The 64,179-nt window shown below is 37.5% G+C and overlaps 1 long non-coding RNA gene across 2 annotated transcripts; it reads right to left on the bottom strand.

Moving 5' to 3' along the window:
* Positions 1-4,985: 4,985 nt before the first annotated feature.
* On the bottom strand, positions 4,986-28,065 carry LOC109145610. 2 transcript variants are annotated; one of them, XR_002047084.3, is made up of 4 exons: positions 26,076-28,065; positions 25,309-25,383; positions 22,865-22,991; positions 4,986-5,573 (listed from the first exon to the last, which is right to left on the bottom strand). It is a non-coding gene; the product is annotated as an uncharacterized LOC109145610 (long non-coding RNA). The 2 variants fall into 2 exon arrangements; XR_002047083.3 differs by lacking the exon at positions 4,986-5,573 and adding an exon at positions 17,463-17,586.
* Between the last annotated feature and the right edge of the window lie 36,114 nt (positions 28,066-64,179).

Here is a 64,179-nt window from a genome sequence, read left to right as displayed (position 1 = left end):
ACCTCTAATATGTTAGGACACTTTCAAAAAGTAATAATGATTAAACTGGTTACTACACAGTGATGAACACTTCTGGCTACCTCTTTATTCCAATAATAATAACGAAAAATAGATCTTCCCAACTCTGACAATGACTCGAGGTCATATTATATCATTCATGATGACTTTTGCGTGTTGACACAGATATTCTCAGTAGACACAAACATATGTAGCAAAAGAAAAAACAAGTCTCCTATTCCTGTGCAACCTTTAAACTGGAAAAAAATTGCAATAGAACCCTGAATCTGGAAACTGAACATGATAGATCCCTAAAATATTGAATATAAATATGATAATGTGTAAAACAATATAAAAAGACAAGATTAAAAAGCTCATTTGACTACATGCATAAGAGGAAGAGAGAATAAATCAATATTTTATTTGTCTTATCTAAAAAGACTTGACTTACAACTAGCTTGTGTAAAAAGAGCATAATTTTGTTTAAGTACATACTTTCAGACATTAACCACTTGCCATATGTTTCTAAAATGATAATTATAAAAAGGACCTTTTAGTGCCTGAGAATTTGTCTGGAAATTGTGCCAACTACTATAATACTTCAAGTATGTGCCTTCTTTGGGGGCATTAAGTTTCAGTCCTGTTGGGTTTTTTTTAAATAAAATTCCTAGTCATAAAGTAATTCTAATTAATTACTGACCCTCCCAAAAGGAATCCCCCCCTTGTCTAAGACCTTTCCAAGGTAAAAGAAATGTCTTTTAGAAGTACTATAATAGCTCTCTGAAGCTGCAGTAGTTCTAAAGATGTTTTCAGGTGGGTACTAAAATATATGAAATCAATTGGCCTTCAGAATGTGGCTGACCACAAGATAAGTGCTTGTATGAACATTAAAGCTGGTTGTATGTTCACTTACCTTCCTCAAGAGGTATTACTCATAAAATCTGTAATCAACATAGAATATTAGAAATGTTTTTGTAAAAATTTTACATTGTCTCAAAGAGTCAACCCTTGAGTAGTATGACTACAGTCTTCCCTGGGCTCTGGATCACAACTATCAACAAATAATTAAAAATTCTTCTAGCAGCATAGTTTTCTTCCATCAATGGTTGACTTATGCAAGAGGACACAGAAGCTATTTCAGAAAGAGGTATTCTCCACGTGATGTGCTTAGGAAAAATTGCAAAAATCACTCGCACTACCATTTAATTAGTAGCCAGTGTCTCAATTTTGCTTTCTCCTTTAATTTTTAAGTCATTTGCTTAAAAATATATTTATATAATATATATAATATATAATGTGTGTGTATATATATATAGGCTTATGTCTCAGAAAAGGATGACAAACCATTTCTATACAAGTTCAGAAGAGCTCCAGAGGGAGTAAGAGTGTATACAAACAATGCTTGTAGAAATCCTATCATTAAAATGCATAGAATACTAGAATTTCCTTAGTTGGAAGAGACCCACTGGGGTCCCTGAGTCCAACTCCTAGCCCTGCACAGGACAGCCCCAAGAATTACACCATGTACTTGGGAGCATTGCCCAAACACTTCTTGAACCTCTGCCAGGCTTGGGGCCATAACCACTGCCCTGGGGAGCCTGTTCCCATGCCCAACCACCCTCTGGATGAAGAACCTTTTCCTGATAGCTATCCTAAACCTTCCCTCATGCAACTTCAGGCTATGCTCTCAGCTGCTGCCACTGATCATCAAAGAGATGAGATTGCAGCCTGCTCCTCCTTTTCCCCTCACGAGGAATTTGTAACTGCAATGAGGTCTCCCCTCAGTCTCCTCCAGGCAGAACAGACCAAGTCACCTCCTCACAACGTTTCTTCTCTAGGCCCTTCACCATCTTTTTAGCCCTTTTTGGACAATGGACATATTAGAGATCTTTCTCTCTGAGCAACACTTCTAGGTTTACAAGGTTGGTCTTTTTTCCACTTGTTGATTTGGACACACAGATTCCTCAGCTACAGTAAGGATTTGCTCCCTCAGAATACATACAAGTACTCTGTGATTAATTCCTAGGGATTTTGAGCCTAGAATGGGGTTTCTGACTTCCCCTGAACATGCCAGATGCTGGGTGAGTGTGCTGCCATCCAAAAAGGTGCATGTGGTCCAACAGGTTGACTCCCCATTAGCTTGAAAGTCAAAATTTCCTGTTATGACCTTCATATGCCACTTCATGTGCTTTCATGGGTGAGCAGATGCCTGTTTCATACACCTGATTGATTACAATTTCAAAACATTTTTTCCTTAAACTACAATTTTTAGCAAATGGTAGGGAGAGAAGGTCTTGTGGTGAGTTCGTGTGCAGACATAAATAATTTGGCCTTAGATACATAGTGAAGTTGAATGGACTAAGTTAATACTTTGGAAAGTGTTTCATATTGACTGAATGCTGCTCTAAACATTTTGCCAAAGCTCTCTGATTCTCTAAAATTGCCAGTAAAGTATTTTCTGTTACTTTGTTGAGAATATCTTGTCAGTATTTGTCTTGTGCCTCTAACTCAAATTACATGAACAATCATAAGCCCTTTTACAAGCCTTGTCAAGAGAGCTTTTTGAGGCCTTACAGAGGGTTTCACTTTCGCATTACTAATCATAGCTTGTTTTACTTGGTACTTGAGTAGAAGGAAGCTTTTTCATCCTACGTGCTGAATAAAAATAGAGGACACCACAGAAAAATTTCTGCCTGCCCTAGCTAAAGCAAATGCTGGGAAAATTTAATTTGCAGGAAAACCTTAAGGAAGAGTAGTGATAGCTGAAAGCAGCGGTTGAGTAATCTGTAGTCCTCAGTGTTACTATTTGTCCCATGTCTATTTCTGAGGATGGTGAAGACTTTGTGCCTCCAAACTGATTAAATCCTAACACCAGTGCTGGTAGTGTCTCGGCTGCTAAAACAGCTCAACACTTTGCTCCGGGTTGGGGTAGAGAATGACTGAGGAAGAGACTAAGAAAATTAATCAGAAGTGTTCATATAATGATTTGGGTTGGAAGGAACCTTAAAGACTGCCTTGTTCCATCGGCTTTCCCATGGCCAGGGGCACCTTCACCAGACCAGGTTGCTCAAAACCTTATCCAACCTCAACCAATTGGTGAGGAGTATGTATTAATTGAAACCAGTTGTGTACTCCTCACTGAAACCATAGTGTTACCCAGAACAAATTTGCTTACACCCACAAATGAAGTCAGAAACAGTTCTGAGCAGGCTGTAGGAGTTGTCCAAGACCTGGATGAAGCAAGACTCATTTGAGATTGCTTGACTCAGAGCAGCTACTGAACAGCAAAGTGCTTATAAGACATTGAACAATCACAAATGTGATATTTTCCTGTCTCTAAAAGTCTCTTTTAAAGAATTAATTTTCATATTTTCACTACTCCAGTTACGTTGAAATTTATATACAAGTGAGTTATGTTTGCTGTGGGAAACAGCTTTAAAATTTCTTGTCATTTTTGCATTTAAATTCTTAACCATAACATTACGTTAATGTAGTTGCACTGAATATTAAATTGATTTAAAGTTATTAATACTACATACAATATGCACTCTTTAGCATGTAAATATCTTAAAGCAGTAACAAAATGCAAGTTGGAAAATGTTATTCACATTCTTGATACAAGTATTAGCTTTCTGCATTAATTCCTGATGGCTTATAACGATTATAGCAAAATGACTTGAATGGAATTCTTTAATTTATAAAAGTGTAAATGAGTTCTGAATCAATTCCTGGACCTCATAGTGTTAAAATATGTCTATTCATTTTTGAGTGTAGTGAGTGAATCCTTATAAAGCCACTTACAAAATAGCTACCTCTGGCAAATGTGTTGAAATTATGAACGCTTCAGAATAAACTGTTGTGGTCTTGTGAGCTAGAATAAAAAAGTCCCAAACCTTAACCTGTGTTTACATGGTAGAAAAATAAGTGCAGTTCTAACACAATTAGGTATTTACCTAAAGTACTGCATCAGAGTGATCAGCAGGAGCATAAAGGAACTGACAGTCCCTTTCAAGACATTCCCTGTGGGCTGTCTGTAAATCTGTGATCTTTGTGCTTAGATCCCTAAAATGGCAGCAGATTATGACGTGGCAGTGCCACCACCAGTGAGAAACAAACCAGAGCAGAGAATAAGGCAGTCAAAAACTTTATATACCAAATATGGAGCTCTACTAGACCTCCATTCAAACTGTGGTCTTCCAGTTTCTCTTCCCTGTTGTGGTGAGGATATGCATACGATCTTTAAAGCCTATCACCTCAGATATTCTGTTCCCCCCTTCCCCCCACCTCCTTTATTTCCCTTTTTCCTCAAAAAAAGTGGAATTCTTCAGGGAAGATACTTTGTGCTGGTGTACCACCTTGCCCTGATCTGGGTTGAACCTCTGGATGCTGCTGTGATGCAAACCATTCTCTCATCCAGCATTTTTTCCATCAGAAATACTTTAGAGAGAAAATACTGCATTTAAAGCAATTAAGAAGAATATTTCTCTTCTCCAAAACAACAACTCACCTACCATGAGATTAGTATGTGCTTCCACCATGAATGCTGCAGGTAAATGCTGTCAAAAATAGATTATAGTTTTTGCTGAAATTTTCCATGCTAATGCACCTTTTATGCAAAACAATCACTAGAATTTTTTTTTTCCTAAATGTCTTTTCCTTATGCAGATAGTGTTAATGGAAACACATTCTATAATGAAAACTGTTTACTGTTTGATTTTAAAAGCAGCTTCTATAACACAGGTCTCTTTAATGAAAATATGTTGTAAACACAAACTCTTTAAAATACATTTTAAAATGTATTTATGCTGCCGCACTCTTCAATGGAAATGTCCATATATAATGCACTGATTATTTTCTATTAAAACACATTTAACAAATCCTGTTTTAAACCAATATCTAGATCAGAATTTATATGAACAGTTTTAGCTAAACATCCTAAACACAATCAACTTCATACAGAAAGAAACGTTTAAGGTACTTCCTGTTGATTAACTGTTGATTAACTGTGACTTTTTTATTTTCAGTCGGAAAAGTGGGGAAATAAGTGTAATACAAGTCAGTTTTGAAGGCAGTCACACTAAAATATGCTTTACTTTCAGGTAAAATTGTTCTCAAACAAAGTTATATAGAACTCTGCAATCTTTCTTCTCTACTCTTGGGTTAGGAGACTTCACCACTACAGTCCTTAGGCAGAGCCCATATTTACAAAAATTCACATACTAGTGGCCAGCAACCGTGAAAACAACACCACTGGGTAATAGCCCGAATTCGTCAGTGACCTCTCAAGAAAGATTTTGGTTGTAAAGAGGTACATTCTCTCAGGGGAAGGTGAGTTAATCCACAGCCTTGCTTTTTCAAAGAAGCACTTCCCAAAGCAGTTTTGTGGCTTTTGTCCACAACAGCAGCTCCACTGTGGCTGACAAGAGCCCTGTAGTCATGGTCCCTGTAACAACTACTCCATAAAAGTTTTTCCATCCTCTTCATTGCAGCACCTGAGTCTGTGCCAGGTGATCATGCCTGGGTCTTCCTCGCTGAGCCCCTGCTGGCAGAGCGACTGTCTGTGACTTGAGGAGGTCCTGAAGAGGGAGAAAAAGAGTCCTGAAAGGTTAGAAGTTTGAGATTCAGAGGTCATAAGATGCCACCTCTGCAAAGCAAGAAATTCAGTCACCAAGGCAAAGAATCTTTATCTTCATTGTCAAGCCTTGTCCTGTCACATGATTGGGAACTGCTAAAAATGCAGCTGCCAAGCCCTCCTATTCCCACTGCTTTTGCAAGAGGTAGTGACCTGTAAGAGCAAATTATCTTTCTTTTTTCCTTAAAACTGCGTTGCTTAGGGTTTAAATCTAAATGAAACTAAGTGAATGCTTTATTTCTCCAGTTATTCATGTGCAACTAAATAGACTTTTGAGACCCTCCCAGGGTGACTTATTTGTCTTTGAGTTCCATGAAATGATACATGGAGAGCCACCAAGTAGTTTAAGCTGGGAAAAATACTCTCTGCTTGTTAACGTAATAAGAATGGACTGGCTGTGATTTGGGAAGGATCAGTTCCTCCTTTAAAGATTAAATATTATAATTGACCTTATTTTAAAATTACTATTCTCTAACACATTTGGGTTTTTATAGTTCTAGCAAATATGTTGGAAACATTCATTGGGGATGAAAGGTTTGGATGTGTAAAGAGGTGCACTGGGAACACACAGGGAGGATGTGGGCCAAAGAAGAGATGCCGTGGCTTGCTCTCTGATTTTCAGTGTCCAACGTTCCCACTGCCTTACAGAGGAGAGATGTATTGGATGTTCTGTACTCTCTATAAACCTATTGAAGAAGTTTCCAGGCTTTGGCATCACATCAGATAGAGATGTATTTTAAAATTCTTTAGGTGACTTTAAATGGACTCTTTCAATATGTGAAGTTATCGCTTCCTATTGTAGAACAGTGGGAAACTGAAGCGCTTAGAGCTATATTTAAAATCCTAGCATTTTCATACGGCTAGCTTATTTCAAGGGCTATAACAGGCTTGAAGCAAATCATCCATTGTCCTGGTTCAGGCTATACATGATAAGCCCTCCGTCTCATTCTGTTCAGTGTTATTTCCCTTTTTGTTTTTGCTCTCTCTTAAATCTCCAGCAAGAAAAGAAAACAACCTCAATACTCAAATATCTTGCATCATGTTGCTACCATGCATCTTTCACCCTTAGCCATAACAGTAACATTAAATCAGTATTTAGCAAGGATGAGTATTAGGAAAAGGCTTCTGTTGCTCAGGATTTTTCTCTACAAGTAAAAGGACAAAATTTTAAATATGGCTTTTGTTTCAGTGTACCATTACAATAGATAAACCTTCAATAACAGTGAGCTGTGACATTTACAAAGAGGAAAACCTTTGAACACAGAGATTTAGCAGATTCTCAGGATTTTCAAGAGCAAATCTAAAATATTGCATCTTATCATCCCCAGCTGAGCTCTGTGGACATTCACTGAGAAAAATCACTTTCTGTCTGCTGTAAAGAAGACTTCTGAATGTGTCCATTTTTTCCTGGCAATTTTACCCACACTGAATCTGCTTCATGGTCTGAATTTTGGTCTTCTCTTTGGAGTTGTTACAAATGATCTTAGGGAATGAAGAAGGAGACAAAGTTTTGGTGCTGAAAAAGCCATGATACTAAGTTCTGTCTGCAATCTTTGAACTTTGGTGTAAAAATATGACCTAGATATGGGGCTGAGGAATTGAGTAAAGGAGCAGTGTCTATTGATCTCTGTGGACTTTAAGGAAGGTAAAGTGGTTTATAGGGTCTCTTTACTCTCACTGCCTGGAACAGCTGGGCAAAAAGAGAGGAAATGGCTTTCTCCCAGTACTTGTCAAATAACTGATCTGCAAATTATCCCTCCAAGGGACAAGGTAGACAAAGAGAGTATGTTCATAAATCAAGAATAAAGTTGCAGTACTGTGGCCAAAATTCAGAGAGAAGAATTAAATAAAGTTTTATGGGATAGAAAATTGACTGTTAAAAATTGAAATAATTATTTTATTAATAATCTACATGGGCTACCAGATAATGATTAATTACATGCAATTTGTATTACCGAATTATCCAATAAGAACAAGTTATATAAGTACATTATATGTTGATATATTTCATACAAGTAATGCTCTGTAAATGAGTATGTGCCCAATATATCCAGGTATCTTATGCCCAAGAAAATCTGATTCAATAGCCTGTGTAAGCTGCAAAGAAAATGTGAGGAAATTCTTGCAACAAAGAAAACTTGCAAAAGTGAAGTCTATGTTTTCTTTCTTATCATGTGGGAAACACCCATCATATTACACTGACATACTCTTTGATAGGAAGTAACTAATTTCTTGAGTTCGCAGTTGCTTGGTTGAATGAATTTAACAAAGCATGTTAGAGTACAGAAAATCTAGTTATTCAATTACCCTTTCTGTTGTGCAGTAAAAAAACCCAGAGCACAGCCCAACAAAATACTTGAGTGTTTACAAGCTGAAATATATTTCAGTAGCATCTGATTAGGAGTTAATATCTTAGGCGATATATCAGCACTAAATGTACTACCCCAACCGAAATAATAAATTTCATTTTACTTGTGCTTAATAGCAAGCATGAATCAGAAAATGTTTCCTGAATTTTATTAAAATTCTGTTATAGCTCATTTATAACTGAGGACAATGAAGTGCGTACAGAATACAGAATGGTATAATCAATGAAAAGATAAAGAGCTCCAAGCTACCTGTTCTATATTGTTAGCATAAATGGAAAATAAGATTGGACCAAGATAAGAGTTTTGCAAGGCTGTCTTGGTTTTTATTCTCAACAAAATTTGTTCCTCTATGATTTGACATGCAGTTTATTCTGAATAGGGGCCTAATCTTGAAGTCTTCACCCAGACAATGAATGCATGGGCTGCACGTGGCCTCAGTGCAGCATGTATGTGTTTGTGGTGAGTAGGACTTGGTGCAATTACAGCACCTCAATAAAATGAGATCTGAAGTACTTCAGCCTGAGCCTGCAGTACTTCAGAAGCAGCTGACAGAATCCCTCGCTTGTGTCTCCTCTGATCTGTATATAGTGGAAACTGTGTGGCCTACAGAAACTGAGTGATCAAACAGCATCACTGGGTTTCTGCAGTAAAAATTACATAATGTGCTTTTCAATTCAGCTGTACTCGGGAAAATTGCAATGCTATTTTTGAGGGGCAGCTGAGCAAAAATGCACATTCTATTGAAGCTTCTTTTGGAGTAAATCCAAATATCTTGAGCATGTTTGCAATAGAACTGAATGTTTTTTTCCTTAGGCTTTGCAATACACCAGTCTCCAGGGATGACTATTATTCTTTGGAAGTTACATTGACTTCCTTGAGTAGTGTATGCCTGTTCGTGTGTGTGTGTGTGTATATATATGTGTGTAAAAATCCTATATGTGTGCAGCTATTCTATCTCTGAGATGCTCAAGATAGAGGACAGTAATGATAGACAAAGATTTATCAAATGCCCCTGCTTGAGTTTCTTTTTTCCAGTAAGACATCAGAATATTTTGATCTGCAGTTACTATAAAGTAATACAGAGTTTTATTTTTCACAGCCAATGCAGTGTTGGCTTTGGCAGAGGAGAGGAGGTCAGGTGTTTGCCACCTGAAGCAGTATTCTCAGTGTGGAACAAACAACATTTAGTACTGGCCAAGATGCTGCTATTAGATCTGTAGGTGAAGAACTCAAAACTACACTTGGAATTTCTTGCTACCAAAATTCTTTGTCTCTAAGAAGTTCTTTCTTGAGACTTTCTACTTTTGAGTATTACATTTTTACTGAAAGTGAGTGCCATTACAAACATTAGGCGTGGAAAAGCGAAACAGCAAGAGCTGTAATACCTGCTGTTTAAACTGTTAAGCCATTTTGTAAAGCCTTAAATGTTGGAAATGCAAGGAATTAAAAATACGTTAAAAATACATTTGTGAGGTCTAGAAAGTACCATTGGAATTCAATAATTCCTCTTTTTCTCAATATAATGTTACCTCTCTTATTTCTCTATTTATGTATTTAAGCACAAATGTGCATGTGCACTTATAGTGTATCAGGTCCCCAGTTAGAGATCTGTGTGATTTAGACTGCACATATACATCATTACCAGATCTCTACTGCTTACTGCTGCTGAGTGGTATGAAGGTGATAACAGCTGGACACTCTTCACTGAACATCTGATGCCTGAACTAAGAACAGTGTAAACTGAATCAATCCTGTAAAGGCAAAAAATAGGGTTTTTAAAATTTATTTTTAAAACTTAATTCCACGTCCTGAAGATGAGTGAGAAGTCTCTGCTTCTCTGTAATGTCTTATAATTTACATAATTTCTCAGTATTCAATAAATTAATTGCTTGGTTCTTGGAAATAAATTATTCTCCTCTCCCAGCTTTAGGGAATGCCTATAATGTTTTTTTTAGGAAATATCTATGAAGGTATTTTGTGTGCAGAAATCTTTATTTAGACTTTTTTGTGACTGCCACAGATTTATAACTCTGCAAGAACACAGTAGTGGAATTCCTAAGGAAAAAGAAGAGGATATATCACCATAATACTGAGAGGCCTCTTTTGGAAACTGTCCAAGAGAGAAATTCTATACTTATCCTTCCCCAAATTATTTTTAAATGCCCTACTAACATGAAGACATTTTTTCATTTTGTTAGTCTATAAAATTAAAGACTCAAAAATATCCAGTATCAGAACAATTTCAAATCTGTTCTCATCTGAAGAAAAATGCACACACACTTACATGCACAGGTATTTATACATATATATGAAAAAAATCCTATTCCTCCTTATCATAAACCTCAGATTATTAGTAGAGCTCACTTAATTTTGGTTCCTAGTTTAATATACAAGTTAGAGATTTGGATTTTTCTAGGTGTCTGTTGTTACAGTCCAGTGCCATTTCATAGCAAAATATATTGACTGTCAGTGGGAACTTGACATTTAAAATCCTCCTGCACCATTGATCCTCACTGTAAATATCTTTACAATAATCTTTTGATTAAAAAACTTCTAAGAAAGATTAACTAAGGATTGGAAAAGAGCTGTTAATGAGTAAAAAAATGTAACTAACTCCAGACACATTATAGACATTTGATATAAGATGTTTGGAAGCTATTTTAGGTATTAGATATTCGGAAGATTACTGTGGATGCTTATTGACCTTCTGCACAGAAATGGTCCATTTGTTAATACCTGAGATCCTAATATAGTTCCTGAATTGATACCATTTTAACTTTTATTCTTTAAATAGAATGAAGTACAAGTTCACTCCTTTATGACAAATTATTATTCTTTTTCTAGGATTCCAAGAAAAATAATATTAGTTCTATTTAACTGGCATAAATGCAGATTATTTTTATCATTAAAGAAGTGAACCTACTCATTAGAAATATAATAAAAGTAATAAAAAAATTAATTAAGCAGTTTGCCCAACAAGGATACACAGGAATCTTCTTACAGGAATCCACAGAGATCTCTGTGTGGTTGCAGAACACAAAAAAACCCTGCAGCTGGCACTTCAAATGTAATGCTGCTTGTAACTTGAGTCATCTCAGCAAAGAAGTCAATATTGGGCTCCTCCAGATGCTGATCCCTGGGCTTCTGAGATTGTGCACTTTGAGAAAGAGCTGGGACAAGGACAAAGCATTTTCCATGGCCATATATTAATTATTTTTCGTAACAGACATATGACTGTTACGAAAAATTATTAATAGCTTTTAATTACCATTAGCAGGTACAAATCATCTAATTCACTGACAAACGTCAGTCACACAAACCTGATTTCTGTGTACTGACCCTCACCTCATGTTTTAAACCACAGCTTTTATCACAAGAGGCATCTTTTCAGATGGTCAAGAGTTATTGCTACCATCAACACCATACAGGGCACGTTTTTTTCAGCCTATTTCATAAATTCTGTTCCCAGGTACTTTTAGAGAGCATTTTATTTGGTTCATTTTGGCTTCAAATGAGAGTTGAGTAGTTTTGTCTCCAATCCATTCTGCCTTTGTGTATCCCTTTGTGTATCCCTTCACTTCAACTGCCAAAATTTGGATTGTGTTTTGTTAAATAAAACTCCACATAACATAGGGACTGCCCAAATTTATAAAGTAAAAAAAACATAGAAGGCTCAGATCTTCACGTGGCACAAGGACCTTGATCCTGAACCTTTCCATGTGAAATATGAGGACAGGAGTAATTCTGAGTATAGCTATGACATAAATCAGGAATAGCTGCTCTGAAGTTAGCAGAGCTTTACTAGTCTAAAAAGGATGTGGGAAGATCAGGCTACACATACAGGACTAATATAAATGTGAAATTATCTGTGTCTTTTTCTGTGTAGGCATAGGTATCAAGGTATTTTTTAGTTTCAGAATTATCTCTGCTACTAGAAGAATTTTTGTCAAAAAAAAGAAGAAATTAGATCTAGAACATAAAATGTTTGATTCTGAATTATTTGAAGGTGTTGTTCATGTAAATGCTATGGGACTTTTTTTTTTTTAATCTGCTGTCATTTGGACTTCACTACTTAGATTTCAAATGTAATTATACTTGCCTGTCCCTAGACGACATGAACGAAAAATTTGCCAGAGATGTTCACAGAGTTAATTCAGTCTTGAGATACATACCTTTTCAAACACTCTTAATTGGTGAGTATATATAAGATCGATTGCACTAGGCAAATTTACTGAAATGGAAGGTCTGGATCTTAGAGATTGTTTTCAAGGATGAATTAATCAAAAAAGTTGTTGATATTGGTCCTAGATAATATTGCAGAAGACTCTCTGGGAATAGCTGTACACTAGTAAGTCAATAGTCCTGGTTAGCACTGGAAGAAAAAACCACTGTGTTGGTGTCCCTTCACCAAGATTTAGAGTGATTTCTGAAAAAAAATAGTTGCATGTGAGACTTGGTAATTTTGCACAAAACCCAAATTAACTTTATTGATTTAATACAGTTCTATGTTTTGTGTAGGCATCTCTCCAGACACCTCTTTTTTGTTTTTTCTTGTTTTGTTTTGGGGTTTTTTTTGTTTTGTTTTAAAACCCTCTTATAGATGTAATCTACACACATAACAATATAAATAATAACAATGGGATTTATGTCTGTGCAGCTGGTATAAAAGTGGACATCATTTGGAGCCAGCTGTGCCAATACCTGTTGTGATGGAAATGGAGTTATGATTGCTAAATATTCATTTGGTTGCTGAGATGTTTATTAAATGAATGTTGGTTTAGATTAATATAAGCCTTTATGGAAAAATCAGCAGGGTGGAAACAGAGTACATCAAGGTAAGCCAGATAGTCAGACATTCTTAAAGGGCATTGGCAATGTAGAATGCCTCTGCAGTCAAAAATCCTTCAGTAATCAAAAGGGGGGAAAAAAACAGAGCTAAGGAGTTGTTTTGGGAGAACATAAAAGTTACAGGATCCCATTGATTTCTGCAATATCTCTGACCAGTTTCTCAGAAGGGCAGTTTGGAGAAGAGTTTGGTTAACTGCACAGTGCCTAAAGTGGGGGTTTGCTATTTTTATTCTGAGTTTCATTACCATTGACAAAATCAATAACAATTTGTGAGAACTCCTCCAGGAGTATCTCAGTGATGCAGAGACGTAGCCAAGTGAACTTAGGTGAAGTTTGTCCAAAGGAGAGGAGAAGAAAGGTGCATCCAAGCAGATGGCTGAGGCTATAGGGGTCACCCACATCCCTCCACAACATCCTGTTTCTCCAGTGCTGTAGAGGAGACATTTGTGCATCCCTTGGTTTTCTTCCCTACTTTGGGAAAAGAAGTAGGAAGAAAAGTGTTGTTTACTATATCTGGGCCTTGAAAGCCTGAGAAATGCATTTCACACAGTGTAATGCCTGAAGAAAACTTTGCTTCCTTCTGATGTGTGAGGCCAAGCTATTTAAGTACCACTGTTATGTAAATATTTACATTTGTAAAAAATATTTTTCTCATAATAATTATATCTATTCAATGCTTACCATACTCACTTAGCAGCAAACATTAAAACAAGATTCTTACAAAGAGAAACCCTAGTCATTTGGCAAAGAAGAGTGCAATAATCCTCTGCTTCTCGCTCCCCCCTCCATTTTAATTGTTAATAACTTTTCAGCATGCAGGAGAAGTAATCTCCCACCATGTTAAAGCAGTCAACCTAATTGAAAAGAAATACAAGTCATCTAGAGCACAGCTGAAAAATTCAGCTAAAATGCAATCTGTCATTATCTTTCCAATGCCAGTTTTAAATAGGTATTAAAGTAAATGGGGGAAACATCTTCTCATTTCTCTTGCGGTATCATTTCATTTCTACAGAAATCCCTAATCCCCAAATGAAGATTCTGACTGATACCCAAAAAACACTCAAGACGCAGCCTCAAGTGTCTTGGAAACCAGATCCAAAAATAGAGGAAAAATTTCCCTATCATGAATTAATCTCATTTGAAAATGATTTTAAAAATACAGTTTATGCAATGCAAATCCTCACTCCCAGAATAACCTGTATTTGTGGTTGTTATGCCACAGTCAAGAGATAAATTACTGCTCAGCGAGCTGTTTCAGCACGGCAACATGAACTGCAGCTAGGATTAAGGAAACTGATGAAGCATAACGTACCATGAAAGAAATGAAAACATTTTATAGGACATATGGGTATTATTGACAGGTTTCTACTTTTTGATACAATGAGCTCTTTCAGCAGGAGATCGTATTTGAAAAGTATTCTGCATTAGGAAATTATATGCCACATTTAAAAGTATTCACACTTTTAGTCGCCAAATTATTATGCGCTATATAACACATTTCAATTTAATTGGAAGAATATTGTATCGTGATGCTGAAAACTTGTTTAATGGAGATAATACTTCAGCTTGGTAAGGAAAGTTGGATTCATTTGAAGCTGAGACATCCTCAGATTTGTAATTACCAAAGCATGCTTCTGAGTAGGTAAAAGTATATTGAAAATATGTCAGATGGGGCCTTATAGAAAATCCATCAAGCCCTTAACAGGTCAAGCTCAAAAAAAATCTTACTAAAGCTATTACCATCAAAGTGTATTTGGTTCTGGTCTCAGGACAACTTTCTTCAGACTGCTCCACTGACTGAAATTCCCACAACTGAAGAAACCTCAGAATCTGTACTATATCGCATGTGCTCAGCAAGTGTAAGAAAATAGATGGTTAAGAAGATACCCCTACATGAAGTCTGAAAAATTGAAAAAGAGAGTTTTTAGCATTCTACTCTAAAACACGATGGCTAATTATTTTTTCCTTCAGCAGCCTTGCTTTTTCTATTCCTTCCCTGAAGTAGTAAAAGATTCAGCTAGATTGAACAAAGTCTATGCTCTCAGGAGAAATCGTCTGCTGTTAGAAAATTACATGACATTTCTTATGTATTCTTTCCAGTGTTCACAAAATGGAAAATTTTGAGCTTCAAAAGAGACCTCCATTGCAGCTACAGTTGTAGTGGTAGAGAAGAAAACAAGAAATAGGGTTAGGAAGAATCACATCCTACTGTGTAAATTCTACAAAGTCCTTTTATATGAATCAATAGCTACTAGTGTTGTAGAGGGATCTAATTCAGTAGTTTTCAAGACTCTTTGTGTGAGGTAGTTTAAGTCTCTTCTCACTCAGTCTCCAGGTAGTCCTAAAATCATGGGGCACAGATGCTTAGCACAAGATTTCTTTGCATGGTGCTTCCCTAAACTATGTTTTTGATCTGTCTGCATTCTGCTAGGGCTTGCACGTAAACATGGTTAGTTACGAAGCTTATTGTCTCATTGGTGGGAATCAGTACTAGCGACTAGGTTTAGATTAGATAATAGGAAAAAAATCTTTACTGTGTGGATGGTGAGGCACTGGAACAGGTTGCCCAAAGTTGTGGATGCTCCATTTCTGGAAGTGTTCAAGGCCAGGTTGGATGGAACTCTGAGCAAGCTGGTCTATTGAAATGTGTCTCTGTCCATGGTGAGGGAGGCTGGGACCAGTTGATCTTTAAGGTCCATTCCAACCCAAACCACTCCATGACTTGATAGATATCAAGCTTCAAGTCTTGATAGACATTTCCAGTAAGGGGAAAAAAGCACTTCTTGTCTGACTTTTATATTTGTTTTGGTGCCATTTTATAAGTCAAAGCTGAAAAAAAGATAAATTTCTGGTGCGACTCAGAGAAGTATTAAGCCCTGGAACAGGTTCCCTAGGGAAGTGGTCAAGTCACCATCCCTGAAAGTGTTCAAAAAATGAGTAGGTGTGGCACTTTTTGATCTGTTTTAGTGGGCATGGCAGTATATGGTTGAAGGTTGGACTTAACCTTGGAGGTCTTTTCTCAGTGTAATGATTCTGTGATTCGAAAATGAAGGAAAATAAAAGAACACTGAGAATAATCATGCTGAAGACTGGTTGGAATATGAACTACATGATTTTATGTAAGCTGCATTATTCTTCACTGCAAACCAAAATCTAAAAGAAGTGTTTTTCATGCTCTCTGTACCTGATTTGGAATCTGGGAAGAAGGGACAAAACAATGACAATAATAATAAAAGTGATATTAATAATAATCTCTCACAGGGGCAGAGAGAAAAAAGGGAATTTAGGTGATATTGTAGTGAGACTGCATGTAGAATGCAGATTAGTATGAATTAGGTGAAAGAAAATGTTTGTGCAAAACACTGCCTATCTGAATACAGATTTCATAATCAGCACAAGAAGAGGTTGAAAACAGAGAATGTTATATTTATGTCCTACAAAATGTCATTGTTTTCAGAAGTTATGCTGTGTTGAATGCATCATATTATACAGCAAGGGATCTAGATGAGAAAATCAAACCAGGAAACTCATAACACCCAAAACACCTACTTTTCAAAAGCAGACTACTAAAACGAAAGAGAGAGCAAAGGCAGAGGAACATTATTTTCTTTACATTTGGTAAGAATGACTTGCCCATGGTTATAACCGTGGCATATGAAAAACTTTCAGTAACCTTCCCCCCTGTTACAATCTGGTTTAAACCCAGAAAAGCAAAGCAAGCTAAGTCTCAGTGCATAAACTGGAAAGAACTTAGTAGGTTCAAAATATTCCCAGAAACAAGATTGAACCAAATGAGGTTAGATGTTGATGCCAAAAAATGGATGTATTTTATTTAATAGTAAAAGAGGCAAAGAGAAGGGAAGAGAAAAGAAAGCAAGAAATGGAAAAAAGAAGTGTGCGTGGGGAGTGGGGGGAGGGGGAGAGGTGACAGGGGTTAGGTGGAAGCAGATCACCCATCCAAGGGTCCCAACGACGTCTCGTTGTTCCCCTCCATCTGCTCTGCTGGTGGTGAGGGTCCCCCGTCACCGCTGTGGCCACGCTGCCACATGCCACCGTGCCACACACCACCGTACCACATGCCACACCACGCCGCCACACGCCAAAGAGTACAGAATCCCGTGGATTAATATACGCTTTGGGCCAGGTGGGAATGCCCACATGCCTCCTCTTGCAGGGGCTAGCTTGACACTGTCCCTTGCAACACTGAGCGTCTGTTGCATCATCTCTGCTGCTCTGGTGCAGGGTCTGGGGACCCCTTTGAGGGGGCCCCTTTGATGGACCATGTCACCCCTTCTGCTGTGGATAAGCTTCCTCCCCCCAGTGAGGATCCCTCAGCTGGGCTCTGCACAGCCGAGGATGGGCAGTCATTGCGCCTTTGACCAGAGGCTTTTCCAAGATACCCAAAGCCTCTCCTCCCTCCACCCCTTGGTGTGAGGGTCTGTTCGAGCCTGGCAGCTGATAGCCCTGGGGCTGTGGTCTCCACCTTGGAGGCGTTAAGCTTGTGCTCCATGAATATCCCCAGCCCTGAGTTGTTACTTTATCTTATCTTCATCAGCGAGCGGTGTAAGGCCTCAGTCAGGGCCCCATTCAGGGTGTGGTAGTCTTCTTTGCAGCTTTTGTAATACAGTTTTAAAAGTCCTTCAAGAAAATGTTTAAGTCATAAACTGTAATATTTCAGTCCCTGACACCCCCGCATCGAGCTATCCGAACTTCTGGTGGAAACTACCTCTTCTGTCTGCTCTACAACATGTAAGTTAAAAAGTAAATAGTTAGAAAACCTTAAATTATACTTCTTATATATACTTATTTATACTTCTTATACTACTTACTTATACAATATGGAAGTGCTAATATGCAATTTTCAAAACAGAATGTGAGTTCTACATATTCTGTTGCTCTCTGCCAGAGAGCAGGGCTTAAAGGTGGTCAGGTTCTCTTGAGGGGAAAGAATATAAGCACAACAGGATACTCTAGAACTCTGATTAAGTGTTTGCAGGTTATATTTATCATAGAAATTTCTTAAAATTATTAAAATGTCTGTTACCAATTGGCAGTTGGTTAAGTGTTCATAGACTATTTAGAGTTCCAATAGGATGATTGCTTTTTTTTTTTAGTATCTAGGGAAATGCCCTCAATGTGTAGGCTGAGTTACCATAATAGTTTTTTTCTCAGTCCATGTCTCCTAAACTTGTTCTACACATTCTTTCAGTTAAACTTTGTAATTAAGTTTATTTTGCATTTAATGACTCTCAATCAGATCTATGCTGGGGCTCAGCATAGTAATTGAAACAAGTTGGTTCTGTTTGACGCATATTTGGGGGGGGTGAGATAAAATTGTTGCAAAAAAAAAAAACCAAAAACCCTGATAAAAAGTATTTTCTATTCCTTGTAAATGCCAAATATCCTTAGCTAAAGTTAACTGCCACAGAAACTGCCCCCAGTGTCCTCATCACTAACGACAGGACAAGTCCCAGCTGGAACTATTTATTGGCTTACTCAAGTGCTCCACTGCTTTGTTCTGAATATGTCAACTTTGATTCATCCTCAGGCTTAGTTGCTGTCAAACACTGTTAAATGGAACTGGAATCAGCATTGCACCTAGGCATCCACTAAGCCAAAACCATAATCACTTCTACAGAAATGTTAGTAATCTGTGGCACTAAAGAGTCATGGCATTTCTGTGAGGGTATCCTGTACAAAAAGGAAGTCTGGTCTCATCTTTGGCACCAGCTAGAGGTAAGAAGTTCATAGCATCAGTACTGAAAGCTTTGGCAACAAGCTTTGTGACCTCAGAAGAGTGAAACTTCTTTTTATATGTGTGATTGGTACTGTCAGAGTACATGCAGGAGTACATTATGAGACCAGAGTTAGGATTATCCTCACCAACTAAAGCATTGGCAGCATTTAGCTTAACACTTGAGTGGAGCTTGTTGGTGTGAGACTAAATGGAAAGAAATATTCATTTTGAGAGATGAATAGTAAAGCACAAAATATTTTAAAGTGGATAAGGGAAAACCAGGTTTCATCTACAGTCTGCAAAAGCAGTTAAAGGAATCTATTCAGAACAGCATGGTATCTTCTGCTCGTATCGTGCAAAGGTTTTAGGTAGCACTTACACAGATTTTTAAGGGTACTGTTAAGAAAAACAGCATCTGAGATCAGTACATACTTGAGTGCCATGTGTGATATTAGGAAGGAATGCTACTAAAAATTACTAATGTACTAATTTACATTGTGATGAAAAGTAAAATTTGAAGACGAGGGTAAATGGAAATTCACAAGATATCTGAGCACTCTGTGACTTATTTTGAGCAGGGATCTTCAAAATGTGAAAATGCATCCCAAGGCCTCCTAGGGATGCATACCTTTAGGAACTTATGAAAACCAGTCTTTGACCCAATATTTTTCTTTTCTGCAAAATAGAGAGTGAATGACATGGTCTCAACAGATATTTTAAGTGATACATAAAGGACCATTCTCTGTAATTGGTTGGAAATGGCTTCAAGGTGTGCCAGGGGAGACATAGGCTGGATATCAGGAAAAAATTCTTCACCAAAAGAGTTATCAGACTCTACAACATTCTGCCCAGGGTAGCTGTGGAGTCACCATCCCTGGAAGTACCTGAAGGATGGGTAGATGTGGACCTTAGGGACATGGTTTACTGGTGGACTTGGCAGTGTTGGGTTAACAGTCTGAGTCTACAAACTTAAAGGTATTTTACAATCTAAATTATTCTGTGATTCTGTATTTACTACAATGAATTCAGTAAAACTTCTACATAAACCTGTTCTTTCCTTCTTTTAATCCACAGGGCTTTGCATGGCAAAGTTACCTTCATTGATGACCAAGGCTTCTCTTGCAGCTGGCTCTCAACTGTTGCCCAGCTCCCCTACAGAACTCCAGCACTCAATGTGTTTTTGAAAAGGTCAAGATTTTTGGAGCAGAGAAGAGAGACTACCGAGGAATATTACAAATACAGTATCTGAAGATTTCCATCCTTCTCTTCCATAATTTTTTCTAAAAACCTATTCTGGACTTGGAAAATCTTTCAAACATATGTGTGATCTCATGGCTAGGTAGGCCTGAAGAACAGGAATTCCCAGATCCCAGAGTGTCAGCAATTCATGCTGTCTTCACAGCATTGCTGGTTTACTTTTTTAGTGCATACAGCGTGTGTGTATGTCTGTGCACAGGGATAAAACACTGGTGAATAAGAATTCTTCACTCACTCTAGCAACAATTATTTGAATATTTTGTGCTCTGGGCAAAGCACAGGAAGAGTTAAGCCTTGTTTAGCTGTCAGCCTGCCACAATATTTACTTTTGTATTTACAAGTATTCAGTGCATCTGATTCAAGCAAAGCTAAGAAAGATTTCACCTTAAATCATTAACACAGCAGAAGTCATATTCTTTTGCAGTATTTTAAAGAAAAATAACATGCAGGCCACATCATGTCAATGGTTAAATGTGCTAAAAACCATTGTGAATGAAATTCTTTTTTGAATTTAATTTCAAAATTTCTAGATAATAATAATTTAACTCCTTTTATGTTACGTGTATTCAATTTTATAGCAAACTAAATAGAATTCTGGAAATTGCTTAACCACACATTAGACCAGAAACTTCAATGCTATAATATTTAATTAATGAGGAAAGCACTGTGAATAACTAATGGATTTTATTAATGCTAATATATAGAACAGCAGGAATAGTTGATAGACCAAAGAAAAATTTTTAGCAAGCAATCTGTGGAAGTAAAAGTCACTGAAAGGTAAAATAATAAACTTGTTTGACACACCGAGGAGCTGGTATAACTTTGGCAGTCATAGTGTGAAGGTACTGTGCTTGATAACTCGGTAGCTAGAAGGGCCCTGAAGTAACAGCTTTTGACATGCCTGGGAGATCTCATCAAAGAGAAAGGAAGATCCCTGACAAGAGAAATACTAAAAAGGACTCCTGGTGGGAAAGCTGCTGCCATGCAGAAAACTGTTTCAGATAAAGATATCCAAGAAACTCCTGCCCCCTGGGATGAAGCACTGTTTCTAATAATTGATGGAGTATTATTAAGAAGATATGTTGGTAAAAATACATTTGGAATATCATGAATAACACCACGTGTACATTAACAAAGTAACGTTTCATTAGTTTACTTTTGTTGTTGCTTAAGAAACAAGTTTTGAGCCTTTTGTGGTATACAGGCAGTTATTGGTGTATTGGTAATAAGTGTACATCAGAAGTAGAGTCACACTACCAATGTTGTAGCCCTCTTTAACAGTACTTCAATAAATTTCATAGTAATGTGATTACTGATTAATGCAGCTCTTGTAAATACAATAGCTTTGTAATGCACTTACCTGCATTGACCTAATGTTCTAGACCAACTAAATATTGTACTGCCTCTTCCCCAAGTTTAAGCTACAAGAGAACAGCTTAGTTCATCTGATGCATAAAGCAAACTTTAAACACAGCCTTGAGTCTCCAGTTAGTAAGGAAACCCAAACTTTTCTGGCTAGTGAAAAAGCCGAGTGTAGCTCAGAGCCATGCCTATGTTTAGAAGAGGTTGGCAGGTCATCCAGCAGCAAATACAAATGAGAACACAAGAAAGAGGAATCTGTCCCTGGTGCGGAATTACTTCTGCAATGCCACCTGGTCCAGAACTTTTTTATAAAACCCCAGAAGGTATCACCTATCAGCTAAAGGGCAGGCTGCAATGCACAGCTGGTATATAGGGGAATAGGCGTAGAATAAGTAGAGAAATAAAATGTAGTAAAAAGAACCCATACATGCAAGAAAAGTTGTCCTTCTGCAGAAAGTTAGTGACCCAAAACCTGTTTTTTCCATCTGTCTGGTCTTGGTTTGAACTTTAGGTGTGAACAGATGATCTGTATATCACATCACCTTTTGTTCCAGGTCTTTAAAGATCTCTGACCACTGGGAAAAATCAAAAAAAGTTACTCTTCTGCTCACAAAGCTATGTTATGGTTTTTAAAACCTTTAATCTTTTTTTCCTGGACAAAGCTGGAGCTTTGAATGCAAAGTTTGAGGGAATTATACTGCTGTTAATTTCTGGTATCTCAAGTAGTGCCTAGATACAATCCAAAGGCAAAATATTGAAAGAGAAATAAATAAGCATATTTTGTTTGACTGGCTGTGTTTTACACCCAAATACAAAACTTGGAGAGGAATTAATTTGCTCTTCAAGACACAGGACACTGTGAATTTCCAGTTGGAGACTGTAAATCCAGAAAGGGACCATAACAGTCACCTAAACTTACTACGTATATGACAGTGGCCATTGAATTCCCGAATTAGTTCCCATTTAAACCAGCTTATATATAATTTGAGATTTAAATGAAGCTTTGAAGAATTCACTATATTGTAGGTCAGTTGATTGGTAGCTCTGTGGTGCAGTAAATTTGGTATTGCCATTGCTAGCCAAAAGATATAGATGTTACACTAGCCCTGCAACTCACCCAAGCTGAGCCCTGCCAGGCTTGCTTTGGCTGCCCTTCCTGGCTTGCATAAAACTGTGGTTCAGCTCTTTTTGTCTGATGAGCAGTTGAATATTTACTAACTTGTTTTTCTTTAGGTTAGCTCTGTGCAATTCTGTGGTGCAGTGTTATAATAATTTTGTGCATCTCTCTAAGTAATAACCAGTAATAGTAATATATTGCTCTCTCTAGAGTGAAATACCTCTGACCCCCAAAAAAGCAATATGGAGTTGAGGAGAAACAGGCAAAGGATGGTAGCAAAGGCCTTCCTTGAAAGGCACAGCCTGGCGATGACAGCAGATGTTATAAACATGCAATAAACAAATTGCCCAGGTTTCCAAGAAATGTAGGCTTGGGAATCAAATAAAACCAGTTACAGGGCAAAACAAAAGGAAGAGAAAATGTCTAGAATATGCAGCACACACTGTGTGTGCCACAATATATGAGGATATAATCTGGAGGTGTAGGCTACTGAACATCAAGGTATAGCATGGATTAAAAACAGTCACAATCAATGTCATGCAGACCTTAGAGCAGGGAGCAGGAGAAAACCCACTGTCAGCATCATACTCCTCGCAGTGTAGAAGGCCAACCTCCCATCCCAGGTTCTCCACCTTTTCCTCTTGTGAGAGTTCTCATTTCTGACTTCAGGATCTGGACAAGCAGGGGAAGGGGGAGCACAACACCAGTGAAAGCTTAGATACACAAGGTGCATGGATAAAAATTTAAAATGTGCTATTAATGAGGCTTTTTGTATAATATAGTTTGAACAGTCAGCATTAGTGTTGTTGTAACTGGGATAGTAAGTCTTTGAATAGGCATGTAAAAGTTCAGGTTAACAAATGAATTTTTGACTGCAAACATAATTTTTGTTTCTCTAGCTCAGAAACGCTGCAAAAGGTGCAGATTTTATTATTAATTAGCCTCAGTCAGAAATCTGTATTTTAAAAAAATACTATCTTTTTCTAGATTAGCAATTGCCATCCTATCTGAATTTGTCATGACTGGCTTCTGCTATGTGAATCTTTGAGAGACTGTACATCCCTCTATAATCAAATTAATATTCTACAGGCAAGTTATTTAGAGCTCAAGTTACTTTTTAACTTCTTGTTTGAAAAGATGGAATAAATAGACTCGATGATCTACCAGTGGTTTTTAGAAACAAAATGTGACTTCTAGTGTTATTCTCATATCTCTTTACCTTTTCAATTTTACAGTGACTTCTGAAATCAAGTGTAGTAGAGTCAGATTATGCCAGTACTGGTTATTGCCCCAGTAGGAAAACATTTCTGTATTCCTGCCTGGTGTCCTCTGTACATGCAGCTCTTTTTTCCTCGATCTGACTCTAGCAATTAATGTCAGACTGATTATTTCATTTGCTGTCCTAAATGAGGCCCCACCTACCAGTAAAACATGAAAATATTTTCTAACCATAATTTATGCTATAAAAGCTGTTTTGGATTGTGTTTTCTTTGCTGAGATCATCTTTCCTTCCTTTTGTTTCCCTTGGTATTTTGCTAAATCCCTTGTTTCTAATATTGTTTGTTGTTATGTGCTTTCCCCTTTCCTATTTAATGCATGTTTTTTAATTTAAGAATGCTGGGATTTTGTTTTACTTGTGTTAGCCTGGTCTCTTGTTCAGCAGAATTTTAAGACAGGGACCAAAATTCCACATGAATATCATGGCTATGTTTTTCTCTTACCTAGTTTTTCTCATGGTTTATTTGATAATGATTACTTCTTCTGATGATGATTTACTTCTTCAGCTATGAGACTTTAACAGCTTAAACCTACAGTTTGTGCATGTTAAAACAGCTGAGCTACATGGATGCCACTTGAGAAAGCAGTCTTTAAAGTTGTGATATCCAACTCTCTCTGTGAGAACGAGATCTGGCGTAGAGTCCAGCATGCCAGACCACTCACTTCAGAAAGTAGATGCCAGTTGCTGACAATTGTTTTAGAAGCTCACTAATTATTTTTTTATTATGGGAAGAATGAGATGTCATGAGGAGATCAGAGTAAAATCACCCCTGATAATAAAGTAGGGGTTCTTTTATGGGATATAAAGCATAACAAATAACTTGCTGTCACCTTCTCTCATTTAGACTGTGAGTCTTCAGACAGAGTATATGCTATTTTCATAACCAGATTTCTAGTATTTTTAATACTTTTTTCTCTCTCAATTTCCCTTGTTGCCTCAGTAATCTGATTCTTAGCATAAGTGATATAAGTATACAAGTCAACGTTTGTTCTTCCCTTCATTCTTCCTGCTGGCATCAATTAATATCATTCAGCTGGCTCATCCCTGCCAGATCCAGGGTTCATTGATGATGGCAGAAAGACTTCTGGTGACTTCACTCTGATTTGAATGAAACAGTTATTTAGGTATCGAGAATTTTATGTGATGTCAACCAAGTTGCACAATGAAACGGTGCAAATACTCAGCATGACTGAGAACACAAAGCATCCATGTTTCATACAGAGTTCATAAAAATCTATTTTAGGTACTAATGTGAAAAAGTTAAAAAAGTATACAATTGACAGCCCGTCTTTTTTGGCAGGCAGTCACTGGGATCCATACAGCAAATATGCCTTAGTGGATTTGGGAAAAAACCCACTTTAATAATTAGAAAGCTCTGAACTCTCAAAAAATATAAATTTCTAGTCATACCATTTTAAAAAACTCAACAAAATATGTTGGTTTCTAAACATGCTGATTTTTAAGTGTATTGTAGGTCTTTTCCTATTGGAAACCCTTATGATTCATAGATCAGTTTGTTTCAAATAAAATTTATTGAACAAATATTGAGCAGTCATTTTGCCCATGATTGGAAAACAAAGCATCTCAAAGACATAGTCTGTTGTCATATCCAGCAAACTGGATTTTTCACTTTGTCCACAAATATTATCACCTTTCTTTTGTGCATGGTAATGGATTGACCTAGTGGGTCAAACAGTTAATATAATTTACCTCCACAGTTTTCTGCTTCCCGGCCATGACACGTTTATCAGTGCGGATCAAAGAGTTGTCCATTGGTAAATGTTCCTAATAAAAACATGGCAATAGTTTTACAGCACTGAAATACTGCTCAGTAAATTGTGTTCTTTCTTATTTGATAGAGACCTCTCAACTTGCCCTTTTTTTTGGTACTTGAGATGCCCTTGACATATTATTGAATGGATGACTCCTGGGATTGCCCAGGCAAAGGCATCAGTCACTGGGAGCGATGAGCAGGAAAGCAGAGGGGCCATCCTTCAGGCACTTGAGAGAAAAAGGCAATTCATAGAGTTCCATGCAGTAATGGAGAGTTAAAAGGACTGTGCATATTGCATGATGCACAAAAGGCTTGTGCTGTCAAATACCTTTGAATGCTACATGGGAGGAGGTGGGAAAATCGAGCTAAATAACCCGGCATTTTTTTAATCCAAGATCAGAAGCAGACCACAACAGAGGGTTCATAATCACCTGCTCACTTGAAAGCTGTTAGATTGTATTGAAAAATCTATGCAATATGATTTCTTAAAGCTACATTTGAAAGCTTGTCATTAATGGGAAATCTATCAGGTTAAATAAAATTCAATCTCTAGATGGAGTTTATATGCACTATAAACAGGAATTGTGCATTATCAGCTCATACAGTACCATTACTGTGTCTCTGTAGAAGAGACTCCTTAAACTAATCTATTTTAGGTTTTTTATGGTTTTTTTTTTTTGTTTGTTTGTTTTTTTTAACTTACCAGAGGAAGCAGGAAAATCATAGAATCATAGATTAACAGGTTGGAAGAGAAGGATCACTTGGTCCAAACTTTCTTGGAAAAAACGTGGTCTAGATAGGCTGGCCCAGCACCCTGTCCAGATGAATCTTAAAGGTATCCAATACTGGGAAATCCACCGCTTCCCTGAGATTATTCCAGTAGCTAATCGACTCTTTGAAAGAGGTATTCTCCATCTTCTTTGTACACAGCTTTTAAATACTGGAAGGTGATGATAAGGTCTTCCCCAAGCCTTCTTTTCTCAAGGCTGAAAAAACCCAGCTCTCACAACCTTTCTTCACATGGCAGACTTCCCGGTCCTGTTGCTCTCATATAAAATCTGGTTTTGTTGATAACTCTGTCAGTGAGTCTTTAAGGGACCTTAAAATACTCATTTCTGACACCCTTCCCTGGATTTTCATCAGCCTTTTTTCATACAGCGTGGACCAAAGCTAAACACAGTATTTCAGGTATGGCCTGTAAAGCCCTGAGTAGAGTGGGACAACGACTTCTTTATCTCTGGTAGTGATGTTTTTTTGATAAAACCCAACAGCTTCTTGGATCCTTTTTTTTGCCACTGCAGCACATCATTCACTCACAACGAGTTTTCCCACCAGGACTAACAAAGAACCTTTCCATAGAGCTGTTCCCCAGCTTGGTATATCCCAGCCTGTTGCTCTCCTGGGTTATATTTTCCCAGTTGTAAGACTACACTTGTCCTTGTTGAACTTCATAAGGTCCTTAACCCAGTCTATCTAGGACTTCCTGCGGTGTAGCTCTTCCTTCCAAAGAAGAAGCTCTACACTCTCACTCGGTTTGGTACCCTCAGCAAACTTTGTGAGCTTATCCCATCTTCCAGGTTGCTTATGGAGATATCAAACAGCGTTGGACCCAGTATAGACCACTTGTGACAGGTTGCCAGTTTGGAAAGGAGCCATTTACCACAACCCAGTGGGTGCTGCTTGCCAGGAGTTTCCCACCCAGTGCATGGACCACTCGTCTAGACCATAACACATCATTTGCTCTAGGAGGGGGCTGTAGAACACTACAGAGAAAGTCTTGGAGAAATTCAGGTAGACAATGTCCATGACTAGTCCCACATCAGCTGAGCAGGTTACTTTGTCAGAGAGGTGATCAGGTTTGTCAAGGATGATTTGCCCCTGGGTGAATCTAAGCTGGCTTTTTCCAATCATGTGCTTCATCTGACTTGTGTTCGCCCCCTGGAGGATTCCCTTGCTCTGTAATTTCCTTGATCCTACTTTAAGCCCTTCTTCTTGATGGCAGTGACATTAGCCTTCTTCCAGACTTCTGGGGCATCCCCTGATATCCATGACTTTTCAACCATTATGTAGAGCAGCCTCTCAATGACATCCGCCAGCTCTCTCGACACCCTCGTGTGGATATTGCCAGGGCCCCTTGACTCGTAGGGGTCAAGTTCTTGTAACAGTGCTTACACTCTTCTTTCACTGATGGTGGGTCTGTACTTGCATCAACCTGGAGATTAATTTTTTTCCCCTTTGCTTATGTGTTCACAAGCATTCGCTTTTCTTTTTCTTCCTTTAGTAAACTGCCTTATAGCACCTTACTAGTCATTTCCCATCTTATTTTCTCTCCTCTGTCCTGCTGGGAAGGGGAATGATAGGCTTGGTGGCACTTGTAACCCAGCCAAGGTCAACCCACTATACCTGGACTTTTTTTCCAAGGCCTGGGATGAAAAGGTGCTTTGATGTCTCAGCAATAATATAAGCATGAGGCCCTATGCTGTTTCTCAGTATCTGAAATAAGCTTGTATGAACATTAGAGACATATGTACTCAAGAGAACTAACCAGCTAACCACTATAATTGCCTTTGTCAGAAAAAAAAAACCAAAAAAACTTTATGCACTAAACTGTATAATTCAGAATTCCTTTTGGAAAATGAATCTTGTAAAATGTAAGAATTTTATGAACAGTTAATTCTCTCACATACAGGCAGAATAAAGTTTAAGAACCTTAAAATATTTGTGTTTCCATTTGCATATTTTAAAAAAGGCATGGAAAAATCACATCTGCAAACCTCTCTGGTGATTGTTATGGGAACTCCCCTCCAGCCACCTGAGATACTTATTGTAAATCTGGAACACAGAACTCTTTAATACTTTGCATCTTTCACTGTTTCATAGCAATGAAATGATATGCACACAGTATTCATAAATAAAATAACTAATTCCAGTTCAGCTTCGAGCATGTAACCCAGTGACCCACACTGCAGAAACAGGCAGAAAAAGATTACACACTTTTTTTTCTGAGGTTGGGCTTACCAGCATTCTTTCTAACAGGACATTGCTTAGGGAAGGAGTATGGGTAATATTCTTGTTCTATGCACTCAAAGTCTGTTAATAAGGATTAATGTGAGGCTTAATCATAGAATTTTAAATATTTACAATGCATCTGTTTACACAGTATCACTTTGAGGTTAAATACCCAGCTTAATATTTATGCCTACTCTTAGTGTCTTTTTACCAGACTATTTTAACAATTAGTAAATAAATGAAAAGAATAATGAGTGTAATTTTGCATAAATACCTACTCCTAATACAGAGTTTTTTCATATGCCTTTTTGTCTGTGTTTTAAGCAAAGGTTATGAGTCAGTCCTATTTGACTGCAAAGCGTTGGTGGTGTCATCCAATCATTTGAAAATTAATTTTTCAATAATGAATTATATATGTTACAGACAAACTTTAGGCAGTATGTGTCTATATACTGTATTAAAAACATCTGGCTGAGAGGGACCTTCAGAAATCAGTCTTTCATCAAAGTGGTGAAGCACTATATTAGTGTCATTTTTTGACAGAAGTTTGACCAAACTGATTGCTCACTATCCTAACTATTTAAAAAGTGACTGCAGATGGGCAAGTGAGGCAACCCTGTAATTTTTTCCTTAACTGGCACAGGCATGGAGAAGAAATTTTTCCCTTTCCTTTCAGTAAAGCACTTTATCCACCTGAGGGCGAAGATAGCACTATTTCCCCTGGTATTCCTTTCTACCCCCCTTTCTCTAGAGGAAGAGACCCTGGTTGTTTCAGAAGTGCTCTGCAGGTCTCCCTCTTCACACCCCTCACACCCCTTCTTTCCTTTGGGGTTAGCTCTGCTGGTCTGTCCTTTTACCAAAACCAAGTGCCGGAGGCAGGCTCAGTATCCTGCTGAGGTCTTGCAAGCACTCAGCAGAGCAGGAGGATTGCTTCATCTATTTTTCAGGATGAATTTCTGTTTATGCATACCATGGTGACATCTGCCTGTCTCATGAAAACATGACACTGTCGATTTTGCTTGAGCATGTAAAACCACATTACCTTCGGGCCCTTTCCTGGACGAGTGCTGTCTACTTGGTTGCTCCCTGCTTGGTACATCTGCAGCTGGTTGTTCCTAAGTATAGCGACTTGTAATTCTCCCTCCCGAACTGCTTCTGGAACATTTCTCTACTTTTTTGAGTTCTCTTTGATTGCTAGTCCCAATTTTCAGTCCTTCCTGACTTCATGTTTTCTCTAATTCTACACAGAAGCCTGCCCTCTCTTCTTTCATTAATTAAAGATTGAACAGATCTGTATGAAAGCTGAAGCCCCGTGGGGAGGCTTTTAATATTTGCTTCCATTTTGACAGAGAATATTTGGCAAGTCTTCTGGGAGGTGCTATTGAACCACTCTTGCACCCAGTTTATAGCAATTCAATCTAGACCATGTTTCCCTAGCTTATAAGATTGTAATGTGAAATAATGTCATGTTTTAAAGGAAAGGTACATGATGCTTATTTCTTCTCCCTAACCACATAGCTGGATACCGTGTTGCTGAAGGAAATGAGCCAATTTTAACATGATTTGTTCTTTACAAATCTCTGTTGGCTCATCTTGGTTTTGCCTCCCCAGTTTCAAATAATTTATAACCTTTTCATTTTGCTAAACAGGTCTCCTCATTCCTTTTAAGACTCCAATTAATTATATATTTGTAAGAGACTTGATAGTCCAACTTATTTTATTGTACCTGACAAAGATTTTCCTTAGTACAAACACAGCACATAGTGGTAAATGGAATTGAACTGGATGAATTGAGTAAGGAAACCGAGACAAAGCAAGCTTCTTAGCTTGATGTAAAAGGCATTCAGTTAATGTCCCTTTTTCTGAACACCTCTTTTTAGAGTGGGCAGTCTTGAGTATTTGCTGAGGACAAGTAGCTCCCCAGATCCAATTGGTTGACATTTTGGGTAGGGGTTTTAAAACATATTTAAAAATGGGCATCCTATCTAAAGATTCCGTTTTCCTTAAACTCTGCCCTTAAAATAAGCTAGTGTGCAGAAGGGGCAGCTGTGTTGTTTATCTGCATGATATAGATAATCTTACCGACGAAGCCTTTTGTTATGGTCTTTGTAACTGGTATCATATAAGCAGCTTAAGGCTTCTTTTGCCTATATAAGTCTCCACACTGGCGAGGTTTATAACTCTTACCTCATGTCACTACTGCTGTAAATCAAGGCTTTTGTACAGAATCAGTGAACCTGTTATAAAACTGCATTAAGTTCTTAACTTGGTAAACAGATATGTATTGGAAATCGCATAACAAGCTATTTGTTATGACCCAGGTAGTTATAGCAACTACAGCAGAACACATTTTAATTAACAGTAAGTTTCAGGTTATGCAATTTGACATCTCATATTCAGAACATAAACTCTTTCTGCTCCAAAACTCATTTTCACACAGTCTAAAACAACGGTTTGCACTTTAAAATTTAGTTACATCATGTTCTCCTACCGAAGTAATTGCAAACGTAAGGGCAGGGTTCTTCTGTGCAGGCACAGGTGACTGCTCAGCCCTGAGCATTGATCCATTCTCTGATTCAGTGTCTTGTGTAAGAAATCTGTGAGGCTGGGTTTGTTTTTCCTTTGCTTTTTATGGAAAGAGCTAAGATTCCTTAGATGGGCGAACTTCCTCCAGGTAAGGTACACAAGCACTAGAACATTTCCTCAGGCGTGAGTGGTCCTAGAAGGGAGGCAGGTTTAGACTGAAGGAGAGAAGCCCCAGTTAGCAATCCACCCACCCACCTATCCATCCATCCATCCATCCATCCATCCATCCATCCATCCATCCATCCATCCATCCACCCATCCATCCTCTCCATGTCTGGCACCCCCTCTGCACTCTCCTTCATGCCTGCTACTTCTTCCTTAGCTCCATGCCTTCATGTTATTTATAGCCTGACAGCTAAGAGATTATTAATCTTACTTCTGGAAACTTATAAGTCATACAGTCCTATTGTAAGGGGAATTGAAATAATGTTGTTTTCAAGCTTTCTAGACTTATGATTTCCTTGCTCAGCCACAGGATCTCTACTGCCTAATTATTCCTCATATTTGTAACCTGCTTTGAAAAATAGATTTTGTCCCCGAATATTTATCAGTCAACTGAACTGCCCTTTTGCTCCACTGTAAGTTATTTTTAGGGCTCCAAACACAAATGATTTGAATACTTTGAATAATTTCCATTTCAAAAATTATTATTTTTTCTTTCTTTGTAATTTGCTTCCTATTAATACACAATGTCAGCAGTAATGTAAAGAAAAAAGGCATTAATATTCTCTGCAGCTTTTTCTTTTGTTTTATGAATTATAATACTGGAAGCAAGATGATAGCAGTGTGTAAAATAGTACTCTGGAAATGCTGCTTCTATGGTTAATGAAAAACTTTCTGAAATGGAATCTGAATAGATTAATTTGGTTGTCAAGTGTACAATAAGATGAACAGTAAGTTTTTGATGGGGTTTTTTGTCTTTTTAATTATATAATAATCATGGGTTTTGAGTTTGGGTTTTTCTTTTTCTTTTTTTTTTTGATCTATGTTTTTGTGATTTTTTTACATGAGTTTTGTTTTATTTTTTTTTTTTAATTTATCTTTGTTTTTGTTTTTTTGGGTTTTTTTTGTTTTTTTGAGTTTGCAGACCTGAGGTGAAACACAGTGAAACAGTTCAAGTACATCTTTGGTTGCTTCTAGGAATAAATATATTTTGTGAACTCATGCAGAAATGGTAAATTTACACTGAATTTAGTGTGTGAACATTTAGTAAACACTCAGAATATCTTTCCTGTTAAAAAAGTATTATATCAAACTAAGTAGTTTTGCGTACAAAAGGAAGTCAGAATTTTTTGTGAACCAGCCAGTGCAAATATTTCAGCTGGAGTTGCACTTCAGAGGGGAAAATAGTCTGTCTTGCCATGGATGCATGGTGCTGCTTACATTATCACTAGAACAAACTGTCTTAAAATCAGATTTAAGCATGTATGTATGTGATGAGATAAAAAAAGTGTATGTGAAAAAAGAGAAAGGCAGAGAGAGAAACTGAGACGGAGAAACATTATTTTCCTTGGGTTTATTTGTTAATGAAGTTTGTAGCATGTTTCATGGAATGGAAGACCTTCATTTTGGGAAGCATTTTATCATTTCCTGTTCTTCCAGTAAGAAACCATTCATCAGCTTTCCTGGGATTTCCAGTGTTTAGCAAGACAAGGAGTCCTGGAAAAGTAGCTTTTCTGCCACAGTAGAAAACACTGTAAGCAAGTAATGCTTTAAGTCATGTGCAATGGCAAGTAACATTGGACTGCAGTTTGAGTTACTTGCCCAGTGCAAAAGGTGTAAACCAAGCACTTCTATTCTCTCTGGCTGGCACTCCAAAATCAAGTGCAAATCTGTCTCTGGGTTGAAGTCCAGCTTGTCTCTGTATGCATAATACAGGAGAAAATCTGAGCACATGTGAAAATTTGCAGTTAACATATATAATACTGATTTATCTGGGCTTAAACTGTTCGCTGTGGTCAGAGAAGGGTTATTTGGCAAAGGTGTAAAGAAGCAGCAGGGTGGCACTCAGTGGATATGAATGTGGATATGGCCTTTCCTCTAGCCCAGTGGGTTCTTAGAAATATATGACATCAAGAAATGCTGACAGCCTTTTTTTCTCCTTTTGCTGCTGTTAAGACTACTAACAGCTACATTTTCCCTTTATGTTTTTGTCACTTTATTTTAATTTTTTTTCTGCATTTAAAAAGCCTTAATTCTTCTACTGCATATTTCTGAAAGGAGAAAAGGCAGTAATCTTAGTGCCTACCAAACTGATGGTAAAATATAACAATAAATCACGCTGTTCTGGGAGCCAATACTATCAAGAGAGTAATTTTACTTTCTGATACTTTAAAAGCACTTTTTAAAGCTCTTCCTAGTGATGTACTTATAAATACAAAACAAATATAGGAAAAACACTTTCAAACAGCTAACAGAGAAAGACCTGACAACAAACTAGATCCAAAACCAGTTTGTAGGTAAGTCAGTGTCCCCCTCATAACTCTCTGTGTGATAATTCTGATAACTGTGTGTATGTTATTATGTAAGCATGTACATGTAGGGAGGAATTTTAAATCTAGTGACACTGCTGTAATACAGGATCTGTGGTCAAAATATTTGGAACATTTCCATTGATATCCAGGATGGCTAAAAATTCTGTATGATGTTGCCTTTCATCTTGGGCTATTGTTTGCACATCTGCAGAAACTGTGAGTATGTAAAGTGCTTGCATAGTAACAAAATTATTTGTCAGACAGAAAAATGTTTCTGTAAAATAACATTGTTACTTTTCCTATTTGTGCTAAATCTAGAAATTTCTAATTGATTGTTTTAATTTTTTATTTAAAAATTATTTTTAGTTATAAAAAATTCTCCCATACATGTGGGCATAAGTTTTTGTGAGATAAAATTTTCAGTTTCATTTGAGAGTTTGCAAATCTAAAGATCTAATATTCTTGAAACTGATGCTGTACATTTTTCATGTTACAATAGCAGTTTCATGTCACAGACTTTGTTCCATTTTTTATATTTTTTAGATTGTAATTTCTTTAGAAATCCTTCGTAAGTTTGTGAAAATTAAAGATGTAAAACCATTTAAAAGTACCTTCAGAATAAGTTACTACACCAGAAAAGTGAAAGCTGAATGAGGCCACCCTACCAAATGCTGTTCTGATTTTTCATATCCACACATAGCAGACTTGAGTGTTGTTTGATCCTCCAAACACAAATGTTCCTCCTCCTTCTCTATTCTGTTGTATTTTAAACTCCTCAGTGACCATCTTAACAAAATCTGAAATGCTGTTTTAATTTGTCTTCTGTACACTCTAATAGGTGTCTTTAGACCACTTGAGTTATTCAAACTACTGTTTTTAAACATTTTACCAATAGCTTCCTCTCCCCTCAAACAATAAAGTAAATCATATATTGTGTTGACAGGGCTGTGTTACAAAAGCAAAAAATTTATTTTCTGAAGCAATTACTTATTTCTGCACATCCTAAAAATGTAGTCAGTGTTGTTTAAGTGAGAAGATGGACTAAAAGTGTTGCACAGGAAGGCTATTATTGATTTGGAGAATGGCTTCCAAAGGAATGACAACTGTTACATTGCTTTCTCCAGCCATTCCCTCTTGCTCTACTTGTCCTATCACTCAATGTCTTTGTAAAAAGTTCCTCTCCAGCCCTCTTGTACCCCTTTAGGTACTGGAAGGTACTATAAAGTCCTCCCAGAGGCAGCTTTTCTCCAGGCTGAACAAACCCCAGTTCAAGCTGTCTTCGTAAGAGAAGTACATGACTAACACTACTAACTCTTCGGTGCATCACAGCAAAGAGGTGGATTTCAGTTCATGGTCATTTTACAAGGCTGGATAAAAGTGTGTGGGAGAGAAGGTCTCTTTTATCTTTTTTCTTTTCTTCTTTTTCTCTTTGTCTCCTTTTTTTTCCCCAAAAATTGACATTCTGTAGGATTGCTGTTCCAGGATGTGTTGCTGGTTTACTTTCAAGTTTGTATGATTTATCAAGGACTAATTCAGAACTTTGAGCATTACTTGAAGTGTAGCATGCCAAGCCAAGAAGAAATGTCCAGCAGCACTGCAACTTGGAAGAAATCCCATTTCCTAATAAGTATTAGTCATCATTTCTAAACTCACCAGGAAGATGAAAGTCTTGTTTAGAGTACAAATGAAAACAAAGGTTAAATAGCACTTGTTCACATTATTCAGCTCAGCAGGTAACTATTTGCAGTACACTGCAACAAAATGTGATCTTTTGAAATGAAGAAAAGGTAAAGTAAAATTATAATGACTTAAAGGATACATTAAAATTATGTTTCATATCGCATAGCATTCTCAGATAAAATACCTGAAATATAACATTATTTTGAATGAAATCTAGCAGTCAGCTTTAGAGAAATATATATTAGAAAACGTGGAAGAAGTACATTACAGCAGTAGTATGGTTATTGTGCTCAAGTCTTTTTAAAAATAAAACAAAACCACTTCTCATGATTCTGACAAATGTCTAGATGTTGTACTAATTGATTAGGATTTTGCTAAATCTAATGGAACTGTAAAGCCTTAATGCTTACCTAAGAATCCACTAGAATTTTGAGGCATGAATCATGGTGTCGTCATGCGTCAGCACTTATCGCTCTAATGGTCCACAAATTTAAAAAATAAATATTACAGAAATAATAATTTTCCATCTTGACTAACATAATTCCCATTTTTATGATCTCGCTAAATATTGTCTCTCTCACTTTTAGGGTTTAGTAATGCTTCTATCAGACATATCAGGCAGCCTACCTCATGTCTGCTCATTTTAATAGCCTAAAACTTGTTACCCATTTTTAAAATCCAATTTAATGCTGCCTTCTTCATTTTTCTGACTTTGTAACTATAACTTCTGGCATGAGCTCATAACTATGTTTCTGATGACAGCTTGATCTTGTGCTTCTTTCTCCTTGACTTTATATGACAACCTTTCCCACTGGAGATTTTGTACATTTGTGGAAACTTTCACATTAAAGCAGCCTCTCTTTCATGGTCATGTGTCTTCAAACATCTTCCCTTCTTTTGCTTGTTATGGTTTCTCTTTTTAAAGAGTTTCCTGTGCCTGTACTGAATGAATGGTATAAAAATATGCACAAATTTGCATGATTGCTGCTACATGTTTTTCAGGAAGTCGTTACTGTCTTTAAAGCAGCCTGAGGAATATTTTAGATTGTTGTCACCTCTCCACTACTATAACGAAATAAAATGCATAGAAAGAGAAATAGGATTTACCTTTTCTGCTGGCATGTGTAGCTAACTGCAAATGCTTTAGGCTCAGAGGCAAAAGAAAACAGGCGAAAGAGAGAAATGAAGGGAAGTTATTTAATTACTGCCCAAAGGTCATGTTTTGTAGTGGCAATAATAGGAATGGAAAAATGACACTATGATGCAAATATATGTCTCTATGAGATCTTCCCATAGTAGTTCTGAGGTGAAAGAACACATGGTGTTTCTAGCCATAAGAGACCTGCTATATTATGACTCAATTTTCTAATTCTTACTGAGCTCTTAATTGGACATTAAGTTCCTTTTGCCATATCAGAATTTGCCTAGATCATTGGCTTGATAAGACCTAAGAGGCCAAACCTGTCCCTTACGTGGCTACACTGATTTCCATGAGACCTCAGCAGGGAGAAATTACTTTTATTAGTGTAATATTATTGCTGCATACTGAGGGATGCATGTGTGTTGACATAGCATTCAATTTTAAAAAGATCAGTTTTATATCAGGAAAATTAAGATATATCTTGTGATTATTCCCTCATGGAAATGATTTTTTTTTTTACTCAATGTTTGCTTTTTGAACCAGAAGTCCTTTTCTAGCAGGGTGGGTTCATACTGCAAATAGAAGCAGTCAGGCTGAGCAGACTCTCTGTACACAGCCCTGCTAATGGAAGAGCACTCCTAATCAAGCCAAAATCATTGCTAGTGTAAACAGTTTAAATAGTTAATGAAATTTACTTAGCAAAATGCAAGCTAGTGGATTTACACGTGGACTCCATATAGACAGAGGACTCTGTCCACTACCTGGATTTTAAACAAGCCAGTTAAGGTGCTGAACTTTGCTGTGCATCAGAAACAAACCCATCTTACCTCCAGGTATCTAAATATTGGGATAGACTGAAACACCCTGACTTTCCTTGTTTTGGTATCCAAGGTTTAACTCTGCTTTCACTTCCAAAAGTGTGCTCTGGCTTCCCATGTAGACTTATCATCAAATAGGCCTGGCTGAAATAAGGAGTTCCAGAACAAGGGAGAAGGTGGTAATTACGTTACTTTGCAACAAAGACATTAATAGAGCCTGAATAGCTTGATCAGACTTTTGGGTAACTAAGCTACTTAGTTATTTTTATTCCTTGACAACAAACATAATCCACGTTTTATTTTCTCTGTATCTTCTATTACAGACGAAAATAGAAAAACCCCCAGTTCAAATAATGGAGAAAATAAATTAAAAGGTCAAAGTGTGTTTAAATTTGTCTTTTGAAAAACATCTTGTATTCACTATAAAATAATCCTTGCCTGACTGAAGAGTTGATTTTTCATATGGCAATTTCCTGTGCCCTGAAATCTCCAATCTTGGTTCAAGATGAATGTCCCAGGGATTTTGGAACAGTTCCAATAATAGTATCAAGTGGTCCTGGTGATACCTACTGGCCTTTAAGCTCCCCTTTCATCAGTGAAGTCCTGTTATGTTTTTTTGGAAATAATCCTAAACCCCCACCAAACAAGAAGATTAAAACCAGGTGATGTTGGGCACAGCTACTCTTCAACTGCTGAAAGTCCACATGCATTACCTGTTATCCAAAGAGCTTAATGGCCTCATTTGCTGCAATGATGAGACTCAGTGGAAAGCAAAGGTTGAAAGTAAAGGCTTATGTCTTAAAGACCATGAAGATCTCGATTCACCCTCTAGTAACTTTGTATGTGTCATAGATCTGTAAATATCTTAAGGGTATTCCCTCCCCAAGTTTCCTTTATTTGTGATTGTATGTATGACAACGTGCCTTCTCTTTAACATGGATAAGTATCTTGGCACTCAGCTGAGGGTTAAGCCTGATAAGATTTGTTGAAGTAGACCAGCCTTGACAAAAGGCTTGATTTAGTCATTAGCCATTTCCAGAGCTGGCTATCACACAAAATTTGAAAAGAAGCTAAATACAGCTCTTGTACTGAGAAAAAGGGGAGAAGATTCTCTTCTCTCTACTTGTTCAGTGGTTAAAATACAGCCTCAGGATTATGTGACTTACAGAAAAATAGAATGCCTGTATTATATGGTCCTGGTACTCAACCATCATAAATTCTAGATTGTTTCTAGTGAAGAATGACAAAGGAAAAAATTTGGAAATGTGGGCAAAAGTCTCACACTCCATTATTTATGCTCAGTCATTAAATATTTTTTCTTGAGGGTGCCTAATATCCAGTGCAGTGTGCAAAATACCCTCCTGGAAAATGGGACACCAGCTGGAGCCCCCTGGGCCTTGAAGGGAGGTGGGCCCTGTTTTGATTTGGGAGTTTCCTCTTCTCCTGGAAGACTGCACAAGCCATCCTTGCCCAGATAAGTCCTAGGATTGCCTTTGGGCCAGGACAGGGTTCATTTTTTCAGTAGCCAGGAGGGCCCATTGTTACATAGCACCGCGTGTCATTGCTGGGGGTGGAGATAATGGAGTGGAAACCGGGGTTGGGGAGTGTGGCAGCACAGCTGGGTATTGTTTTTTCTGCATGGTGTCACATTCCAAAGAAGGAACTGTGAGGGGATTCTAAAGATTCCTAGGGTGAAATTAGACACACATGAGGTCAATATTACATCTATGAACAGTATATTAACAAGAAAATTGGCACTAACAGAGGAGATAGAAAAGGCAGAAGCAAAGGAAGGAAAAAAAGAAAGCTGCAGGAAAAAAAGAGAGAGAGTTACCACCATGGATCCTGTTGGTCCAATTCAGTAGCGATGCAGTGCTGGCAGCAATGGGACAGGCCAGTGAGTGGGCAGGGCAGGACAATGACACAGCAGCAGGCAGGACAGCGGCAGATGGCGGGACACCAGGACAGAAGCAAGGACAATGGCATACAGGCTAGGGCTAAGATGGCAGCAGGGACATGGCAATGAGCAGAGGCAAGGGCTGGGACAGTGAAGGCTGGGCAACGTGATGCAGTCCATAATTCCTTATATACTGCATAGCCCCTGTCATGGTCTGATAGTCCAAGGAAAATCGCTGGGATACAGAATTTCTCTTCAGCAGCAGGAGTTCTCTCTGCCCTCGGGGAGAGTAGCCTCGAGAAATCCTCTTAGTGGTAGAGGCTTTCCCCACCCCCCTGAGGGGCTGTCCAGAGAAATCCGCCCAGAGACAGAGACCTTCTCTTCCCCCTGAGGGGATTGTCCAGCAAGAGAGCCTCTCTCTGTGCATGTGGTGTCATGTGCTGTCACAGCCAAGACATGAGCAGCTTTTCTAGTGCTTTCCGTCAACATCAGCAAAACCAGATTCTAAACAAAGTTCAGAACAAAATCCAAACAATGCTGAGGCATGCTTATTCCATTATTAATTTCCCCCTTACACATGGTGAGGGCTTTTTGTCCCATGTGAATCATTTGCCTTTCTCGTACACCCTTTTATTAATATTGTTGCTCTTACTGTTCATTTCTTTTCTCATTGCTGTTTCCAGTAAATTGCTCTTATCTCAACCTATGATCTCTGCCTTTTGTGCCTCCAGTTCTCTTTTCCACCCCACCACGGCATGAAGGGGCTGGGGGATGGGAAGTGAGCGAGGAGCACATGGTTTGGAGGTTTGGGTTCAGTGGGAATACTTAAACTGGGGAACAGCGTTCCTAAACCACAACAGAGTGGCATGTTTTTTGGGAAGGATCAGAAGCACATTGCAGCCAATGTAGGAGAAACACTGAGCTGACTGGATGCTAAGTATGTTGTATCTCTTCGTAAGAAGAGATAAAAATACTTGCTTTGCAAGGCAAGGCAGGGGAGAGGTAGGTTAGGCAAGGAAAGTCCTAGAAGGAGAAGGAAAGGCAAGGCAAGACCTGGAAAAATGGGTGGGGATTTCAAGTTGGGGGATGGGTGAGCAAGTCAATGCAAGGCAGTAGGGGGAAGAAAGGGCAAGAGAAGGCTACAGAGGGAGCAGTAAGGCAATGCAAGGTGTGTGGAAGCAAGGCCAAGCGAAAGAATGGTCAGGAATGACAAGGAAATGCAGGGCTGGATAGGAATGGCAAGCCAAAGCAAGGGAGGGTAGTCCACGCAATAAGTGTTGTAAGAGGAACAGACAACACACGGCAAGGCCATGCAAAAAGAGGTAGGGAAGTCAAGGTGGGGAATCAGTGAGCAAGTCAATGCAAGTCACTGGAGTGGTAGGAAGGGAAAGGAAAGGACGCGGATGGGTCAGGAAGGCAAAGGAAGGGATAGTCAGGAATGGTAAGGAAGTGCAAGGTTGGGTAGGAATGGCAAGGAAATGCCAACAAGGTGTAGGCCTGGCAATGCGAGGACACGAAAGGAAGCACGCAAGCATGGTGGGGGGCATGGGCATGTAAGGAAATGCGAGGCAAGGGAGGGTTAGCAGAGCTTCCTCTGCAAGTAAACTGTGGGGATTTGTTGTTGTAATGGCTGTAAAGAGAACCACGTGTCAGCAACTTGGTAACCTAAGACACCCACCTCTCCAGAGCTAGTCCTGGTCCTCTACGTCTGAGATTGAGGAGTTATTCCAGTAAATACCATCTTCTGTTTCAGGTCCAAGGGTGACTCAAAGCTGTTCTACTATTAGATCTGAGAGAAAAATGCATTATTTAAAGTGATAGGAATGAGTCCCTCTTAAAAGAGAGAAAAGGGAAAAGTTGATTTAAAAGCCTGCTTTGATATCATTAACATTTTCTGTACTTCGGCAAACGCTCTTCTCCTTGTCCCAATGTCATTTTAACAAGAAGGAAGTAGAAAGAATGTCATCAGAAAAGAAGGAAACAATTTTCAGAGCAAAAGTTTTGATAAGCCCATGCCTACATACAAAATTACACAAAATATAATTTATTTGCTAATTTTTTCCAAAACAGATGAAACAAAGTTGCTTGGAATTTTCAGGATGATTCACATTTTTACATTTATTATTTTTTAACAAAAAAAGTAAATTAGTACTTTTTATAAAGCTAAATTATTTCTAGTTAAATAATTTAATCAATAAAAGGCTCAGACAACACTTTTTTTGTATACAAGGCCTTTATAAATTAGTTATGTGCATAATTTGTCTTCCCTGCAGCTGTCTAGTAGTGCAGTTTTAGTGACAACCTATTTACATTCCTTCTAATTGTATGAGCAAGATCTCAGATAAACATCACTTATATGGCAACTGAATAATTGTTTGACAGCATTTTACATCTTTGATGAAACATGAAGAAAAAATCCACTAACAATGTCACTGCTGCCAGGACCAGTTATCACTCTGCAAAATCCAAACTTCAATGCTATGAAACTGTGATTATAAAAACTACAATTTTTTATGTATGTATCTATTCGGACTATTGCACTTGATAATTCAGTTCATGGATTGTATGGAAAGCAGTACATGATTTTAACAAGCAGTCTTAAATGAGCAGATTAACAGGTAGAAGGAAAGGGATTAGGCTTTTATCTAACATCAACATTGTGTGAGAGAATATCCGCTCTGCTGGGAATAATTAGTTTGTTTAAACCTCCTTAGATTTAAAAGTGTCATTTGTATCAATTGAGTGTTTACAATTCTGTTCTTACCTTTTCAATCCTGTTTTTCATGGCTTTATACAGCAATATACATTAAAAATTGATTAAAGGCATGTTCCTCTATTTTTGCCAATGTTTTTACTTCTCATGTAGTAATGAATGCATTTCTCTTAAGAAGTCAAACTATAATGAATATATTTGTACATACCCAAATTCTCAGTTTGAATGGTTATTTGTGCTTCATCAAGCAAGCATTTTAAAACTTAAATGGTACTTGTCTTTTTTAACCACCTTTAGACCGTAACTGATGACAAATCTGCACATGATCCTGTGACTACCATGGTAATTTCCATTCCACTGTTAGTTAAATAGCTTCATTTGGGATAGAGAGCATAGAGTAGAGTCAATGAGAAAGCCACACTGGCCAAAGCAGCCTTTGATATACTGACAAACTGTAAAAATCCAAGATAATCCAAAGTGCTCAGAAATTTCAACAGCCAAATCAACTTTCTGTATTAAATGTGTTGCACATGGTCCCGTCAATAATAACACGTGCAATAGAAAGCACACTCTCACATGACTAATTCTATTCCTTTTTCTTTTAGCTTCCAGTAACCTGTACATACATATGTATTCACACACACACACATACGAACATGTATTTCATAAAATCATAGAAAAGTTTGGGTTGGAAGGGACTTTGAAGATCATCTAGTTCCAAACCACCTGCCATGAGCAGGGATGCCACCCACTAGACTAAGTTCCTCCAGGCCACATCCAACTTGGTCTTGAAATTTATAGTTATCTGTATTTGTATGTATTCTTACCCATAATAAATATATTATAAATTTCTTTCTCCCATATGCATTTCAGTTATTTTTTCTCTACGGAGTTTTTCTAATGTCTATTTGATGTTTTTGGGGACTTCAAAAAGTGACTTTTTTGCTAAACCCCTCCTCCATAGATTTTATTACAAGCCACATGTACTTTGAGTTATCATAGGGGTAAAGCTACCCCTTCAGAGGGGTATTTGCATCACTACTCACTAGTCGGTGCTGGATTTAACATCATATAATCACAGCGACTACTTTTGTCTTTTTTTTCTGTCTTGTGTAGCCTCTAGGTTAAGATTAGCCTGTGAGTAGCTTCAAAGAGTAGCCATGTAGTACAAAATAATTTCATTTTATTCAGTTTCTGCCCATGTTTTCAGAATGATTATTGAAACCAATAAACAGCTTTTCATCTGTGTTCTCCTTCAGTTTGGGCATTCAAGAAAAAAACCCTACTTCTTTCCAGATACATTTTCAAGAAGAATTAAAAACATCAAAAATAAGCAGATTTCTTTGTGAAAGTTCACTTGTTTAGGAATATCCTTAGAAGCCTGTTTACTGAATGAAGCCTTCGGTGTTCCTTTAGTTGCCTGTATGAAGCTCTGAAGTTTATTTGTGACTTATGAAATGTTTAGTCTATCCTAAAAAGGAAAACAGAAAACTTTCAAACCTGAAATAAAAATTAGATTTGCATTGTTTAAGAATGTGGAGCTAATGGTTTCCTATAGGGGAAACACCTGTTACTAGTAGAGTATTAAAACAATGTTCCAGATCCCATGAAAGTGAATAAAGAGCTCAAAGCATCGTTCAGACAGAAAGCCTTCAACAAAATTCAGCAAAGACTATCAATCACACTAGAAAGCCTTGATGAAATGTTTTCATTACTTCTAAACAACAAAGGTGTCTTCCTGGGGAAAAAAGAAACCCTTGGGGATATTTCAGCTGATTAATTATACAAATAAATTGTCTCTTTTGTAACAAAGTGGTTACAAACAACATTGCAATGTGCCTCTCAAACTTCAGAAAGTAGGCATTTCTATACTGGTAGGAAAATTTAAATTTCAAAGCGTGTTCTTTTTCATTTTTAGTAAATGCCTCTATGTTTAGGGGGAAGAAAGTAATTGAAGGCAAATCTGAGGGAAAGCTATCATAGAGGTTTTATTCTTCCACTCCAGCCCCTGTTGATTGGTATCTTATCTTGAAATTCATCCCATTGATCAACGGTGATGATTTACATAGGAAGACAGCACTCAGGATGAGCACTGCAGCATATTTCAGACCATAATTCCCTGAAATCAACAGAAATCTGTATGTGCACTCAATGACTATTGTAAAGGATGACTCCTCTTAAAGTAAACACAGTGAAATGAAAAATTTCTACACTGAAAGCTGACATAATAGAAATGGCCAGGGACTAATGAAAATGAGTTCTCTACTTTTTGTAAAAGTTTCAGTGGTATTGTAGATGTGACTTTTTTTCCTTAAACTTCGAAGACTAAAGGAAATCAATATAATTCTCATGGATCATGGCATAGCTGATGATGTGTTATTTTATTAGCTGATTTCAAATCAAGTCCACAACTTCTTTTTGAGCTAGAGGATATTGTTTAATAAGATAGCTAATATTATTTTAAATACTTTCTGCAACAGAGAATTGACTGCTTCAATAGATAACTTGCTCTAGTATCATTATTATTAAATATTTTCACCTGATTTCTTCTCTGAATGTATTCAATGTCAGTAGCAAGACCCTGCAGTGTCACATTGTACAAGCGTCTGCATCAAAATTCCTTTATTAAAATTCTATTTTCTTGCCTATATATTTAGAATCACTTTTTTTAATAAATGAAGTAATTATTTTTTCTTTAAGTTTCTCACTGTAGAACAGATTTCCTAGAGAAAAAATGCATGTCTGTTAGTTGTTCGGTCCTTTAAAAAGTATACTTACGTTGAAACATGAATACTGGATATTGGAATAATTATATCATTAACATATAATGTTTGTTTATTGTTGATTGTAATCATCATCAACATAAAACATATAAAAGAGCTTTGCCTATGCTCTTATTCAATATTCTCCAACTGTTAAACAAAGCATTGTTTTTTAAGGTGCATAATTAATGAATTTTGATACTCTAGAATAATTATTTAAAAGGTCGCTTCATATAACTGATCCATAATATGATGTCTAGTAAACAATATAGAAAAATAGAGAAGGAAATTTAAGTAGCCCAGTAAAATAAACTTGAGTTATGTATTTAATCTAATAGGTTTTGATATTATTTATCATAAACTGAAGTTCATAAGCATTAGTTGTGTATTTCTTACTCTAATTTTTAATGTACCTTTATATTGGAATTTTGTGGGCTTTGGGACACTTGATTTGGGGATGTTCACAAGATTTCTGTACATGTATTACCGTTAAGCTCCAGTTAGATGATTTCAGCCTTGATTCCTCTTAAAATATGTACTGTGTGTGCTCTAGTAGTTTTTCTATATTAGTGAAGAGCAGTCTCACCTATTTTGCCAGCAGTTATTTCTCTGTTAGAGCAGAGATCCCTAGTTCATTCAACTCTTCTAAATGGATGGTTTTCATTTCACCTCCACTATGGAGTGTGATGTGATTTCTCTGACGGATGTGTCTAACTCCAATGCATCTGAGGAATCAGCCACATCTGTGAACTACAAGTATTGTTATAATAATCACAGGAATGCAGAAGTCACGAGAAACTCTTCCATATTCTGACCTGTGTTGAAAAAATAAAGAAACAAAAATATTAGCTGCTCTGAAGTCTCTTTTAGTGCAAATGGCATATATAAAATATTTTAGTAAGTGTGAAGATAGCTATTTCTGTTAATTTTCAGTGACCAAAAATACCTGAAAAGATTTTAAAATATATCACAATCTGTGACATTTCAAAGCTGCAGAAGATACTGTTTAGTTGGCCTGTGAAAATTATGATATCACAAGTTGGAGAACAACAAAAGTGGTTTTATTTTTTCTAGTTCATTCTATTTGATTCTGTTTTGTTGGGGTTTTTTTTCTGAAGTATAGTCATTCAGATTGAATGCATAAGTAGCCATTCATCTACTCCGATCATGATGAATAGGACCAAAATGTATTAAGTCTCCATTTTAGAGGAGATATCCTCTAGAAAAATTATGGAAAGTTATGCTGACATCAGTAATGATGGCCTGAACTGTACAGCTAAAGAATATTGAAAATTAATGTAGATGTCCATTGAATATTTGTGAATGGTATAAATATTATACAGTAATAATATATAGAGAAAATTTTTGTCTTTCTGGATGAGACCTATTAGTTGTGTGAACTCACAGTGTTCATAATCTGTGAAAGCTTCCCATTTTTCACTGTAAAAATTATTTTCCTTATCACAGATTTTCTCATCACAGACCCCAAAGTCTAGAAGATCTGAAAAAAAGGATAAATTTGCTTTCCTTAAGATACAATGGTGAAACAACTGAAAATGTTCAAATACCATTTAGTTTTTAAATGTTGGTACTCTATAGAATGAAAACCAAAAGAAAATCCTCTCTGGATTAATATTCCCTTGACTTGACAAAAGGACATGACACCTGTTTTTGAAAACAGCAGCCCAAGAGATATAAGTTTTTTATATAGTAGGCGTGTTATACAGTGCACTCTACCATTTGTTTTATAAATCTTCTTTGATGTTTTATAATCCTTTTATACTACAATATTGTAATTACAACCTGTGAATTATAGATGTAATTATGTTGCAATTACTGTAATGAGGACAGCAATGGCAGTGCAGAACCAGTTTAAGACAACTTGATGAATGCAAGTGAAAAACAAAAGAAACAGAAAAAGAATATCATTTTATGCTGGCAGTGAAACCATAGGAATACACTGTCTTTTCAAGCTGAAAAAAGGATTTTTTTCAGCATTTAACAGTCTATAGAAATAAGCAAATCTAAAAAAAAGACATGACTGGGGATCATCCTGAAAACTCATAGGTGCTTTTTAAAATATCAGAGTGCTGCATGAGGCTCAAGACTGGGATTCAGGCAATCAATAAATTTTTGTGTTTTTACATCAATTCTTTTATATGTTTCTAGTTTTTTTGGGATTTTTTTTTGATCACCTAAGAGTTTATTGTGCATTCCGATCTGTTAATAATGCTTGCTGCTCTCATGTCCGAATTAACTGTGAATTCTTTTGTCTTATACAATTGATGACGAACAGCTAATTTCTGGGGAGCCGTATTCTTGGCAGCTATGTCCTGGTTGCCAAGGCAAGGTTTATTGAGATTTATTCATCAAAATCCCATGCATGAAGGCTGCAGACAAACTGTGGTAAGTAAGTAATTAGTTTAATGTGCGTTGTGTGTTTGTGTGAATTCTCATGTTGTGTCACGTTGGTGATTATAGTGCTGGAGATGCCTTTACTTTTGAAGTGGTTTTCATACAACACTTAGCAGTCACTGTCCAAATCTGCAGTACAGTTACTCTCTCACAGAGAACAAACACATAACTGCCAGCCCTGGATTCTTAACTATACTTGTTTCAGCTGATTTAGTCCTTCCAGCTTTAAGGAAGATTTCTCGTACCATATGCCTTTATTTGTTGACCAGGGATTTAAACCCCCTCAGTTAATCTGAGTCTGTTGTGAGGCTGAAACTAGGCTGGGAGGGGCTCTTTCCTGGAATGAGACATGATTACACTGGATATATGAACTTTCATGGTTCTCTGATCCACTGTAGCAGTGTCACTGTCAAGCTGTGAAGCTCATCTCTGGGGTGATGTGCCTGGGAGCTGTGATTCCCATACCTTGTCATACTGCAACAGCTGGACTTTCACGGCAGTGGAGAATCTGTCCTCAGGTTTCTCCCCCAAAATGCAGTTCGAGAACCTAATTTCACTTTATGAGATATACTAGGGAAACTTCAATTAATAAGGGCTTCTCTGTCTACTTACCTTAGAGTCTGAAGCACAGTTTTGTCATGATGTTGTCCACACCAAGGTGTTCCCTACTTTCATTTGTCCGGAATAACCCACAGATTTTGATGTATTGATCTTCATGTGTTCGGCAGTAACCAGTCTGTTGATTTATAATATCAAGGCAGACTATTGGCCTGCTTTATTTTTTTTTTCTTTCCCCTGCTATGACAGCCTGGAATGCCATCTGCTGCTGGGATTCTTATCCCTTAAACTAAGTGTGTAATTCAGGTATACAATACAGTATTGTGCTTCTGTTTGTTTAAACTGCACAGCTGTTGGGCACAAAAGATAAACTCCAACAGTGTTGTTTTAAGTCTGTTATCTATTAAACATCAATGAAGCCACGCATTGTTTAGCACCATTATCAAAGATGAGGTTTTTCTCCAAATAATCAAATAAACAATCTGCAGCACCCAAACCAAGGTGGGGAACTTCATTAGGCTGTTGGGTATATCTAATGTTCTCATTTATCAAAACTTCCAGAACAAAGACGCTCATTCACTTGAAATGGTTCAATCCTGTACTTAAAATAGAAATGCTAAGGAAAAATGTAAAATGATTCAGACTAAAGAGGGAAGTAGGAAGCACTGCAATATAAAGTCTTGAACAAATTAAATAAGCAATGAGTAAAGAATATATTTAATCTTAAGTTGTTGTAATTAACTCTTAAGAGAGATTCTTAGTTGGCTGGAGGATTTGAGAAAATTACATACTCATTTTTTGTACTTAAAGGAAACATTTTAAATGAGAATGACTTTTAAAACCACAGGCGTTTTGGTATAGGCCAAAAAAATATCAAGACATCAAATCAAACAACAACAAGAAAAGCTCTTTAATTTTGCTTGACATGTGCTAGTCACTTTTAACCTGGAAAGGACTTGAAGATTTTCAGCACAATAAGAACCTAGTGGAAACATGTCACCATACACTGTGTCATATGTAATGTGGGCATATCCCGTGCCTTGTCAGCATATCAGGAGTTAGGTTACAGAAAGAATAGCTGATTATTCAGATATTCTCTGATTATTCAGATTATTCTCTGTAAGAGGGTGTTAATCATAGAGAGCTGCATATTAATCTTCCCGACAAACAAATCTGACTCACTAGAAGTACCCACAGTAGGGAAAAGAATGGGAGGTATCTGGGAGAGGCAGCTCTGTTAATCAGCACCGATGGTTAGTTTACAAGTTCTTTCATCAGAAAATAAAGCTGCAAACTGCTCCTTTGCAAAACCAAAAACTTGAAGGGCTGCTTAAATACTGGATGTAAACTAATGTATTAATGCAAAATAATTGTCTTTTCTCTGGGGGCAAGATTAGAAGCAGAAGTATGTCTTGTGCCACATGCTCTAATCAATGCAATAAAGAATTTTGCTTTGGCTCTGGGGCAAAAAGCCTGATTTTTTTAAAAAATCAGACTTGGAAACTAGAGACGCTCCCTTCACCATGTCTTTCCCTTACATCAGAGAAGCTGTAGGATTCTCCTGAGATGCACAATCGAACTCTTTCAGGCTGAAGAAACCATTGAATCTATCTTTGGCATGCTGGCACCTGAGCTACCATTTTAAAACTAGGGCAATTCTACAGCTTCCTCCTTCAGATATATTTTTGTATGTAAATAACCCATGACTGCTTTTTCTGATGTAATTCGCTCCTGACTGTTAAATAACTCTGAGATGGCAGGAACATTTCTCCTTTTAGAAAATAACCACAAATATTTTCCTTCTTTAACTACATGGAGACAATTCTCAACACAGATGGAAGCAAACATTTGCTGCTCAAGAAAGAACTCTTAAATGAAAAGCATATAAGCATCAATAGACACCAACTGAAATGGGTTTTGCAGAGTTTTGAGAATTGGACTCCTGGAGTTAGTTTCCCCAATGCTACCTGAGCTCCTTATTAGGGACCTTAATTCGTATGGGAATCTGAGAGCTTATAGTCCAGTCCTTCAAAAGCATTTAGTCACCAGTTTCAATGAAAGTTAGCTACTGAAGAACCTTTAAAGATATGAGCCTAAATGTCTCTCTTTAGTATAATACAGACAGCCATCTGTACAGCAGGAAATCGAGTTCTCTTGGGGCTGCTGCTCTAACTGCACAATCTTCCCTCTCATTGTCCCTGTGCAGCTCTGAGATGAACTCCCTCTGATAACTCTGAGATCAGCCAGCTCTAGATTTGTAAGAAGTTATTACTGTTTGTATTACCAAAAACAAAAAAAAAAGCCCCCCCAAAAATATGGCACTTTTGGATGCTATTCATTGTTCCTTGAATTAAAAAAAACCACAGGATACAAACTGGTTTGTTCCTTTGAGTTTATGTCTCAATTTTCAAGTGCTCTAATGGGGTTAGGCACTTATCTTTGACTGAATTTCAATGGGATTTTAACACCTAGCAGAAACCTTTAAGATTATTCAAAATCCCCATTTCAAAATCTTAAAATGTAGCATCTGAGAGGAAAACCTGATACAGGTTTGGGAGGTGGTACTGGGCAAGTCAAAAGTGAAGAGATTTATTTTTACTGTAGCTGAGACCAATCTATTAGAAATATTTAAAAAATTGTGATTATGAATTTCATTTTACAATGCCTATGAAGAGTCAAATGTGTAGTTGTGATTGACCTCTTTTTTGCAGTGCTGTGGATTCCCAGTCCCACGCCACGAGAGGTATTGGGAACCTTGTTGCTGATTGAGATGGCAGAAGACTGAAAAATTTCCTTGGGAAGAGGAAGGAACAGAGGCATTAACTCTTTGATGCTGCTTCTATTTCAATTTTAGCTTATCCAAATGAGAACAGCATTGCTCCAGAGTTAGGAACCCAAAAGACGAATGGGTTTGCATATGCTCAAGGTTTCTGAGTAAAGGTTAGTCTGGAAAAGCCCGTTTTCCTCTTCTTTTTTGTTTTGTTTTTTGTTTGTTTGCTGGTTGGTTGGTTAAATAACCTCTCCCTGCCCCTGGCAGGCAGCTGCACAGTAAAGCCAGCCACCAGAGCCATTTATAAAGTACGGGGTCCAATTCCTGACCCCAAGCCCTGCTCGCTGTTAGCTTCCAGGAGTGAATTTTGTGTTGATGACAAGTGAACATTGTTAATGGAAGTTCCATTTGTCCTCAGTTTTCACCTTGGGCTCTTTGGCTGCCTATGCAATTTCCTGCTCTCTGTACTGTGCCTCTTTCTGCTGTTTGGGTGCTGGGATCTTTAGCAGGGTGCAGCTCTGCACTGGAGATGGAAAGTCAGCACTGCTGAGCTGTGCTTGGGTATCACACTGGTGCAGCAATGGGGAATGCAAGCGGGTTTGGCAATTGGGATGCACTGTTTGGTTTCATGTTTCCATACATGCACCTGTGTTTCAGAGATGCTGATGGAATGCAGGGTGTGAGCATGTTTTGGGGTCTGGAGCACGGTTTTGGGAGGGATGTGACTCACTGTTGAAGCGAGGCTGCTTCAGGTGGGGAGGTGGATGGAGATAATCCGGGGGTTTCTGACTTTAACAGCAGGTCAGGAATTAGGTGATGTACTGGACAATGTCATTAGACAACACCCAGGCAGTCTGGGTATAATAAACAAAGTCTTAAGTCCAGAGAACCCCATTAACACTCAATGTGTCTTTAAAAGTATTAAAGCCTAACAGCACCACAGACTGCTTTGTATTTTAGCTGTAAGATGCTCAGGAGTATTAGGTGTAAAGCCAGCATGAGAATCTGCCATGTGTTAAAGTTTATCTGACTGTAACATTCAACCACTCCTTCCTAGCCTGTTTGCCCTTAGATCTATCTCTCATATTGCAGGGGCTAATTTTAAAGCAAATAAAATAATCATGGTTGTGAAGGCATGACAGGCTCTTGGAGTTCAGCTTCTATCTCAAAGGAAGCAAAAAACTAAAAATATATAGTCTGCATAAGACAAAATAATAGATAACTATTGACTGAAGCATCCTAATTCTTTAAGTTTAACATCTTTTACTGGAAAACTTACATAAAGTTTTAAAACTTGAAAATATAAATTTTAAAAGAAAATTAAAATGGAAAGCACTTGGTTCCCAGAATGATGAAATGAGATATTTTGACATTTATAGAAATTGCTTACACTTATAAAATGAAGTTCCTGTAAAGCTTACTTGATTTGTGTAGCATTAACTTTCCAGAGACATGAGTAGTCCATCAGCATGTCCCATTGAAATGCCAGGCATTCATATTAAAAGTAGTAAATAGCATATTTACAAACACAAGCATCTGAAACAAAGCACAAATAATATAATAATAGAGGACACCTAATGGTAGCTTTTTGGACATTATGCAAACTTACAGTCAGATGTTGTTTACTGCTTTGTGAATTTTTGCCATTAGGTAAAAAAAACACTTTCCTGAGCATCACAATAAACTTTTGTAAGGAAGGTATACTTTTTAATAACTGGTTGTAACTGCCACAAGGAGCTCATTTGTCACAATATAAACTATACTTTTCATCTTCACAATCATTAATGTTTGGCTAGTCACAGGGTAGTCATTTAAATGTAATGAGTCCTATCTAGGAAAGAAGCCGAGAAGAAAATAATTTTGTATTATGGACTGGAAGAGTATAATAAAAACAGTAATAATCACCTTTTCTTGCTAAATGAAGTTTCCAGATTTGCCATGTGACTATTCTAGATTTTACTGCTTGGCAGTACAAAGCCCACAGGTAGTTTGGATAGTCTTTGGTGACAGGCATAAATTGGATGGCTGGACATCCCTTGTCTTGGGCTGCTCCATGACTGCTCACCTCAGTTTCTCAGTTCTGCTTCTGACGTGTGCCATGCTGGTGAGTGACATCAGAGGGTGTGAGATGGTGACAGGTGATGTCAGGGGGTGTGTGGTGCTGGCATGTCACCTCAGTGGGTGTCTGGGGTGGGTATGACTGAGGCACAAGCTGGGGAAGCTGCAAGCAGCACATGCCAATGTACCTGTGTGCTGCTCCGCTCTGGGCAAAGGGGTTGGTAAGCAAAGAGCCCCCCTGAATACCCGAGGCCAGGCAGTGGGATTTCTCACAAGGATCACAGAAAACCGGGCACTCTGTCCTTTGCTGTAGAAAATACAGAAACTCAGAACTTCACTGCACTTGCAAGAGCCTTGGTTTCTCACTGGCAGTAACTTGTGCCTTCTGTGTAATGCTGTTTGCAGCACTGTCTGTGCAGTTCCTTCACGGCACCTCACTTGATTATAATTTGAAGAAATAGTCAAAATAATTTGAAATGATGGTGCAAGGCAGCTTTTCAGAGCAGAGAGGGTCATAAGCAATCAAAAACATGTTTAGTGAGAAGTTACCACATCACTGAGCCTGATTTGTTTCATTTAAAACAGCTTTATGTACTTTCCTTCATCCACAGCACCATTCCTGGGGAGATTTCCTGGAGCTTCTGAAGGAATATTCTGGGTACTTATGTGCCTGTATCTCACAGAAGGTTTCTGCAGAAAACTGAAAAAAAGAAATAATCTGTGATTCAGAAAAGCAACTATTTTGTTTGCATTGTCTTTGGATGGCTGTGGTCCATAAACCATGTTAATAAGCCAAAAAGAGAGAAGACAAGGTAGGAGTATTTATATGAGGCTCTGTCTTATATTCCAAATCTATGACTGCAAGAGATAAATGACCACAGTGCACTGGCCTTTTTGCACCTGCCTGTGTTCAGTCATATCCCAGCTGAAGAGAGAGCAGGTCAGGGAGGGAGGGAGGTGGTTTGGCTGAATGCATTTCATCTCAGCTGTCGTGTGCCTTGTGCCTTTAGTGCTCAGAATAGCATTGGGGCCAAGCTGTGGATGACTAAATTTCTAGGGAGTACTGGAGATGCCAAGGTAACTAACGTCACTTTTGTCTGCCCCCTCTTTCCTATTCTTTGTGCTGGGAAGAGGCATGAGGCACTTAGAAATAGGACTACATAGCGCACATTGATTCAGAGCTGCGTTTCTGATGAAAGCCCCTGCAAGTGACAAAAATTCACAGGAATTTTTTTTTACTAATAGTGGCTGCTAATGTATTGGTAACCATCCGAAAGGGATTAAGGGAGCTGCGTTGTAGGTACCATATACCAGTTCAATATTTTGTTATTATTGTTGTTGTTATTATTATTTCTAAAATAAAAATTAAAAAAAATCTTTTCTAATCTATTCCTGGTTACAGCATTACCAATTCAAAGACTGCTGGGATTATCCATCTTTCAATTTAACTGTGTCAGAATTCAAGGCCTACATTTGGTGCAACCGGGATGTTCTATTTAATTAAAAGCATTGCTGCCGTGATCCTTAGCACTGTGAATTAGTCCTCGTCCCTGGTATAAAGTGAAGCACGCTAATTGTGAGCTGATTTAGTGGTTGTTTTCAGGCAACTGGATGGCACCACTATTTACACTAAATGCGGTCAAGTATCCTCTTAATACAGACATGGATTACACACATTAAGCACAAGACAACATAATCTGAAAGCACACTAAAATGTAACAGAAATCCTGACAAAATCTAAACCAGCTGTTATGCAGCTACAAATTACTTCTGCAACCTCTCCTAAGAGTTTTAGTGAAATAAATGGAATGATAAAGAACAAGGAGAAAAACACCCAAAAATATAAACCCTTAGAATAATGACAGTGAGTGAAAAATTAACATAGTTTAAGCTGTGACAGAAAGGATTTTCTGTATGAGTATTTCTTGCTAAACAAAAAGTATTTTTTTACAAAGCTTAATATGAGTGTAAATGTACACATTTTTTGTTTTCACCCAAAACCTTAAAAGTTTTTACTGCTTGACTCCAAAAACTGTCATGAAACTAAATTATGCAAATTTCATACACAGGGTGCAAATATTTTCATAGAGAAAAAATTTATTTTTTAAAAAATTTCTCTTATTGTCTCTGGAACACTGATGAGTGTAATCACTCATTCTGATTTTCCATTTCTGCTGCTGCTTGTAAGAAAATCTGACATCAATGTCTAGCCAAATTTAATTACCTCTGGCAGGTAGAGGGACTTTAGGATTCAGGAAATCTGGCCTTAATTCTAGTATGTTTTCACTTCAGTTTTATTCATATTCTGAAAAAAAATAGAGGTATCTTATATTGAACAGTTTGAGGATTTAAAAATTATATCTTGAAAAAAAAAGTTTGCTAAAGATGGTGCAAGAGTCATGCTTAAAATGAATATTTATGATCTCATTTTGGTCTCATTATAATTGAAATATTGCTAATGGAAGAAAGGTTGTTTTGGGTTTTTTTTTTTTACATAGAACATGCTATTTTTGTTATTTGGTATTTGTTTTTGTGTCTCTTGTAGGTTTGGTGGTGTCAGCTAGTTCAAAATACCTCTATGTGACGAACTGTGGGAGGGTTGTGCAATAAAAACCTTCTGTGACCAGACCCTCAGCCAAGAAAGAAAGGTTGTACTCTACATTTGGCAGTGTTTTAATAAACTTAGTAATAACTCTGTCTAGGTACAAAGATTTACACCTTCAAAGGTCGAGCTGTTGAGTGCATTATGCATAATGAATTTATTGTCAGCAAGGAGGAGCCAGGAAACTGGATCGCCTGTGTCTTTGTTTTGCAGTCAAGTTATGACATGGGGTTTAAGCTTCAAAAAACTTAAAATTAAATAACCTGTAATGTAAGAATATACACTCATATTTTTACTAAAGGAGAGTAGAAAGGACAGAAATATAAACTCACAGATAAGTTAGCTGTAAGCTGTCTGTTTTTACTAAAATAAAAAAAAAAAAAAACTATGGGAAATGAAAGTAACATTCCAGTATTAATTTCCAGTACTACTATCAGTGTTACATTACATTTATCAACATTTTGTTTGTTTGGCTTTTGTAAGTGGCTTGTTTGTTTTTCCTTATGAAAATAGTATAAAAGTATTTTCCCCTTGCAGAATGTGAAAAATGGGTTCAGAGGCAGCAGGACCTTATTACTGAGAACAAATTTATTTGAAGGGACAAGTGTACTTCAGATAAAGGAGAAAACATGAAAATGAATTTTCTTGTTATATATGAGACCTAAAACCAGTATGTTTCAAAGACATTGCAGTGAGTCCATTGCCCTCAGTCAGCATTTCCAGTCACTCTTGGGTTGACAGAGGTTGAGAGCAACTGGGACATTTTACTGATATGACCTGAAAAAAACATCTTAAATCATATTTATGTTAGACAACTTGATTTGTCTCCTGAAGGCGTTATTGTAATTAGTAGACTTCATTGTACTTCCATTCTTAATTGTTTTCTCTTTTAATTCTAAACAGAAAAGTGCTGAGTGGAGGATGCATGCAATGTTATACTTGGTTTAGCGAGAGCTGTCACAGTCCTTCAATTCATTTAGTTCTAGTAAAAGAATGGATTCTGGCCAGCAGAAAAAAACAAAGAAATGTGTTTGGCTTTTTTCCCCCTGGAAACGCTCTTCTTTAACTTCATCAAGCCCTGAAATCACAGAATCATTAATGTTGGAAATGACCTCTAAGATCACCACGTCAAATCATAAATCTCCTACATAACTTCTCAGAAGAGTTGTTCAGGTGTTGATTACTAATTTTAATAAAAAAGTAACTCATTAAGGCCTTGGGAATCACATTCAAAATAAAATAAAACAAAACAAAGAATAAAATAAAATAAAATACAAAATGTCTCTTACATAAAGTTGACTTGTAAATGTGTTGAGTTTAAAAATGTCACCTGGATTTCAGATTTTTTTGCACTACCTCAGTAGCATCAATGTCTTTGTCCTTTTTTTTATTTTTTCTTAGAACCGAGCTTTCTCCTCTTCTCCCTCCAGCTTCAGATGGGCAGCACCTGTTCCATTTTTATGCCACTGATGTATTTTTCCATGCTTTAGATGTTTTAAACAGCTGAAAAAAAGTAGCAAATCAATCCAAAGAAACAAAAGTCACAGCATGGACTGTAGGAATTGGAGAATTCCACAGTTCTAACTTACTCATGGAAACAATTTTTTTCTTTTCTTTTGTCTAGGAATTCTGACAATTATTTTATTTAGCCCATTAACTATAAAAAGAACGTCTCTTCAATATAGAGTGTTCTTTTTAATAAGTAAGCTATTAGGTCTCTTATTGATTAAATACTTTAACCTCTTTACACAAAACTGAATTTTAATAAAGAAGACTGTTCATTACGTTGCCATACAGCACAGTATTTATGCAAAACTTACCTGGCATCTGGTGTTCTAGATAGAAAAATAGTCAATTTCTTTTCTATTACATCGTTTTCAAAAGTATTTGTGGAAAAAATGTCAGGATATTGTGAAGTCCATCACATGAAATGGAGTTGATGGATTGCCTACCACGTTGGATGTGTTAACATGCTCTTACCTGTACATAGCTCTGGTACAGCTTCAGGACAGTGGGACAGTGATGTGTCACCAGCACAAAGAGGAATTAGTGGTGCCTTGAACCATGATAATGTGTTCTCACTAGTGAGTGCATAATGTAGCACCTAGTCAAGGACAAATTAACATGGTTTTACTTAAGAGTAAATGAGGAAAAAAAAATCCTGCCTCAAGTGTTCTGCTCAATAAATGGTAACTCTAGGGAGATATACAACATGGCTGAGCTCCTGTGGAGATTATGGGTATATACACTTTTGGTATGGGCCAGCTGTAGAATTAGATACCCCAGAAGAATGTGCTGTGTACAGAATTGCTGGTGTTCCCTATCAAGCACTCTGGAGGTGTAGGTATTTTCCTGTCCCCTGCTTTCTCAGATGCAGAAGATGAAATCTTATTATCCTGCACTGAAAGCCTCAGGGAGAGATTCCATTTTGAAAGAACCAACTCCTTCTAGTAACTCAATTTCCAACAAGATCCGTACAAAAGATAAATTGTCAGATAATCAGAGATGCTCCTTTTGTGGAATTCCACAAGAATAGTGGGCAAATAACCCGCTGGAAGATAAAACACCTATTACCAGCACAAAGTGTAAGTCCCTCTGAGCAAGGTTTTGCCTGTGTGAATGACCGATACCATCTGGAAGCAGAAGATTGACAGGCTAGAAGGCAGTTAAAGATAATAACAGGGCACCTGAGAATCACTGAGGGAATTTGTCACTGTCACAGTGTGCGCTAAGTAGCACACGGCAAGTGTTCGCTGCTTTTTTCCCTCATACATTTTAAGCCTCCGAATTGGTTTCACATGCAGCTGAAACAAGGGAGCACAACGGATATTTTCCTCATAGTGCAGTCCTACTGATTTCAAATATATCTCATTAGTGCAGTTTCATTTTACGTAGCTCAACAAATACTGTTCACAAAAATTGCTATAATTACTATTGTCTAAGCCACATAAAAGAGAGATTATAGTTTGAAATTTACAGGCTCTTTGCAGTCAAACTTAATTCTGATGCATTCTTGCTCTCTTCCAATACAAGCAGCACATTTTATTTCTAGTTGCTATTCATTTTCTCTAAAGTAACTGCATTACTCGTATTTCCTATGTGCTAACATTTACATTAAAATTTACGTAAAGGAGGCAACAGAATGAAGAAGCATGGTCACCCTCTCTTTATGTGAAAATATACAAAATGTGAAGCACTGCAGGTGAAATCCACCCATACGCAAAAAACCCCCTGATTCATGATCTGTGTGTTCATCTAATCCCACCTCAGCTCTCGAAATAGAGTGTGGTGGGAGTTGTGATACATGAAGTGGCAGATTGAAGATATGGCTGTGAACAAATTGTGAACTCCATGCTGCCTGGTGAATCCTGTTTTGTTTCAGGTTGTTTCTTCTGTATCCTCATCTCAAGTTTAAGTGTTGCCTTAATATCAGTTTAAAAATTGTGTTGATTAAATTGTATTATTTTTAGTAAAAGGACTTGATACTTAGTGAAAAATATGTCTGAGAATGCTAGATAAAGTAATGAAGAGTCATAAATGTTAAGGCACTCCCCCTGTGGGCTACTTCTTTTGTATTATCAGGTTCATTGATGCGAAGAGTTTCTTGTGTTCTGAAACACAGCTGGAGAAAAAACTCAATAAATATGCATTTCTGCCAAAATATGACAACCAGCTGTCTTAAAGGAAACCTAATTTTCAAGGAAGGATATGCTTCCAATTTTTTTTTTTTTTTTTTTTTTTTTTTTTTTTTCAGTTATTATTATTTTTCCCCCAAAGACAGTGCCTGTTTACCCTGATCACTGTAAATCTTAGAGCTGGGGCAATAAAAAGACTTGAAAAAAGACTGTGTTATTTAAATCCTTCCCTGATTCTTCTTCTGAAGACTTGTGCCTCTAGTGCATTTTAACTAAGAAGGGTTTTTTGGGTTAGTGACTCTGCTTGGAATGTTTGGGGATGCCATGAGCATTCCTGGTATCCATGAGGTTTGCACGGGTGCTTGAGCCCTGCAAGGGATATACATCTCCTGCCCTTCACCACCATCTTCAATGTATTTTCCTTCTTCCATATGCCCTAATCTACCATCCCATGTCTCTTCCCCTTAATTGTTCATAGCCCTTTTTTTCTGGAGGCCTTTTTCTTTCCCTCCTCAGTTTTGGGAAGATTTCAGAGAACTGAAAATGTCTTTGCCAGTGGACAAGAGCGTGTGGCGTACCTCAAGGCAGAAGTTGGGAGGAAAAAGTGCTCCCTGTGAAAGCAATGACGTTCTCTCAGTAGTGACAGATGCCCTTGCCTGTTTGTGTGGAGGGGCCTGTGTGTGTGCTCACCATAGACAGATATTTAATCTAATTTAGCTGTTTTACTTCAGTTTGTTATAGCCAAACAGAGATTTTAAAACATAGGTTTTATAATTTGCCTCTATTTGAAACAGCAGAAGGCTGCTCACTCTGAAAACCCCTCAGCATGGATGTGTCACCCAAATTGCCGTTACAGCCTTAAATCTGTGACACACCTAATTGAAATTAACCTGCTTATTACTATCTATGGTATGCTGAATTCAATCTCATGTTCAGAATGAGCTGTCTGCATTGCTTTAATCTAGCCTGCTTCTCCTCACCCCTCACCTTGAAAAACCCTCAACTGCTAGAAAGTTTAACTCTGAAGGTTTGTCCAACTAGTTAAAATAAATGCAAGGGGATCTAAAAGACAGCCAGGAGAAGTAGTGCCTGTGTGCTGGATTTTCACAGTATGGTAGCATTGGCTGTATTTTGCGATTCATTTCCTTGCCCTAAATAAATTAATTCCAACCATAGTCTCTTGAAATCCTTTACCAAGCAAGATCCCATACTGTTAAAGTCTTTTGGTCACTTCTATATTATATATACAGAGTCTGATAGTTCTTGTTATTTGAAGATTTATGGGATAATTAGATCGGTTTTCTTCTTGACCTTGCCTGCCTTGTGGAGCTGCTTTTCAAGTTTGGAAGCAAAGGCCTTAACTAGACAAGAGAAAACTGGGTATTACTACTTTCCTGTGAGCTCCATATGGTTTTCAATTAAGGGGAATATATAGGTAATGGCTGCCAATTGTATCAATTTGTGCAGAATTCCTGAGAAATGACAGTGGAACACAGGGCACCCCCTACAATGAAATGTAAGAGACAGAATGGGAAGAGATGAAAATGAAGGGAGAGAGAATGTCCGGAAAACACTTAAAGCACCACCTTGACCACAAAGGAATAGAGCTCAGAAACCCAAACTGCTCTGAGAGGAGAGCACAGGCACTGTGACAGAATTGTATTAGAAACAAGGGCATTCCTAAAATCTTAGTAAAAATCAAGTTATCCTGATCCATGGCTTTGATTATTTTAAGTTTAATTTGCTTCAAGGAAGAAAAAGAACCATCTAACCTATATTTTAAATAATGTTTCATCTCTACATTCTGTTCTCTTAGCCATCCAACATATTTTCTTAGAGAAACTTATCTTTAAAATCTTTATTTTTATGTTTAATTATTATAAAATGAAGAATAATTTAACTTGATATCCCCTGGCCTAGTCAGAAGAGTCACTACATCTGATCAGAGGGAATTTAGCAGCCTTCTCTTGAAATTTTAGGATGATATTCATTTTCTTCATCACCCCCATCAATAGGATGCAGAGAAAAGTGGCACAACATTTATAATCAGAAAGTGCCTACAATCCATAAGCAGTTTCCAAAGCATCCGTGACACATTGAGTGGCATATTCATCTCTGTAGGAGGTCTGGATCTCTGGCTGTCTCCTTTTAGAGTTAAGCCAGGTCTCTGAAATTCTGGGAAGATTGTTTGTTGTTTGTGTCACCATCAGGGTGAGCTGTAGTTGTGCGTGATGGCACAAAGCTGTCTCAGACTCGGCTGTTGGTGTTGTCTGGGGAATGAGAGACTTTTGGAGAACACAGGACAAAAATGGGGGATCCCTTGCTGCTAGGTGCCATGGAGGCCAGAAAGGTAAGTGGTTTCCTTGAGATAAGTTTATGGAGGAAAAGCCCACAGGTGGCTGTGTGAAAGAGTTGCTTGGACACAATCCTCATCTTAAGAACTCCTAGAAAGGGACACGGAAGTGGAAAAGCGACATAAATCAGTGGTGCCTTAGGCTAGAAGCTGAGGGAGGAGCAGCAGTGTGCTCTGCCCCGTCCGTGTGTCACACACGGCATGGCCCATGACACCTGTGTCAGCACTGGCCAGTGCTGATGCTGCAGCCAGGTCTCCCTCCCTACATGGAGGCTTCTGGCCGTGTGGATCTGTTCAGAAAGTGGAAGTGAGTTGCTTGTTTCTTTCTGTCTCCCTATGGATCCTGTACCTGCTGCATGTAAAGTGGAAAGTTCTTTAGTGTAGCATGGTTTAAAATATTCTTCTTACTAAATTGTTTAAATTACAGATTTACCTATTTCTGTGCTTTGGTTTATGCCCTGCTTGACTTGAAGAATGTAAATGAGCAAAAAGTGTCTGTCAAGGTTATCAGTGTCTTCCTCAGGCAAAGCAAGATCGTGGTGTTTTAAAATGCTTTCTTTGCTCCCAAAAGTTATTTGTCCCAAGGAGAAAAATGTGCTAGATTTATCTGTTACAGTTATCTTCTGTTTTATTTCTCTCAGTTATAGTGATGATTGTCACATGTAAAAAAAGTCTATCTATATGTTTATATAAAAGTCATCTTTTTGTTATTTGTGTGCACAGTAAATACTTTGTTAAGGGTAGTTTGGGTTTACAAGGAAACAGTTTAGGAAGTGGGTGCTACTACTGTTCAATGGAAAAACAGGTATGCGAATAGTAACTATGCAGTATGAAGAGACTTACATAGCCTTGAAGCCCATAAATTAATGAAAAATGTGAGTAAAACTCACTGCAAACATTATTAGAAAAAGTTATCCAGCCAGCTCTATAAGCTACCAAGTAAAAAAATGAAATTATAGAGGTAGGATGATTATGGTAATTTATCACTTTAGCTATCATTTAAATTTGAAACTTGTATAACTCCTAAGATTCACAGGTCAAGGGTTTCCTCCTGCATATTTCAGGAAGGGCTGCCTCCAATTTTTTGGTGAAAGATTTCCATTTCTTTCACTAATCAATAATCACTCAATAATGTGAATGTAGAGGATGCAATCTATTGGTAGCCAGATGCTGTCACATTTCAGAGTATTGTATCCACTGCAATTTGTAGTCTAACAAGTCATGTACTACTTCAACTCAAGAAATGTACATAATTCACTACATCAGGCTATGGTTTGAAGTGCATACTAAGGGTATACCCTACAAACATTATCCCCTAGAAATGCAATGCGATGGCCTTTTATGTTAGGCTTACTAATTTTGAATGACTTGGTAATGATTTAAAAAATGGACAGCTACCTGAAACTCACACAAGAATAATCTATATGAGACTTCTTGTCATGATAAATTTTCTCTCTACTGATAAATCATTTGTCCCCTGCTATAATTCATTTCAATCCACAATCTGCTTTTGTTTATTAGTCAGAAGTTAAATACACTTGTAGTACCAAAGTGTATATCTCCCTAGATGGCATTTAAATCTTGATTTTTCTTCTTAGCTACAAAGGGGCAAGTTAAGAGTAAATCTGGTGACCACAGTTGTGACACATTTAAAACTGACGTAATTGTGAGAGGAATTAAACCTGCAATGCATTTCTGAGACCCCAAGCATTGGGGAGCTATGGATGCCGGCATAATAATCACTCATTCATGGCATATTGTGATTATTGATTAAAACAAATTATGAGGAGTCAAAAATGCTTGAATCTGTGCCTGGTTCTTCCACCAAGTAATTTCTGGGAACTTGGGCAAGATGTTTATCTCTTTCTGTTTATCCAGCTGTAATATCTTCCACCTTCTGGGAGGCTTGGATGTAATGTTGAGAGGGGTCTGAGAGGTGAGGCCATCATCCTCTCTCCCATGATGTGAGGGCAGCCACATAACCACAGTCCTCTGCCACAAGATGTTGGGGCTATGTCTATCCATCAGACAGATAGTCCTTAATAGATTTCCAACATACCGTTCTCATGTTCCATGGGGATAGCTATGGAGAAATACTACCAAACACATATATAACATCATAGAACAACACAACGCAATGACTCAACCCAGGGTGATATATAGCATGTGACATGTCTTCAGAGGGCCCAAGGAAATGGTGCAGTCTGTTTGGCTAGTTTTCATTTTATATAATGAATTCCGTTTGTAGCTCAGGCTACAGTGTCATCTTCCCCAAGATTCATTAGCTGGAGCAGAACTGCTTTGTTAGGCAAGTATTTACAAGCCTGCAGCTGCAGTGTAGCTGGCTCTGTTTGCATTGTTGAAACCAGTGTCATGAAGCCAAGGAAGCCTACGTAAATTATTAAGATAATGCATTCTTGTATATAAAAAATAAATTGAATTGTTCCTTCCACTGAACAAAAAAATCTGTCATATAGAAAATACTACAAAGAAATGCCTGCTGCCAAGAAAACATAAAACTTAGCCATAAGAAGGTGGTAAATGAAATCTTAATCACTCTGTTTATTGCAGTTTAGATTAGAAAAGAGACTTTGCAGAGAAGACCAAGGAATATACTGCTCTTGCTGGCCTTGCTGCTAGCAAAATCATAGAAACATAGAATTGATAAGGTTGGAAAAGATGACTAAGTCCAACTATCAACTTAGCACCACCAAAAGTATGTCCTTAAGTGCCATATCCACAAGTTTTTTGAACATTTCCAGGGATGGTGACTCTAGACTTCCCTAGGCAGGTGTTCCCCATATTTTAAAGCCCTTTCTGTGGAAAAAAAAAAAAGAAAAAAAAAAAAAAAGAAAGAAAGAAAGAAAGAAAGAAAGAAAGAAAGAAAGAAAGAAAGAAAGAAAGAAAGAAAGAAAGAAAGAAAGAAAGAAAGAAAGAAAGAAAGAAATGCTGATGTCTAATCTAAACTTCCCCTGGTGCAACTTGATGCCATTTTCTCTTGTCCTGTCACTTGTTTACTGGAAGGACTCATCACAGGCAAAGGCTGGAGATGCGAGTGTTGATGGCAGATACAACCACTTTGCATCTAAATGGAGTGGTGGAGTCACCATCCTTGGAAGTGTTCAAAAATGAGCGAGATGGTTTAGTGGGCATGGTGGTACTCGGTTGAAGGTTGCACTTGATGTTCTTTTCCAACATTACTAATGATGCCATGATTCTAAAATGAGGCCATGAAATCATGAATCCTGAGATTCAGGAGACTACAAGTACAGCAAATATCCCCTTTCCAGCAGAGATCTTCACCCCAGAGCTCTGGTGAGTCATTACAGGGTTTGG

Source organism: Corvus cornix, chromosome 4 (assembly GCF_000738735.6).
Source record: "Corvus cornix cornix isolate S_Up_H32 chromosome 4, ASM73873v5, whole genome shotgun sequence".
Classification (NCBI taxonomy): Eukaryota; Metazoa; Chordata; class Aves; order Passeriformes; family Corvidae; genus Corvus; species Corvus cornix.
Note: the sequence above shows the minus strand (reverse complement) of the source record. Positions and strands in the feature narration are given on the sequence as shown.